We start from the raw sequence: 72089 nt of genomic DNA, 5'->3' as shown, positions 1-72089 counted from the left end.
ATACGTTACTTATCAAATCACAATCAAACACAAACTATTTGAACGCTGACCATTTGCATGTGCTACTTGACTAAATGAATGCTGTTTATTATGTTTACACATGGAGTGCTATCTACCTGCCTTAGCAACATAGTACTATAGTTTGGACTCAGCACCCGTTCACACGGGGGTTGTTAAGGACAACTACTTGCATGGATTATGGTGGTAATCATGTATTGCGAACCGTCTCGGACGGTCAACCCGCAGTCGTTGGTATCGATGGTCCCATGTCGATAATTAACATGCATCGTTTTCCTCTGTGTACGTGCCTGGTTCTGCGTAAAATATTCGAACTCTATATGCTATTATCAAACTTGTGTGCTCACCTTTACATTTTATGTGTTGACTTTATTTAAACGTATGTGACAGGTGCTTAAGTTGCTAGGATGCTTAGGCGCATGGTGATGAAATCGAGGCTAGGGAGTCTAGAAATAATAAACATTTGTCTGTAATAATAATTGAATCTGAGTTGTCGGAATGGAATTAATTGCCCAGTTGCTTTCTATGATAACTTGTTATTTTTTTGGGATACGTTATGGGACGTATCATTTAAACTGAATTTATGTAATAGTTGTTGTGGAAACTTCTGGACAATCTGTTTCGCTCAGTGCCGCGCCCCGATGATTCCGCCATCGGTTGGGGTGTGACAGATTGGTATCAGAGCCATAACTATAGGGAATTAGGCAGACACGACCTAGTCCGGGTCGCTGTCTTAGAGACCTAGACTATAGTTAGGAACCATCAGACCCAGTTTATGTGCCTTATTCTGTAATTCTTCACTGTCACTGCACTCAAATTTTCAACTAACGTCAGGCGATTCAGTCAGGAATAGGTGTGAAAACCGCAAACTCCCGACTAAATTTCCTGACTTATGGGGATTTTACTCCCTCATCTCGATATTCTCGCCAATAAACGAGGAGAATTATTCCAAATCATGTGTGAAACCCCCAATTTGATGAAAATTCTTCTCGATTTTACTAAAAACAAGGAAGAAATTGCTAAGCCAAGGGGTGAAACCCTAACCTTAGCAGTTTGTTCTGTATTTTATTCATCTCACCAAGGCTTCGATGGACTCCAACGACCTGAACTCACAAGTATGACCTAGGAGGCGTGTGTGGGATGCCCAAGAATCGAGGCAGAAACACAACCTCTAGAGTCGAAAGTGATGACAAGTCCACTGTGAATAGTCGAGTTGCCTTGGGTAGTCGATGTCTAGTAGCCGCAGACAATCTACCTCTCGATTTTATGTGTTTCAATTCTGAGAGTCGCAACCGCGTACTCTGATGACTTGTTGATTTTATGTGTTTATGTGTGCTTTCTCTGTTTTATGTTTATATTTGCTTTCTCTTTTTTATTTTGGGATGATATTCGATTCTGCTATCATTTTAATCGACACACACGACTCGTAGTGTTATTCTATCCCTAGTCGATCCCCAGTTATCGCAAATCTAGACGGTATCATACTATGTTATGCTATACGACTAAGTTAGACTATACTATACGATGCTACTCGATACGTTATACAAACGAAACGCGAGCTTTGAATGATAGGATCTTGAGGCAGTCAGAATGCTATATGTGCTTATAAGGGAAATTACGTGACGTTACTTGCCTCTGTAATCAAATAGGAATACGCTCTGTATGTATGTGCTTCTGTGCTTCTGTGTTCTATGTGCTTATGTGTTCCTGTGCTTCTGTGCTCTATGGTTATGTGTATCTGTGATTATGTGCCTATATGTTGCGAAATATGTGATTCGACGTGATTCTAAGCTTTAGTAGTCTAGACGTGTGAGGTGAGATTCGATTTCGTTGTGTTGAGTCTCGTGACGATCTCTAATGCAGACCATGTCGTCGTCTGGATCCCGACACCGTTTGACTCGCCAAGAGAAGAGAGACCGACGTCTCGCTGCGATCATCTCCAAAACCGTGGCGAAAGCTGTGAGTGAGGTGCATGAAAACGCTAGCAAATCGTCTGAAGAATCCCGAGCTGAAATCCCTAAGGATTCAAGCAAGGCTGCTTTCAGCTTCAAGCAGTTCAAGGCATGCGGACCGAAAGAGTTCACTGGCGAAGATGGTCCTACAGCCATGTTTCACTGGTTTGACTCGGTCGAAGTCACTCTGCGCCAGAGCGGATATCCCAAACATCTCCGCACTCTCAATGCTACAGGCGTCTTCCAATCCCGTGCTCTAGACTGGTGGACGGCCGAACGAAACAAGCGCGGAAATGATGCAGCTTACGGGCTAACATGGAAGGAGTTGAAGGCAATTATGATCGAAGAATTCTGCCCTCCTCATGAACGCCAAAAGCTGGAGGACGAGTTCTGGGGAATCAAGCAGAAGGATGGAGACAACGCTGCTCTCACTGCCCGCTTCAAGCAGCTTAGCATCATCTGTCCTGATCAAGTCAAGACCTCAGATCAAGCCATCAAGAAGTACATTCAAGCCCTGCCCGACTGTGTAGCCGACTTTGTTCACGCAGCCAAGCCAGCAACGATCGAAGAAACCTACCTGCTAGCCGCGGAGATCAATGACAAGCGGGTAAAGGCAGGTTTCTGGGATAAGCCAACCAAGTCTCTGCACCAAGCCACTGCAGCACCCACCGACTCACCTGCTCAATCCTCCAAGTCTTCAAGAAGGAAGAAGAAGAAGAACAATAGCTCCAGCAACAAGAACTGTGCTGTGACAACCACTGTTGCTCCTCTACAAACTGCACCAGCTCAGCAGCAGCAGCACTAGCACTCAGCTCCAGTGATCAATGCACCGCCAGCAAAGCGTGCATACACAGGCCCTCACCCACTCTGCCCGACATGTTCGTATCATCATCCAGTGGGTCTAGCTTGTCGTTTTTGCGCTCACTGCAACCTTTACGGTCATTTCACTGCGAACTGTCGCTATGGTCCTCGTCAAGCCCCAGTTCAAGCTACTGTCAACCAAGCTCTACTCCCCGCCCCTCAAGGCCAACAAGCAGCTCCAGCACCTGCAGTCAATGCTCGAGTCTGCTTTGCATGTGGTGACCCTAACCACTTTGCAAACAGGTGCCCGAACAGGGTGGTTAAGCAAGAGCCCCAGCAGCAACAACAGCAGCAACAACAGCAGCCTCAACAACAGCAGCAAGCAGCCCATGCCCGAACCTTCAACATCAATGCCCGCCATATCCCTAAGTCCCTGAAATACATGTAAGTTGAAAAGTCAACAAAAGTTGAGCGAGTTCATGTAAAGTGAGTATGTAAAACCTTTGTAATTCATTTGTAAGTATGTAAAGTCCCTGGTATGTAGCAAATAAGGAAAAATGAGATCACCATTGGTTTGCAAGGCCAATGATATGTGTGAAGTGCAGTAGGAAGACTCAAACCTAGCTGATTTTTGCGTCGGGCTCAAAGTCACCCCGAGGTCCATTCTGTTGGGTCTGGAGTTGGGCTCGCTACACCTAGATAGATCTACCGCTAACGACCCTCGGTCCTACAATGAGGATTAATGGCCTCCAGTTTCAGCCCACTCACTCACATGATCTAAGTAGTAACCCTCCTTAAGCTAACCATACCATGTGTAAAAGTATTCGTAATCATTGTAACATGTATTTCAAGCCCGAAGTATAAAAACTGAAAAAACAGTTAAGAGAAAAGGGGGACATGAACTCACTGAAGTGCGTCTCGAAATAGTAAATCCCAATCAACCTGCCGCGTGACGACCTACACGTACTAACTTCTATTAGACGGACGGCCGTGCCTTAGCTTAAGGTTTAACGTTTTTGGGAAATAGTTAGACAACTATTTCGTATTTACATTTCTTAATTATTTAGTAAATTTATTCTTTCCCAAGGATGGGGGTTTTAATACATGTGCGTTTTTATAACTTCGAAATATATTATTAAGTCTCACTTTATAAAATATATTTTATTTTATTTGTCTAGAATATTTAATCTCCAAAATATACATATTTTTCCCAAAAATATTATATTTTACTTCATACCATTTCAAAAATATTACTTTAATTAAAATGCACATCTAAGAGTATTTTCCAAAAATACGTAAGTTACATTTTAAATTTCGTGTGGTTATATCAATACCGGTGCAACTTAAATATTTATTTGTGAGGGCGTGAGTATTATTTTGGAGTCGTTACTTTTCAGTGTATTCAAGTAATATTATTTTTACTCTAAAAATAATATACATAGTTCACAAAATAATCATAAAATCACACAAGCGTTTTACTATGAAATATATATTCTAAATATATATTTAACAAGTTTCATTTACGAAAATCCACCTCCGACACTTGGTTATTTTGTAATAAAAATCATGGCGAATTTTATTTGGAAAAACAAGTTAAAAATATATTTATAACATTTGTCACAAAAATATTTCTAAGTGTTATTTTCTGGAAAAATTTCGCCAGAGTTTCCTCTGTAACTGGAGGTGGCCACGCTTACTAGCGTATCATTTTCTTTTAAAAATTTAATCAAACAATTTTCCAACCATCATTATACAATATTCAAACATCAAACTAGTCAAAACAAGTATAAATCGCAAACTCATGAACTTGTAAGTTGTGTAAAAATATGTAGCAACTTTCCAACATTTTTAGTAGATCTTTCTATCTTTAAAAATAACATCAGTTTCTTGAAAACTTTATTTTTAAAGAATATGTAACTTTACAACTTCTAGTCCAAAAATTACGAAAATATTTCTTTGTTAAACCTTCTTGTTACACAAGTGTTTACACACTTGTTTAGTCACTAAAATACCTTTAGTTTATGAAAGATCCGGCTTTTAGACAAGACTTGTATATTTTACTTGGTTCTTCCGAAAAACCACTTGTAGATCATTAGATCCACTAGTTTAGAACACTATTTTACAAGAAAAATCCCTTTTACACAAGTTCATGTTTATGTGTGGAAAGGTTGATCATCTTGCGACTTTCACACTTAACATATTGCGAGTTCATGTTCCATGAACATGATCTAGCGTGGTTAGATGACGATCCGTTCCACTACTAGCAACCAACAACATAAAATAATCACATCTAAACAAGATTTACAAGATTTACACCATTTGTTACTCTCTAACCATCAAGTTCATCATTCTTTCAAGGCTTTTAGTTTTGATCTTTAGCGTTCTTGATTTTTATCCGTTAAATCTCTTATTAACCACTTTAAACAAGAAGAAGGGAGTGTTTAGAAACACTTACTACTAGCTCGTGGCTAGGGAAGAATCAAAGCGTAAACAAGGTGGATAAAAGCAACGTAGAGAGGTCCTTGAGATTCCAAAAGCACCGAGCCTCCTTGTGTGATCCCTTGCTTCTATGTATGTATGTAAAATGTTTGCACAAGAACTTGATGGTGGGTGGATGTAGGTTGATGGTTTCGGCCGTGAGTTTCAAAGGGAGGGAGAGAGCAAATTTTTTTGTTAAGTGTTTTGTGTGAATGATAAGTGTGATCTTAAGGTTATCTTTATAACCCAAGTTTATGCTTTGTCCACTAAACAATATGTCTACTAGATATTAGGCAATGGTGATTATAATAATCAACAAATTGTGGTGTGTGTCCCCACCTTTCAACCGATCGGACTAGGGGGGGGGGGTTATGGTTTGTTTTCAAATGTATAGTTAGTGATTAGTTAGTTTAGTTAGGTATTTAAATTGGTGTAATAGTGCGTAGTGTATTATAACGGGTGTTAGGGTGTTCGGGGACCCTAACTAGCTCAGAAAAGTATAAACAATGTTATTGACAATATTTTTATGTTCCGGGTAAAGTCCGGTTGTTCGGTTGGATATTAACCCGTTAAAGTGCTAAATAAGCATTTAAAGTGTCTTTAATAGTGTTTTAGTGACACGATGAATTCCCAACACTTTGGAAAGTGTCTAGTATTATTTTTCCCATGTTTTTGCACTTTACTAGTTTAGTTAAATGCTGAATTTTGTAATAAAGTGCAGGATTTTGTACTTAGAGCATGTTTTAGGCACATCCGGTCACTATAACTATCACCTAGTTACGCAGTTTTACAATCCTCACCTCCCTACACTCCCTACTAGTGTAGTAATCTATTCCGGGCTCATACTAGCCTCAGAGACAGTGTCTGTCTAGTGCTGGCTATGTCAGCATGATTACTGAGTTATCCGTTCATGGTGCTAACTGTGCTTTTGTGCATCAAGTTTGTCACTATAGTTTGTGTGTAATAAATGGAGTGACAGCAATAAAGTATGATGCATGTATATGTATGTATCAGAAATCAAGAAGCAGTTTAACCACAATTGTAAGCAAGCACAGTAATTAAGCATTAATTAAATATTAATTAATTCGTACGGATACATGATTTGGTGAGGGTTGTCACAGTATGCCTTTTCGAAGTCGATTTTAAGAATGAACGCTTTGGACTTCCTCTTATTTATCCATGAGATAAGCTCGTTGACGATGAGAGGACCATCAAGAATGTATCTTCCTATCAAAAAAAGCCGATTGGGATTCCGAAATAACTCCATCCAAGACCTTCCTCATTCGGTTAGCTAGGACTTTGGAAAGCACACTACAAGAAAACTGAGTTTTTAGTACGCGCAAAAGCGTCCTAAAATGTTATTTTATAGGACCTTTCATTTAATAAGACCAACGGTAAAAGCGTTTCATGTAAAGGGGTCGTAATAAGTCCCGAGACTAAAAAAGCGTCCTAACATCTCAAATAAGATTATGAAACTAATTTTATGGTCGCGTAATATGTCTTTGAACAGCCAAAACAGTGTCCTAATAAAAACATATTAGGACACTTTTACGATGTTCTAACATGTGCTTACATACATTTAATCTTTTGATACACTTACAAGCGTCCTTGGAAATTAATTGATAGGACCCTTATGATGTAACATTATAGCTAATTTAGTACCAAGAAAAGGGTCCTAATATACCAAATAAGATTATAAAACCAATTTTATGGTCGCATAATATGTCTATAAACAACTTAAATAGTGTCCTAAAAAGAACATATTAGGACACTTTTACAGTGTTCTAATATGTGATTAACTACTTTTAATTTTTTGATACACATACAAGTGTTCTTAAAAATTAATTTATAGGACCCTTGTGATGTAACGTTATAACTACTTTAATATCAAGAAAATGGTCCTAATATCCAAAATAAAATTATAAAACCAATTTTATAAACTGACCATCAACATAGAACATCCAAATAGTTATTGTATAACATCAACTAATGAAAGAAATAAAAGTTTATTATATTTCAAATAAGCATGTTCATACCAAAAACACTAATCATAAATAAGTTATAACATTATATAACATAAAGTCTTGACATTTAACAAAAAAATTAAAAGCAATTAAGAAACAAGAAGAAAAAATCTTGAGTCATTATGCGTCCTCAATCCTCATGGACTACCTGCAAATAAACCATCTGATATTGAAATTATTTGTATCACAAGTTTAACAAATACATACCTAGATGAATGGATAGGGCCATGCCATGGATGCACCAATACAATCTTGAATTGTAGAAAATAAATCATACGGTCTTACCAAGTTTTCATCTATTGGTACTTGAACGTTTACCTCACACCATTCTGGTCCAATCTTTGTACCACCAACTAGATCATTTGGGTCCAAGCTCTGGACCCTTCCTCTTGCTACAGTCTCGGTAGAGTTTAGAATGCTTTTGAGGAAAACTTCATCTCCGACCTGGATTTTAGTTTTCAACAAATAATTATTAAACTCTATTATAATCGTGCAAAAAATCATTTTACAAAAAAAAATAATAATAATACTAAAGTCTTACACTAGCAGGCTAACATTTTAATAGAAAAACTAAGGAAAATTGGTTTTTAATAATCCTACGTTTACAATCTTGTACACAATAATCCCACCTTTACTCTTGGTACATAATAATCCCACGTTTTTAAAATATTTTCCCAATGGTCCCAGTTAAATTAAACGCCAGATCAAGAATTAGTTGGCCAATCACAGGTTTCCTTCTTTTTGTTTGGCCAACACATTTTTTTAAGGTTTTTTTTATTTAATTCTTTACACCCCTTTTAACATAATGCCCCACAATGCTCACATCCCCACTACATCCATTTTAGAAAAATGCCCCATAATGCCCCATTACTGACTTGACCGCCACATGACGGATAATGCCCAAAGGTCTTCCGTTACCACTACATATTTTCTTAATAACTATGTTACACACACATTAGCAAGAAGGTTTGACAACTCACAGCATAATAGCACATAACCAATTTCTCATAACCTAGACAACTTATTACAAAATTACAAACACTGAAACATGGCGGAGATTACACAGAACCTTGAAAAATTTTATTTCCTTTTGAGAACTGCATAATGGTTTTCTTTCTTTCTATATATTATAGTTAAATCACACTTCTTAGTTCTTACAGCTTTCCCAAGTTTTTAGTCTATTAAATAGTTGTTCCTTAGTAATAAACATTCATCTGAACCAATTAATTCGTATAGAACAAGACCTAGTCAGTTTGACACCTTAAATAAACCCATCTACTAGTCTTCACCATCCGGTTCTAATGTACTCTTACAACTAGTGCTATGTGCTTGGTAAATAAAAAAAGCATTTAAATTCAATACTCAAATCTAGCGGGTTCTATCATGTACAAATTAAAAAAAAATGCCTTCCAATCACAATCTCTAGTGACAATGAAAAACCCTCAAGTGAGAAATATGTACCTGACTTGCTGACCATATTGGTTCATCCTTTGCTTAACACGTTCCTGTTGGGTTTTTCACATGTTTATCATAGTATTTTATCCGTATAAAATAAAAACGCAGCAGAATATATATAAAAAAACATGTTTACTTTCAAGATATAAAACCCATTTTATACGTAAAACCCAATACCCGGATCCATATACGAACATGCATGCTATCAATATTAAAACACAACCATAGGGTGTTTAGAATACTACCTTCCAAGGAGTAAAGGATATGAAGAAGGTGATGCTTCTTGAATGGTTGCCTTCAAGTGTAGAAGACCTCAAGCTTATATACCCCAAGCCTTCCAACAAACACTTTGATTTAGCTAGGATTTTATACTCATGAACTCACTTGAAAAATCCCTCATAATCAACCATACATTGCCGAAAATTATAGAACATTTTAGAGAGTTCTTGCACTTGAAAAATGATCTTGAAATTCCCTAATGGACCACCCATGTGAGCCGATTTTTTAGAGAGAAAAATACTAGAGTTTTTCAAGTTCATCCCCCATGTGATGTCTTCAAAAGTGTTATAAAACAATGAGAGAAATAGCCACACAATTTGCCCAATCATGTGCCATCTAGTTATGACAATTGCATGTAAATGGATTGGTGGAAAATCTTTAGGGAAGAACAAAAGGGGGCGGCCCATGTGCCACCGTATTCTCACCCAATCAAAATTTTCCTAACTTATTTTTATGTCTTGTATTAAGTTTTATAACTTTTATAAAACATAACACAACATTTTATAAGTTTTTATGCAATAATTCATAACTTTTATAATGTTATTCAACCCATTAAATAACAAAATAAAATATTCTCTCAAAATAAATTATCCATATAATTTATTAGTTTGTCAAGTGCAATTATTTAGAAAACCAATTTCTAAATATTATAAGTGTTAATATTTATTTGTTTGATCATATCATAAATAAATATTATAGGTGTTTGTCTAGCTTGTTTTTGGGTATGACTAGACTTGGATCATAACATACTAGCCACATCAATTTAATATGTGTCTTGGGCACACAGAGTCCAACAATCTCCCACTTGCACAAGATACATAGAAGATTGATGCAAGTAGTAAAGACCACCTAACTATAGTTTACTACCCCTATACGTATGACTATATGTCCCATTCAATCACATCATCCCCTTCAAGTCCCTTACTTGAATATGATTTAGGTGAATCTGTCATTTATCCTTTTGTTACAGATGTCATGTCAAATCCAGAGACATAGAGTGATCACTCTCTGTTGATTTAACTTTAGCAGGCCTTAGACATCTTACTCTCAACGAATAAGAGGAACAAATCCCTTCTTGACTACATACGTCTCTCACAATCACCTTGTACCACACCTGAGCTTAGCCTTATGTACTGTCATATTACTAACAGCGAAGAAATAAGTCAAGGCACAATATCTGGTGAATATCAAGACCCAATATGTATCTCAGGTCTGAGGATACTATGATATTCTCCTTTTACTCAAATTTACTTATGATCAATCACAAATGATTCCATGAAGTAAGATTTGAGAGCGAGTCAGTCCAATATTTGTATCCCATAAATATCTATGAACTTTGGCAGCAACACATTGCTCTATATTCATACCTCATGATTATCCACCAATCCAAGTTCATAATAGTCTTACATTCATATTTGTTCCCACAAGTATAATCGACTACGGACATTTAGAATAAGAAACTCATTCACGGATTTAAACATGCTAAAACGGAACACAACTCAACATACCATAAAGAGTTATAATAACAATTGTTCCAATATCCAAATACAAAATAGATCAAATCCAATCACTAGAATATCGAAGTCCTAAGGCACAAGTATGACTCTTTCATGCTTTGCCCGTTCAAGGAGCTTCGTGAGCGGATCCGCAATATTAAAGCATGTTCAAGGAGCTTCGTGAGCGGATCCGCAATATTTTGATCAGCGTAAACTTTATGAATACATATCTTTCCCTTTTTCAACTTCATCCCTTATGTAGTTGAAACTCCGCTCAATGTGCCTAGTCTTTTGATGTGTACGAGGTTCCTTGATTTGAGCAATCGCACCATCGTTATCACAAAGATCTCTAGGGGTCCTGAATGGTATGGACTACCCCTAGATCGGCAATAATTCAAGTGGTAGATCCATATGAATTATCTTGATCAATGAAGCGGCGATGTATTCTGATTCTGTAGTGGACAATGCTACCCTGATTGTGATCGAGAACCATCTCGTTCAGTTTGGAAACTCGTATCCGTGTAACCATTTACAACGAGTTCTTCTTCACCAGATCCATATATTAGAAATATTTCCTTAGTCTTCCTAAGGTAATTCAATATATTTTTAAAAGTCACCCAATGACCGTTACTCGCTGGTTTCTTTTCATCATGCTTAAAGCGCATGACATGTCCGGTCTAGTGCATATCATTACATATATAATGGATCCTACAGCAGATGCATATGGGATTCCTTTCATTCTTTCTCACTCATCATTTTGAGCTTGGACATCGAAACGCTTTCAATATTGTCCTCTTTTGAATAGGTACCAAACCTTTCATAGAGTTTTCTATCTTGAACCTTTTCAAGACTTTGTCAATGTATACACTTTTGTTTAAACCTATCTGGCGCCTTGACCTAACCTTATAGATCTTTATTCTTAAATATAGGCGACTTCACCAAAATCCTTAATGGAAAAAAAACTTCCAAGCCAGGTTTTTACACCTTCCATGGCTGGAATGTCATTTCCAAATAGTAGAATGTCCTCGACATATAATACTAAGAAAGTAATAATGCTCCCACTAGCCTTCTTATACACAAGATTTATCGACGTTCTTGATGAATCTACATTCCCTAATCTCTTCATCAAAAATGGTGATTTCAACTTCTAGATGCTTATTTCAATCCATAGATTGATTTCTTTAACTTGCTTACTTTGTTAGGATGTTTTGGATCGACAAAACCTTCAGGCTTAACTATATAGACATCTTCCTCAAGATATCTATTAAGGAAAGCCGTTTTGACATCCATTTGCTAAATCTCATAATCATATTATGCAGGTATGGTGTCACACCCTGACTTTTGCGGAAGCGTGATTATGGGGTGACTTACTTGTTATCATTGCATTCAACCATATCAAACAAACTATATGATAATACCAAAGATTTGTCATCCATAAAATGAGTTTAAAACATAACAACATTGTCTAAAACGTAGACTTCAAAATTTAAGTTTTACAAACCAGATGAATTGTGTAAAAGTTTGCTAAGGACTCGTCAAAGATAATAGTTGTAATAAAAGTTTGGAAGACGTGTCTCGTCCAGGATTAAGACACACTGGCCAAAACCCAAAAACCATGGATGACATCTTTATACTTAACATGACTTGAAATTCCAACGCCCGCCAGATCCATACATAATTTCCTGAAATACATGTAGTTTGAAAAGTCAACAAAAAGTTGAGCGAGTTCATGTGTATGTGAGTTTGTACAAATCGTTAATATATGTCTGCATAAATTGTTAAAATGTGTCTGTATGTCCTTGGTATGTAGCAATAAGGAAAAACAGATCAATTAATGTGTAGCTAATACATTAATAAGTGATATGGCCTAGGAAGCACTCAAACCTGTAACACGTACTTCATACCGGTCCTTCCGGCGGAACGACATAGTCACCACATGCAGCCACATGCTGGCCCATGTGTGGGGCTCGCAACACCCAATAGATCTATCACTCATGCCTCTCGGTCCTTATACAAGGATTAATGGTCTTACGATAATAGCCTATCCATTCACGTGATCTAACAGTAAATTCCTTAGCTAATCATACTATGTATAAAAGTGTCTGTAAATGTCTGTAAAAGTCTGTAATGTCTGTAAAAGTCTGTAATGTCTATAATAATTGTATCATGTATTTCACCCCCGAAGTATAAAACTGAAAACAGTTAAGAGAAAAGGGGGACATGAACTCACAGTATTGCGTCTTCGGTACTCGTAACCCGAATCTCCTCAGCAAACACGACTACCTACAATGGTCTAACGTCTATTAGACGGACGGCCGTGCCTTGGCTTAGAGTTTAGTGTTTTGAGTTACGTTACTTTGGTATTATGTTGTTAAAATAATAATAATTATTTTAACTTTATTAGAAAAATAGTTAGACAACTATTTCGTATTTATTTTCTCGAATGTTTTACAAAGTGTTCGGATTCTCGGAAAATTTCGGCAGAGTCTCCTCTGTAAATAGAGGTGTCCATGCTTAAATAGCATATCATTTTCTTTTATATATATCCAATAGTTCATTTTCAATCATCAAACCGACATATCGACAAACAAAACGTTACTTACTTAATTTCAGCTTTATTACTCAAAACCAGACTGTTTTCGAGGATTTTTATAAATTAGTTAACCTTTTCTAAAAATTACCAAATTTTTACAGAATGTCACATATGTTCCAAAGTTTATTGTGTAAAAATATCAAGGTCCAATTCGTTACCCATATTTTATAGAAAATCATTTTCTCGACTGCAATCAGATTTGTTACCTTCTGATCGCAGTTTACGGAAATATTCACTAAAAATCAACCGTAAGTCCGTTTGATGAAATTCCAGTTGGAGGGTCGTCCTGACAACGATGTCCATCTACTATAAAAATTCCATGAGTCGGTTTCACTCAGGTTTCAGGTTATGACTCCGAAAATAACCCACTTTTTCTGCAGTAAAAATGCAGCTTGAGCTGCTGTCCAAAAATAACCTTTTAAAAATAGTAAACGGTCTCGAAAAATTATGATTCCAGCGCCATTTGTTTAGTTATTCCAAAACACTCATTTTAGGCTTTAGAAATTCCGTTTTTCGATTTAAAATGATCCCGTTACAGCCTGTTGAAGTTGGCTGGAAATCAAACTCAGCAAGTTGTTTAAGCTTTTGTGTGTGATGAACATTCAACAATCGAACAAGAATCAAAGTGGAACAAGAGTATGAATGGACTTACTACTAGCACAAGGCTAGGGTTGAAATCTTAGGATGAGATGATAAAGAATGATGGTGAGAAAAGCTTGAACAAGGCTTCTTGAGAGCACTCCAACTTCACACTTCTATGGAGGATCTTCACAACTTGCAAGAGAGCTTTTAGTGGAAGAAGATGGAGATGTGAAGGTGATGATGGTGATGGAAATCAGTTGTGGAGAGGGGGGGGGGTATGGACCGAATTATAGAGAGAGGAGAGAGGAGGAGGAGTGTATCTTGACAAAATGATGGGTATTTCTTGGAAGAATAGGAGCCACCCTACCCTAGGTTATGATTAAAGTTCTTTTGGCCAATGAAACAAAGATACACTTCTTACATAATCTAAACAAGATATTATTACTAATTATGGCAGAAAAATCGGTTGGGGGGGGGTAAAATGTAAATTTTTTGTTAATTAGTAGGTAATTATTAAAAGGTTAAGGGTATTTACAAGTATAGTGGGTGTATGTCATGTTTGCATGGTGCATGGGGATTTTTGTGACCATGATTAATTTAAAATAATAAAATAATATTTCTAACAACATTTTCATGTCCCGGGTAATGTCTGGTTGTTCGGTTTCGCATCGTTCCGTTAAAGCGTAAGTAGTTAGGTGACCTTTATTCCACAAACATGGTAAACCGACCGCAAACATACAAGTTCCCTCAAATGTGGTTAGGTGACCTTTATCCCACAAAAGAGTTCCCAAGTGATTCGAGTGTTGTATAAAAGGATGGTGTTTGACTTGTTTTATAAAAGGGATTTTGAGTTTTCAAAATTCTAGTTTAGAAAACATTATGTACCATACATTTGCATGCATTCAAATCCTTGGTACTTTTGTGAAAACAAATTTTCAAGGTTCTTTTTAATAAAACCCATTTTATTATAAAAATCATTAATTTTAAATAACCTTTTATTAACTAATTTTAATGATATTTAAAGAACCAATTTTAAGCTTGTTGTTGATTATTAGTTTGTTAAGCATGCATATCCAAATATCATCAAAACAATATAAATAAGCAACCACACAAGCACAACATACATAACAATAGGTGCATAACCATAGCCAACTTTTTGAAAACACTTGTTAGTCGAAACAAATGTGCCAAAAGGTCCTTCCTAAGGGGTGAATATTGACACAAGAAATGTGTCGTTGAACTCCCACTTGATCCCGCATCCAAATGCTTCAAGTCTTCCTTTTGTGTTGTGATTTCTCCACTTTCTTTGAGCTTCCAAATGTCTTTTATATTCAACTCCAAACTCCTTTGGACTTCAAAAATGTGTTTTGGTTATCGGGCTAAAATCCCGTTAAGAACTATGAAGTCCTTTAGGCCCGAAATTAGCCAAAACCAAACCCGCATTTTTGTGTGCATCTTCTTTTACAAAAAAAATAATTTATCCTAATACATTTTTTCTAGTAAAATAAAATGCACCTAATCTATTAATTTTACATACCAAATGAAAATAAACAAATTACATAACTTTACAACTGGAAGAACAAAACAAAATAATTATTACAACCTTTGAAATAATTAAATAAAAATCACAACCACAAATATTCAACATATTCACATAAGGTCATGGCTAGGTTATGTACACCAAAAATATATATATCCAAATATATGAAATTCAAGAAGCAAAATAGTTCTCTTTTACAACCTACGATTTTTCGCTCAAGAATGAAAAACCGAAAAATGTGGGTTTTTGTCCAAACAAAAAAAAAACATCCAAATGAAATAATTTTTCAAGATTTATTTATGCATGTAAGAATATAATCTTGAAAAACAAAGGGATAACCATGGTGAAAATTTTGGCCATAGGGTTTTACCCAAACCCGAAACCCGAAAATTTCATATCCTATGAAGCATGCACTCATATAAGCGTGTCACACCCCGATTTCCACGTATCACCGGTGGGCCCGGTGTGGGGTACAGTGACGTAGTTGGCATCGTCATAGACAAACAACACAATATAATAATGCACAGCGGAAGCAGAATAGATACATTTCAACTTTAATTAAAATGACATAATAAACATCATAAGTAGTTGAAACGGATCCACAAGCGGATCAAATAAAAATAAGAATAAATTGTTCAGCAGTTATTTGTCGTCCGAGCTTGCGAGACTATAGTGGACGCTCTTAGGAAAACAGCCAGCCTATTTCGTATAGTACCTGCACTTAACCTTTTGGGAAAATACGTCAGTTTACACTGGTAAATACAAATCGACTGACTCATTTTGAAAATGATTGAAAATTAATTTAAATGCACAAGGCATAAATATTTTTATCAACTTGGGATATTTATGCAATATAAACTTGTGAACGATTTACATGTACCCGTACTTATGGTGGCCCGGGATCTGCTGTCCGGGCTAAAGATTAAATGACACATCACATTAAAGAGTTATACACGCCGGGTGTACGCCTACACCCCGTGCTCTGGTCGTGGCCATCTCGTAAGATAATGCCAAGGATATCCGGGACACGGTCAATAACCCCCCAAAGCCTAAAGTAAGACAAGACTGTTTAAACGAGTCGCACAAGCTATTCAAGACTGTACACCCATAAGGTGCAGGACTTGTGCGCCCGATCAAGCGGTATTTTAAATACCGTACCCCAAGCCCGTATAGGGAAAATAAGTCAAAATGTATTTACCTGAGCAAGTATAAGTCACAAATGATAAGTGTTGGTAGCTTTTACTGGGCCTCCTAATCTGGAACAAAGGTTTATAATAACCTATTAGATTCCTAACGGGTCTTTTATTTAAGCTTTAGCTAAGACCGGTTAGTTTTAGGGACGATACGGTACAAGCGCATGATTAAGCGAAAGACCGGATAGAATGTGATTTAGACCCGACAAGTTTGAATACTTGTATAATATGGGTATACTAAATACATTCTGGATTTTGAGATAAAAATGATAACGTTTGACCCGTTTCGGTCAATTTACGCGAACTAGTTACGTAAACCGAACCGAACGCAAGAAGGGCGTTACGGGTAGCCAAAAGAGTCAAATGCAAGTTCCCTGAGATAATATGCTTTAAATATGATATAACATCAGTAAGTTATGTTCTATATTGCCCGGAATAATTTTAAACTCAATTTATGCCTTAGAAGGGCATTTTGGTCATTTAAAAGATTATAAAAGAGTCATATTAGAAATCTGAGTTTCGGGTCTGGTTTATACAGTAAATATACTTCATTTAACATATTATAACAGTAGGGTATGACCCATATACCAAACTTAACATTTAAAATCAAACTATGCACCGTAGGGGTATTTTAGTAATTTCACAAGGGCTAAAACTGCCAAAACTAGAAATCTGAGTTCAAATATTTATACTTACTGTTATTTTATAAAAATACACTAAACACATCAGTAGGTATAAGTCTTATATGTTTAAAATGAGTATAACGCTTACTATGCGTTAAAAACGCTTAAAATACGATTTAGAGCCGTTTCCGGGTTTTCAAAAGAAAGCTGAGATTTATATATTCCCAGAATGCTCAAAATAATTTACTTGTCATATAAAATCAGTAGAAAAAGGTTTCGGGTCAAAAGGATGTGTAAAACTCATTTTATGACTTAAATAGTCAAAACCGACATAAACCGAATCGACTAAGCGATTTAAGAAACGATCAGCCAAAAATTAAATAAAAATCATCAAAAATCCCAAAATATTATATAACATCAGTGGGTAAAAAGTTTTGTATCAAAACGTGGCCTGAAATGGGGTATACGCGAAATGTGCCGTTTATGTAACTTAAGAACATAGTTTTACGCTAATGGCCATAACTCAAAATCTGGACCACCAACTGATCCGAAATTTTCGGTGCAAGTTTATATATTAGAAATAAAGATTTCTACTCTTTCACTTTTCCAAAATTCACGTTTTATATCAAAAAGGGCGAAATAGTCAACTTTTAAGCATAATCGGAAACATGCAAATGAATCGGCTAAGTATAGACTCAAGCAACAAAATTCCAGAAAGTTTTACCAAAATAAAAATGGTCAAAAATACTCTCCAATACAGATCTCAAACATGCATGTACGAATCCGAATCGATGGTCTACGAAATAGTCGTTTTACAAGACTTTCGGTTCCGATTCGTATCTATACTAAAGATTGTCGAGTTGATCATGGTAAAACACATTCTTACATGCATTATAAAGCTTTCTATGATGATCAAACAGATTGCATGTCATCTACATTACCATTTAAGCTATTTTTCACAAAAACCATTTCTGTTGACTTTTTAGAAACAAGTTTGACTCGACAATTAGCATGCATAAAGTGGGAATCAGTGAATACCCTTTTGAGGGTTTGTTTCCCACATAAATACCAACATATATCTGGTTTCAATTTGAGAAATGACATAGTAAAACTCGTTTAATCAGAAAGTCAAAGTATAAGAACATCAGTTTGACTTTTAGCAATTAAACTATGCTAGAACGAATTTAAGGATGATATAAAAGATTACCAAGGTCCTAATGAAGCCTAGCAAGCACTTGGAGTCGGCCTTGATGATCAGAAATGCTCCTGGAATGCTCTGAGAATTTTTGCAAGTTGAATGTTCTTGTTACTATCACAAGTGCTCAACAAAAGTGGTGAATGATCTGCTTAAAAGGGGAATTCAGATGTTGTAGAGGTTCACAGATGTCCTAGGCATGCATGGGAGCTGATTGGAGCAAAAGAGAGGTGGAATGAGCTGTTATGCACATCAATTTCGGACCCAATTTGCAATTTTCGCGAATTTCTGCACCTGGTAGTCCCACGCGGCCCGCTTGGGTCTGTCCAGGCGGGTCGCCTGACCTGCTGTTCAGCCAATCAACTTTCAAACTTGACAGCTTTGGTCCCTGATCTTGTATGCGATGTTTCGGCCTCTTATCTTGACCCGTAAACCCCCAAACTTGGTTTTTAAGAACCTTGGGACATTTACCTACATGGTAATGTCCTCGGATAACTTTGCGCTCAACCGAAAAGCCATGAAATTCGACGTTGACGCTTTTAACCCCTCAAGTACGGTTTTGGCCATAACTTTCTCATACGTTGACGAAACTTCACGAAATTTTAACCACATATTCTAGTGAGTATATTTTAGCTTCTCAAAGCTCCGGGTCTGCCAAAAGTTCACTCAGAGGTATAAATTAAACATGTTGACACTTTTGGCCCCTATAGTTTGCAATTCCTCACTTTTGTGCAATTTCCGCGTCGTATGATCCATGAACCATCCGTTTAAGGTTATAAACATTATGTAGGGTTATCATAGAGTCTATTTATCCATTGTTGACACTTTGGACCCTTACGTTCCATAGTTTTCACTGTTTGTCACTTTTAGTCCCTCTAAAGTTTGTTTTCACATACCGGAACCTTATGACACGTGTCAAGACATTATTGGACGAAATTTTTTCGAGGTGTTACATCCTCACCCCCTTAAAAGAAATCTCGACCTCGAGATTTACTGAAACAAATGAGGGTATTTCTCTTGCATCGTGGATTCCACTTCCCACGTGTATTCGGGACCTCTACGGGCATCCCATTTGACCTTAACAATAGGCACGTGCTTCCTTCGAAGCTTCTTTACCTGTCGATCCTCAATCGACAAAGGTTTTTCCACAAATTTCAGACTCTCGTCTATGTGTATATCTGTATGCGGTATAACCAGTGAATCGTCAGCGAAACACTTCTTCAAATTACAGATGTGGAACACATTATGAATAGCACTAAGCTCTTCAGGCAAGTTTAACTTGTAAGCGACTGACCCGACACGTTCGATAATCTCAAAAGGTCCTATGTATCTCGGGCTCAGCTTGCCTTTCTTTCCAAATCGCATCACACCCTTCCAGGGCGATACCTTAAGCAATACTTTATCACCTACATCGAAGCGAAAGTCTTTGCGCTTAGGATCCGCATAACTTTTCTGCCTATCCCTAGCAGCTTTCAAACGATCGCGAATCTGAACGATCTTGTCTGTCGTCTCAAAGACGATATCTGGTCCTGACAGTTGGACTTCTCCAACTTCTGCCCAACAAATGGGCGATCTACACTTTCTACCGTATAAGGCCTCAAAAGGCGCAGCCTTTATGCTGGAATGGTAGCTATTGTTGTAGGAGAATTCAATCAGTGGTAGGTTCTTATCCCAACTACCACCCAAGTCGATCGCACATGCACGAAGCATGTCTTCCAAAGTTTGAATAGTACGCTCACTCTGACCATCGGTCTGAGGATGATAAGCCGTACTAAAATTCAAACGAGTGCCCAACGATTGTTGGAAACTCTTCCAAAAATGCGATGTATATCTAGTATCTCTATCGGAGATAATAGATATAGGTATACCATGTAGCGCTACTATCTTATCGACGTATAATTGAGCTAACATATCGGAGCTATACGTCTCCTTGATGGGTAGAAAATGAGCTGACTTAGTCAGTCTATCTACAATGACCCATATGGTATCATTTCCCTTTTTCGTCTTCGGCAACTTGGTGATGAAATCCATTGTCACCATTTCCCATTTCCACTTGGGAATTTCAGGTTGTTGAAGCAAACCTGACGGCTTCTGATGCTTAGCCTTGACTTGCGCACAAGTCAAACATTTAGCTACATACTCAGCTACTGACTTTTTCAAACCAATCCACCAGTAGTTTGCTTTCAAATCCTGGTACATTTTATCAGCTCCAGGATGAACGGAATATTTAGAGCTGTGGGCTTCCTGGAGGATAACATCCCGAAGTCCTCCATAAACTGGAACCTATATTCGTCCGTTTAGTCGTAGCATTCCATCTTTATCGTAGGATAACTGCTCCTCAGTTACTCCTAACTTTTCCGCAGGATAGTTAGCCTCCAACACAGCTTCCTTCTGTGCAGCTAACACCCTTTCGTTCAAATTATTTCTTATTTCAATGCGCTTGGCATTGATTCTGATTGGTTTCACCCTTTCCTTTCTGCTTAAGGCGTCGGCAACTACATTTGCCTTGCCTGGATGGTATCTTATCTCGCAGTCATAATCATTGAGAGTTTCCATCCATCGCCTTTGACGCATGTTCAATTCCTTCTGATTGAACAAATGCTGAAGACTCTTGTGATCCGAATAAATTATACACTTGGTTCCATACAAGTAATGTCTCCATAGCTTTAAAGCAAATACTACTGCACCCAATTCCAAATCGTGGGTGGTGTAGTTCTTCTCGTGCCCCTTTAGCTGGCGAGAAGCGTAGGCAATGACCTTGCCTCTCTGCATGAGCACACAGCCCATACCAGTATGCGATGCATCGCAATACACTATGAAATCTTCTATGCCATCGGGCAGTGCCAACACTGGTGCGTTGCTCAACTTCTTCTTCAGGATGTCGAAGGATTCCTGCTGCTTAGGGCCCCAATCAAACTTAATCTTCTTACGAGTCAGCAAAGTTAGGGGCGCAGCAATTCTTGAAAAGGTCTCAATAAATCGCCTATAATATCCTGCCAATCCGAGGAAACTGCGAATCTCGGTAGGAGTCTTCGGCTCTTGCCAGTTCATGATTGCTTCTACTTTAGCGGGATCTACTTGGATACCACGCTCGCTTACTACATGTCCAAGAAATTGGACTTCTCGAAGCCAAAATTCACACTTCGAAAATTTGGCATAAAGCTTCTCTTGATGCAGAAGTCTGAGAATACAACGAAGGTGTTTCTCATGGTCAGCTTGGCTCTTCGAGTAGATAAGGATGTCGTCAATAAAGACGATAACGAACTTATCTAAATAGGGTTTGCAGACACGATTCATGAGATCCATGAATGCGGCTGGTGCGTTGGTGAGCCCAAACGGCATCACTAGGAACTCGTAATGTCCTTAACGAGTCCTAAACGCGGTCTTGTGTACGTCTTCATCCTTGACCTTTAACTGATGATAACCTGACCTGAGGTCAATCTTGGAGAAATAGCTTGCTCCTTGCAACTGATCGAACAGATCGTCGATCCTGGGTAACGGATACCTATTCTTGATAGTGACCTTGTTAAGCTCACAGTAATCGATGCACAGACGCATCGACCCATCCTTCTTTTTAACGAACAAGATTGGCGCTCCCCAAGGAGACGAGCTAGGTCTAATAAAACCTTTAGCTAACAAATCATCCAACTGCGTCCTCAACTCCTTCATCTCCGTTGGTGCCAATCTGTATGGTGCTCTTGCTACAGGCGCAGCGCCTGGAATGATGTCTATCCGAAACTCCACTTGCCTATCCGGTGGCAAACCGGGTAGTTCTTCAGGAAATACTTCAGGGTATTCCGAGATAACAGGGATATCTTCAATCTTCGGCTTCGGCTCATCAATGGTAACTTGTGCCATATAAATGACACATCCTTTCTGCATGCATCTGGATGCCTTGAGCATGGACACCTGCTCAGGCAATCCATGCTGGGTGTCTCCTTGAATAGTTAGTGACTCACCAGACGGAGTCTTAACTATTACTTACTTTCTGTTGCACAGAATCTGGGCTTGGTTACCCGACAACCAATCCATGCCTATCACTATATCGAATCCAGCTAGCTTAAAGGGAAGCAAGGATAGCGGGAAAGAATGATTCCTAATGGATATAACACATCCATCTAAAACAGTCGAGGCGGTTTCTATGGTTCCATCGGCTAATTCCACCTCATATTTCACACTTAAGGTTTTAACAGGAAGGTTCAACAATTTACAAAACTTATCATCTACAAACGACTTATCAGCTCCTGAATCAAACAAGACTCTAGCAAAAACATCATTTACAAGAAACGTACCTGTAATGACGTTGTCGTCTAGAACTGCTTCCTTGGCGTCCATTCTGAAGATTCTCGCATTTGTCTTCTTCCCGTCGTCAGCTTTCTTCGCATTCTTTGGGCAATTTGGCCGGATATGCCCTTTCTCGTTGCAACCAAAACAAGTTGCATCCTTCATCCTCTTGCAATCCAATGCCTTGTGGTCTGTGGACTTGCAGATTCCACAGCGTTTCTCGGAAGACTGGGATTTTGCTTCCAAACGACACTTCCCAAAATGGTGTCTCTTGCAGTTCTTGCATCTGGGTTTTTCACCCGACTGATCTCCTTTCTTGAACCCCGACCCTTTCTTATGGTCGTGGTTTCCCTTGTGTCGTTTCTCAGATCTTCGTGAGGTGTCATCCTCACGTTTCCTCTTGTTTTCCTCTGAGCTCTTCATAGCTCTCAATCTGACTACTTCTTGAGTGAGGGAGAGGGATAGATCAGCTACGGATCTAAATGTCATAGGCCTTGAAGCCTTGACACTTGCCTTTATCTCCGGTGCCAGACCCCCAATAAATCGAGCAATCCTTCGCGGCTCCGGGGTCACCAGATAAGGCACTAACCGAGACAAAGTGTTGAACGTAGTAAGATACGCTTGACAATCGAGGTTCTTCATAACTAGGGATACAAAATCCGATTCAATCCTTTCGACCTCATGCTGCGGGCAGAAATTCTCCTTGATCAGGGCCACAAACTGTTCCCATGACAAACCGTACAGTGTGGCCTTACCGGCAGCTTGTAGGAGTGACTTCCACCATGCTAACGCATCTCCCTTGAACGACTGGGACACGTACTTCACGACGTCCCTATCAGCACACCCGCTGATATCAACCACAGTATCCATCTCATCAATCCACGTCATGCAATCAACTGCTCCTTTTTCCCCAGTAAAATCCCTGGGTTTGCATGAAACGGAATACTTGTACGTACAGGACTTGCTGTGCGTATCATGCTTCAGTTTGACTTCTTGCTTAGGAATACTGCTGTGGTTGGAGGAGTGATTATCATCCTCGTCTTTCTTCGGCTCACTCTTTTTAGAAGGCGGCTTACTATGAGCCTCAGAATGAGTCTTGGGCTTTACGTGCGTTACTGTTCGGGTCCTACTCCGAGTACCGCTAGATTCTCTGAATTGTCTATCCATAGCTTTGGCAACAGCGTTATCTATCAGTGCTTGCAATTCTTCACCAGTGACGTGAATCCTGGTATTATCTGGGTGTTCTCCAGAATGACTGTTGGTCTCCTCCGATTTGGCCATTGTAGCTTTAAGCTACATAAAAGGACAAGGTCTTATTTAGAAACCTAACAGTATTATCGTTCTAGACGATTTATTAACCATGATATTAAGAATCATAATAGTTAATTTATTTAATCTCATTCAAGGCTTTTATTAGCAACTATATTATGGAATGAAATATATATTGGCACAATAGGCCTAGTCACTTCGGACAATTACTAAATTATAAATTTAGATTTTTATAGGATTAGAAATTGTATAATTAAACAAATAATCCTTTACTAGACAGGGAGTCATAAACCACAACTGTCACTATATGACATAGTCATAACCCGTAGGTATCAAGTCATAAACAGACTTGTGTACAGATATAATCTGTAAATAATTTATTAAAAAGGGTGGCTTGTGTGATTTTACAGATCACGTTTGGCCAGGAATGTTAACATGTTTTCAGATGTTAACAGAGATTTGAATCTTTTCAACCAGGTTTTACCATATTGGCTAGGCCTGTAAATAAGGCATTCAAGCTAGGTTCTACCTTACTAAGATTGTTATAAAAATGGCAAATCAAATAAAAATTGATATTTTCCATTTATTTTAATATTATATTCATGCACATAAATAAAAATGAGGAATTCAAATTAACCATTTCAAATTTTAAATAAAGTAACTAGTACATCTTTGCCCTAAACGGGACTTTAATTCAAATAAGATGAATAACATGCCCGCGCAGGGGCTAAACAAATAACAACAACAACAAATAAAATAAAACAAACCCACGCAGGGGTTAACAGAACAACATACCCACGCAGGGGTAGAATAAGTGAAACATACCCACGCAGGGGTAGAATACAGGAATAAATGTCCGCGCAGGGACATGAGTAAAAGAGCTAACAACAAAGGATTTAATAATCCTTCTTACTCTTACCCTTAATCAAGTCAACTATCTTCTTGAACATACCGCGGTTGTGTCGGCGATCATTTTGCAACTCCCGTCGCACGTCGTGTATCCCTTGCAGGATTTCTTGGACTTGCGGTGGCGACATCATTGGCGCCGGCGGCGGTGGCTGATACTGCTGTGGCTGTGGAGGCTGCGGCTGCTGGTATCCCTGTGGTGGGAATCCAAAAGCTGATGGTCCCGAAGCCCAGGGACCTCCAAAAGTACTCTCCTGGTTGAGAGGGTTGTAGCCTGAAGCTAACCAGTAGGGATCTCCAGTATAATCATAACCGGGAGGAAAAGTCGGCTCGAACGGGTTGAACTGCGCTGCGCTAGCATACGCAGGAATGGGCTCTCCAAAGTTCTGCGGCGGTAGTGGCGCAATAGTCGCAGAAGTAACCTCTGAGACGGGATGCTGAGACTCTCCCGTCTCGGACTCCTCGTGGAGCGGCGAGTGGCGGCCGCTACCTGAATGTCGAGGGGTGGCAATGCGAATCCCTCCTCGCGTAGAAATACGCGCGTTCCTCCTTGGCCTCTGAGGCGGAGGAGGCAAAACCGGTGGTGGTGGTGGCGACGGAGTAATCACGTCGCGCCAAAAGGCCTCCGATGGGTCCTGCTGCAAAGGCGGCTGCTGAAGCTGCTGCTGCTGAGAGTGGTGCTGCGAGTGCACCGGAGAACCATGGTGAGACTGGAGCATCGGAGAGTTGTGGTGGCTGGGGGTGTAATACCAATCGTGCGGCCTGAACCTCTCCTCATAGCTATCAACACCATTGAATGGTGATCCCCTGTATGGTGACCCATCCGATATCTCAATGGGATGGTTAGGCGTGCCGGACGGTGGCAGGGAAGGGTCAGTGTCCTCGTCGACCTCCATCTCGTTACCACCAGAGAAGTGGTCTTCAGGTCCTAGTGGGTTATGACCCACTGGTTCATCCAAGTAAGCATCAAGGTTGTATAGGCCCTGATAAGCTGGTGCTGGGTAGTGGTGAGGTGACTGGTGTAATGGAATGAAAGATCCATGGGAGTCATGGGGCCCAATTTCAGAGTGGGGCCCAAAGGAGTGGGGTAGGGATGGCGAGGTGCTCAAAGATACCGAGTGCCTGGCTGGCTCGGCGAATGATCTCCAAAGATCATGGGCTGCAGTGTTGTGCGAAGCTGATGGGGCTCGCCTGTGTGAGGGCCCTGCCTCGTGGTCATGTGATGTGGCGAATCCTCCTCGTCCTCTTCCTCGAACACGTGGCGGCATGATGATCCTGTCAAAAATCAAACAAGTTGCACAACAAAATATATAAGACAAGGATAATAATAAAAATAAAGATAAAATAAACGAAATGTTGAACATTTCCTAAGTTCTTTGTCTAGACTCGAAAATCGAGGATTGTGCAATTGTGTAACTGAGATTAAACACAAAGGACTAGTGTTTAATTCCCTCAGCGTTGGCTCTGATACCAACCTGTCACACCCCGATTTCCACGTGTCACCGGTGGGCCCGGTGTGGGGTACAGTGACGTAGTTGGCATCGTCATAGACAAACAACACAATATAATAATGCACAGCGGAAGCAGAATAGATACATTTCAACTTTAATTAAAATGACATAATAAACATCATAAGTAGTTGAAACGGATCCACAGGCGAATCAAATAAAAATAAGAATAAATTGTTCAGCAGTTATTTGTCGTCCGAGCTTGCGAGACTATAGTGGACGCTCTTAGGAAAACAGCCAGCCTATTTCGTATAGTACCTGCACTTAACCTTTTGGGAAAATACGTCAGTTTACACTGGTAAATACAAATCGACTGACTCATTTTGAAAATGATTGAAAATTAATTTAAATGCACAAGGCATAAATATTTTTATCAACTTGGGATATTTATGCAATATAAACTTGTGAACGATTTACATGTACCCGTACTTATGGTGGCCCGGGATCTGCTGTCCGGGCTAAAGATTAAATGACACACCACATTAAAGAGTTATACACGCCGGGTGTACGCCTACACCCCGTGCTCTGGTCGTGGCCATCTCGTAAGATAATGCCAAGGATATCCGGGACACAGTCAATAACCCCCCAAAGCCTAAAGTAAGACAAGACTGTTTAAATGAGTCGCACAAGCTATTCAAGACTGTACACCCATAAGGTGCAGGACTTGTGCGCTCGATCAAGCGGTATTTTAAATACCGTACCCCAAGCCCGTATAGGGAAAATAAGTCAAAATGTATTTACCTGAGCAAGTATAAGTCACAAATGATAAGTGTTGGTAGCTTTTACTGGGCCTCCTAATCTGGAACAAAGGTTTATAATAACCTATTAGATTCCTAAAGGGTCTTTTATTTAAGCTTTAGCTAAGACCGGTTAGTTTTAGGGACGATACGGTACAAGCGCATGATTAAGCGAAAGACCGGATAGAATGTGATTTAGACCCGACAAGTTTGAATACTTGTATAATATGGGTATACTAAATACATTCTGGATTTTGAGATAAAAATGATAACGTTTGACCGTTTCGGTCAATTTACGCGAACTAGTTACGTAAACCGAACCGAACGCAAGAAGGGCGTTACGGGTAGCCAAAAGAGTCAAATGCAAGTTCCCTGAAATAATATGCTTTAAATATGATATAACATCAGTAAGTTATGTTCTATATTGCCCGGAATAATTTTAAACTCAATTTATGCCTTAGAAGGGCATTTTGGTCATTTAAAAGATTATAAAAGAGTCATATTAGAAATCTGAGTTTCGGGTCTGGTTTATACAGTAAATATACTTCATTTAACATATTATAACAGTAGGGTATGACCCATATACCAAACTTAACATTTAAAATCAAACTATGCACCGTAGGGGTATTTTAGTAATTTCACAAGGGCTAAAACTGCCAAAACTGGAAATCTGAGTTCAAATATTTATACTTACTGTTATTTTATAAAAATACACTAAACACATCAGTAGGTATAAGTCTTATATGTTTAAAATGAGTATAACGCTTACTATGCGTTAAAAACGCTTAAAATACGATTTAGAGCCGTTTCCGGGTTTTCAAAAGAAAGCTGAGATTTATATATTCCCAGAATGCTCAAAATAATTTACTTATCATATAAAATCAGTAGAAAAAGGTTTCGCGTCAAAAGGATGTGCAAAACTCATTTTATGACTTAAATAGTCAAAACCAACATAAACCGAATCGACTAAGCGATTTAAGAAACGATCAGCCAAAAATTAAATAAAAATCATCAAAAATCCCAAAATATTATATAACATCAGTGGGTAAAAAGTTTTGTATCAAAACGTGGCCTGAAATGGGGTATATGCGAAATGTGCCGTTTATGTAACTTAAGAACATAGTTTTACGCTAATGGCCATAACTCAAAATCTGGACCACCAACTGATCCGAAATTTTCGGTGCAAGTTTATATATTAGAAATAAAGATTTCTACTCTTTCACTTTTCCAAAATTCACGTTTTATATCAAAAAGGGCGAAATAGTCAACTTTTAAGCATAATCGGAAACATGCAAATGAATCGGCTAAGTATAGACTCAAGCAACAAAATTCCAGAAAGTTTTACCAAAATAAAAATGGTCAAAAATACTCTCCAATACAGATCTCAAACATGCATGTACGAATCCGAATCGATGGTCTACGAAATAGTCGTTTTACAAGACTTTCGGTTCCGATTCGTATCTATACTAAAGATTGTCGAGTTGATCATGGTAAAACACATTCTTACATTCATTATAAAGCTTTCTATGATGATCAAACAGATTGCATGTCATCTACATTACCATTTAAGCTATTTTTCACAAAAACCATTTCTGTTGACTTTTTAGAAACAAGTTTGACTCGACAATTAGCATGCATAAAGTGGGAATCAGTGAATACCCTTTTGAGGGTTTGTTTCCCACATAAATACCAACATATATCTGGTTTCAATTTGAGAAATGACGTAGTAAAACTCGTTTAATCAGAAAGTCAAAGTATAAGAACATCAGTTTGACTTTTAGCAATTAAACTATGCTAGAACGAATTTGAGGATGATATAAAAGATTACCAAGGTCCTAATGAAGCCTAGCAAGCACTTGGAGTCGGCCTTGATGATCAGAAATGCTCCTGGAATGCTCTGAGAATTTTTGCAAGTTGAATGTTCTTGTTACTATCACAAGTGCTCAACAAAAGTGGTGAATGATCTGCTTAAAAGGGGAATTCAGATGTTGTAGAGGTTCACAGATGTCCTAGGCATGCATGGGAGCTGATTGGAGCAAAAGAGAGGTGGAATGAGCTGTTATGCACATCAATTTCGGACCCAATTTGCAATTTTCGCGAATTTCTGCACCTGGTAGTCCCACGCGGCCCGCTTGGGTCTGTCCAGGCGGGTCGCCTGACCTGCTGTTCAGCCAATCAACTTTCAAACTTGACAGCTTTGGTCCCTGATCTTGTATGCGATGTTTCGGCCTCTTATCTTGACCCGTAAACCCCCAAACTTGGTTTTTAAGAACCTTGGGACATTTACCTACATGGTAATGTCCTCGGATAACTTTGCGCTCAACCGAAAAGCCATGAAATTCGACGTTGACGCTTTTAACCCCTCATGTACGGTTTTGGCCATAACTTTCTCATACGTTGACGAAACTTCACGAAATTTTAACCACATATTCTAGTGAGTATATTTTAGCTTCTCAAAGCTTCGGGTCTGCCAAAAGTTCACTCAGAGGTATAAATTAAACATGTTGACACTTTTGGCCCCTATAGTTTGCAATTCCTCACTTTTGTGCAATTTCCGCGTCGTATGATCCATGAACCATCCGTTTAAGGTTATAAACATTATGTAGGGTTATCATAGAGTCTATTTATCCATTGTTGACACTTTGGACCCTTACGTTCCATAGTTTTCACTGTTTGTCACCTTTAGTCCCTCTAAAGTTTGTTTTAACATACCGGAACCTTATGACACGTGTCAAGACATTATTGGACGAAATTTTTTCGAGGTGTTACAAAGCGGCTCTAGATACCATTGTTGGGTTTTTCACATGTTTATCAAAGTATTTTATACGTATAAAATAAAAACGCAGCGGAATATATATAAAAAAACATGTTTACTTTCAAGATATAAAACCCATTTTATACGTAAAACCCAATACCCGGATCCATATGCGAAAATGCATGCTATCAAAATTAAAACACAACCATAGGGTGTTTAGAATACTACCTTCCAAGGAGTAAAAGATATGAAGAAGGTGATGCTTCTTGAACGGTTGCCTTCAAGTGTAGAAGTCCTCAAGCTTGTATACCCCAAGCCTTCCAACAAACACTTTGATTTAGCTAGGATTTTACACTCATGAACTCACTTGAAAAATCCCTCATAATCAACCATACATGGCCGAAAATTATAGAACATTTAGAGAGTTCTTGCACTTGAAAAATGATCTTGAAATTCCCTAATGGACCACCCATGTGAGCCGATTTTTTAGAGAGAAAAATACTAGAGTTTTTCAAGTTCATCCCCCATGCGATGTCTACAAAAGTGTTATAAAACAATGAGAGAGATAGCCACACAATTTGCCCAATCTTGTGCCATCTAGTTATGACAATTGCATGTAAATGGATTGGTGGAAAATCTTTAGGGAAGAACAAAAGGGGGCGGCCCATGTGCCACCATATTCTCACCCAATCAAAATTTTCCTAACTTATTTTTATGTCTTGTATTAAGTTTTATAACTTTTATAAAACATAACACAACATTTTATAAGTTTTTATGCAATAATTTATACCTTTTATAATGTTATTTAACCCATTAAATAACAAAATAAAATATTCTCTCAAAATAAATTATCCATATAATTTATTAGTTTGTCAAGTGCAATTATTTAGAAAACCAATTTCTGAATATTATAAGTGTTAATATTTATTTGTTTGATCATATCATAAATAAATATTATAGGTGTTTGTCTAGCTTGTTTTTGGGTGTGACTCGACTTGGATCATAACGTAGTAGCCACATCAATTTAATATGTGTCTTGGGCATACAGAGTCCAACACTTCCAACTCACAAATTTAAACAAAATAAGAAACAATTTTAACTATTTAACTTTTTATAAATGCTAAGAAAACACTATGCCATAACACAAATCTCTAACAATGGCACTTTACGGAGGCATATACGTTGCAATATCTATTTGTGTTGCTCTATCCATAGGCATTCCAACGTTATCCTAAGATAGAGAATTCAAAAGCGAGTTCGATATGTAATAAAGGTAATATCTCTAAGCTTAAACATGCATCTAACATATCATCACGAACACAAGAAATGTCGTATAACAAAGAGAGAATGTCCAGTACCTTCCCTAGAAGCAGTTCTCCGGATGGAAGATACACCACTAAGAGCAGAGCATTCCTAATGGATAGGAAGATCTCTGATAATGCTTTGTTTGAAACATAGAATATCATGTATTCTCTTCTAATCCCTAAACATATATTCACTCTAGACCAAGAGATCGATTTCACTGTAGCACAACACCAAATTCTTTGACCTCCATAAATCCACGCCCTCCTATGAAGTATAATCAATCAATTAGATAACCAGGCTTCCAATTGTGTTCAAATTAGGGATTTAAGAATAATAAATAATTCAGAAAATAGGCTCAATTTGACATTAAAAATGCATTAATTACCATTGTGTCGGAGCTTGAAAACCCTAATATTGATTCGACAATACTGTTGCGTGAAATATAAGGCAAAGGGGTTGTCCGTGTTGGTATCACCCCTTGCTAGAGCTCAAAAACCAGATGTGAACGGTGTTTGAGATGTCGATGGGATAAAGGAACATGTTTAGGGTTAGGGTTAGAATGGAGATTAGGAGGGAACAAGTGAAGAAAAAAGTTCAAGAGCGGTGGATTTTGGGGATGAAATTTTTGGGGGGAAATATGATGGGGGGAAATTTTTGTAACACCCGTTTATTTTACTTGAATATAATAATAATTCAAAACATCTTAAGTAAAAACATACTTAAATAACATAGATTCCTTACAAGAAATTCATAAGTAGCAAGAGTTTAGTTAACTTAGTACTAGGTTAAAACATTCGAAAGCTAATTGTTAATTGTTTACATTCCCAAAACATAGTCCATTAAGAGTAAAACTAAAGCGGAAGCTTGTAGGTAGTGTTCGGTTCTTCAAAAGCTAGCTCGATTATCTCCCGGTTAAATCCAACATCACCTAAGGTTAAAAACCACAACAAACATTAGTTTTATTGAAGCTACAATGAGTATAATCAAGTTCCAAAGGTCAAACATTCAAGAAAATAAAAAAAAATTCGGTTCACGAGGCGTCGCGTGACGCGTAGAGTCTTGGCGTCGCGCGACGCCCTGTTTTTCAGAGACTCTGCGTTGCTGCTGGTGCTGTGCATTCCCAGTTCCACATGATTTCCATTCTAACTTAAAATTGCCATAACTTGTGATTCGTAAGTCCGTTTTTAGTGATTCTTTTTCCTACACGACCGTATTTGAATTACCGACGTCTCTACCATAATTATTTTCCCCATAATTTGGTTTACGGATCCAGTCACTAAAAGCTCTATATGGATATTCGACCCACTATATTACCCAACTTTGCTACCGTATACTAGCAGCTTTAAGGCGTTTTTCACCCAACGTCCGGGGCTTAACACCACTCGCATTTACTTACCAATTCCATGGCTTATTACCCTTGTGCTTGATGTCACTTTTGCTAAGTAGTTAGACACCAAAGCTACAATTTATACCATTATTCAACCCGTTCGACTGTCTAGTGAAACCATCACTTTATTAACATGTCAACCCCCTTCACAATTCCTTATTTTGACCCATTTGATGTTCAAGTGAACTACGCCACTTTAGAATGCATCAAACGTATCCTTCAAACTTCAATTCTATCTATTCTTTAAACTTAAACAAATATGCATAATTTAACGAGACTAAAGTTACGTACTTGCATAATTCATCAACATTGGTATCTAACCATAATTACCCATCCCCGGGCTTGTCAATCTTAGCGTATCACATCCATTCCTTGGATTACGTTTTTATTACTCAATCATAATGAGAGACGTTTTAGTCACTTCAACACTTACAAATTCAACCAGTGTTTGACCCGTTTGGTTGTTTAATGGGAACCACCATTTTACAACATACCAAACTTGTTCTAACCAACATTTAACCCATTTACTCATCTAGTGTTTTTCGTCACTTCGACTAGACATCCAAATTCATACACTATTCTAAAGTTTAGTCTACTAGTAAAAATACATAACAAACATAACGTAACGAAACCGTGGTTACGTACCTTCCAAGCGCCCCCTTCAAACGCGTATCGCCATTAGCTTGTCCGCTTGACGTTCCGATTTCCTTGCCTATAGAGTTCAACCATAGGTGTTTAGAACTCTCTTATAATATATAACGCATAATTTACCACACTAATCAAATATGCGTTTTTAGTCCAAATTCTCTACATTTATCTTCTCTTAGGCATTATATCAAACACCTAATGAGCATGATTTCATACAATTCAAAAATCAAGTTCTTGACTAACTATTTAACCAAGATATAAACATCATTTCACGTGTTCATGACAAATTTTCATATCAACAAATCTGGATTTGCTTCATAGAGCTCAAATACACTAAGTTAACAAAGACAATCCTAGTGTTCAACATAATTCTACAAAACCCACTTATCACCTTCAATGGTGATTATGAATTTCACAAGAAATAGGCGAAATTTCAACAAGTAGTTGACTAGGGTTCATCCCTAGACACTATTTTATTCCAAACAACTAACATGCAACATAAATTCTAAATTTCATGAATTCGCTCAGAAATTTAGATGAAGGTTTTCCTTGGAAATTACATACCTTATGATCCTCTTTCAGAGGAGATCATTATTCTATGCTTCGATTGCGATTTGGAACGGAATTTGGCCTTCAATTTAGTCAATTCTTGATAACTAGGGTTTGAGCTTGGGGAGCCTCTCCTGGCTCTGTGTTTATGCGCGACCAGAACACACCAAGTGTGTGTTTTGGTGTGTTAATTAATTTTTTTTTATTAAAACTAATTAGCACATGTTCCACTTTGGTCCCTTATCTTTACTTGAGTTACCCTAAGGGTTTTTATCCAAGTTCCTTTGTAACAACTACAATTATGACTAACTAGGTTATTTATTCCTAGTTAGTTTGTTTTTGTTTACTTTATACTTTATAATTTTAAATATAAAGTTTTATATTTTCGGGGTGTTACAAGTCTACCTCCCTTAAAGAGGTTTCGTCCTCGAAACCTTCGTTAAGAAACTCTTTGGTTTGGACCGAACTAACTTAGTTTTGTTTTTCAGACCTTATTTCTTTTAGTCAAAAGTTATCATTTACCTCAACACATGCATTTTCCACATGTAAGTCCTCATGGACTTTAACTTGTGTCTTGTTTTTTTTTTTTTTTTTTTTAATCTTATTGTCTATTTGTCCCAATCATCAATTGGTCACTCAATAGTATGAGTTTGCCCACATGTTTACTTTATACTAACTGTATATTGACAAGGGTTTTGTATAAATCCCAACACTAATTTGACTCCATACGGACCCATCGGCTAGACTGATTAGTCACCATCACTTCATGCCCCATAGATTTCGGGTCTATCCCTCTTTGCCATAATCGAACTTAGGTAAGTTTACGATCTTCAATCCCATAACTCATGCTACAACATGACTATATTCTGTATCACTTTTCTTAACCGTGATCGTATCACGTCGTGTTTAAGTTTAGATAATCTTTTTGTTATCAATATCTTCTTTCTAATGTACCGTCTTACACCCATCGGTGTTAAGACTTATGTCTTTTATTATTAACTGCTTTTTTTTTAATTTGTCTCATAACAATCATTTTCGTTAAACGTTGTTCCTTACTAAAACTGAATTTCTGTTTAACGTTTATCTCTTTTAACTTAAGTCAATTACCCATATCCGGGAATTGACGTCAAGAATTTATTCTTATCCGCTATTATATTACGCGGGGAGTCGTATCCAGTCCTCTTACTATATCCCGAGTGACCCGAAGGTTCTTTTGCTTAGCCTCGTAGGTTATTTCTTTAGGTTTTCATCCCTTTTTGGTTCTTTTCTTTCTATTGTTGACGCTAGATTTATTTAGTCCTTTAAATATTTACTTTGTTTATAATTCCAAAGGTTATGACGATCCCATAGATCATCTTTACTTGTGAAGCTTTTTTTTTTTTATTGATTTGACCGTAGTCCAAGGCTACGCCCGCTTTCTTTCGGATCATCCTTCCGACTCTATGGCTTCTTATGTCACTTTCGTGTCGATTTATTTCACTCATACCGTTATTTGATTTACGCCCCTATTCCTTTCAACCCGTTACCCTGGCTCTTTATCTTAATGTTTTTAACACTCCGATTTTATTGGTTTACATTTTCCTTTCCATACTCTTTTACGACCTATCACACAGATTCAGTAATATTTCGCACTTCCATTATTCGTTTTGCGCTTACTTGAAATATTAGGTATTATACTTTATTCTGCCTGTCCGGCATTGCAATAGTTGAATATAACTATCGAAATTTATGTTTTGTGAAATTTCATTGTCTTTTAGTCATAGCTCTTAGTCCGAGTCTTTTGACTTTTAATATGCGTCACCGTCTCTTGGTTTACGCATATATTCGTAGTCCTACCCATCTATCGGTTATTTTACCGAAGTCATTATTAGAGTCATGATTCCGACATGCATTGAGATTTCGTTTTGATTTATTCAGTGATATTAGCGTAACCCGTCGCCTTTATTTCACCAATTCCTTAATTCTTCCATTTATTTTGTTTGATTTGTTCTGATGAGCTTTATTACTTATAATAGTCAAGCTTTATCCTTGTGCCTTAACATTCTTGTTTGTTAGTTTATAATTTTAATTACCTTGATTCTTATCCCTTCCCTTGGGCTCATTACCTTAATGTAATACGCTCCCGTTATCCGGCTTCCATTTACCTTTATTATCACACACTTTACTTATTTGATCCGAACAACGCCTTTCTTTTGTTAGCGACCCTTAGGTCTATTTCTTTTGCTAATGTCCCGGAGGCCCATTTCTCAAGTCTTATTTGGTAAAACTGCTGCTATTGTTATTCGACTTTTGGGGTTTACCCATCCTCTTTCTAATACTTTCATAACGTTTATTTTACTAATCTTTTATATAATCACACCCATCGCTGTGATCATCCTTCCTCATAAAGGTTTGATTAATAATGTGTTATTTGGATGGTTACCCATACCCAATTTTCCAAATGTGCATTTACTGATACTTTGTTATTCATAGTAGCGAATAACACGTATCATCCGTTTGGTTTCTTTCTCGAGGAAATGTTTGGTCCAAGTCGTAATTTCTCATCTTTAACCTTAATCCTATTGTAACTATAACAAAATCAATTCGTTTCATTTTATTATTCCATATCATTGTATGAAATTTATCCAGATCGTTTATTTATATAACAAAGTTTCTGCATATTTTATTTGGTTTGGCCAAGTCCATAACCTTGTCCTTGTCGTCTATTTTTATTGCAAATTTCCGGGTTCGGGTGTTATTACACTCCTTCCCAATACGTCAGTTATTCACTTTATTAAGTTCCCGGGTTCGAGTGTACGCGCACTCCTTCCCACGACTATATTGACCGTGATTACTTTTGTCTTGGTTTCACATGCTTACCATTGTTTATTTTCTTATGCATATACATTTCTTTCACATAATTCGCCCGTTTCACTACTCATGTATGCCCTTATGCAACTATTGTTCACACTAGTATTGAATAAAATTTATAGTGAAATTAAATTTGTAATAAGTATACCTGGAACAACATCAGATTCAGCTTTAGCCTCCGCGGCTATCGTGTGGGAAGACCTTGTCTTCTCTTTCGCGGTATCAGGCTTTAATTTCTTTACGGGTCTTGGGTCCATATCCGACTCACTCCCATCATCTTTTTCTTGTGAGAGACTATCTTTTAATTCAGTTATCATATCCTCTACTGCTAGCAAAATTGTGGTTTGTAGTCTCTCGGCGTACTGCGGTAGTCTGGCTTCTATTGCCTTTCCGACTTCCTCAGAAATTTTAGCTTCCATCTCTTCAGTTAATTGAGATGCTAATTCGCTCTCGGTTACACCGGACATTTCTTTCATCTGTTCGGTGACCTTCGGCACAGTATCATTATCGTTGCCTTCATCAGTCATCTTGAATCTGAATGTTTATATTAATTGTTAAACATTTCATTTTGTATCATTTGCATCTTTCGCTTTGGTTTAGCCAAGTTCAATACTTGCTTTAACCGTTCACTTTTGGTGCACTTTCCGGGTTTGAGTGAGTTAACACATTTTTCCCATGCACATTAATCACATCTCATTTCTTACATAAGATAAAATCTACTAAAACAATAAATTAATTCTTACCGGACGATTGATCAAGCTTGAACCGAACACTTTGTTGACAACCTTAAGCTCTGATTACCAACTTGTAACACCCGTTTATTTTACTTGAATATAATAATAATTCAAAACATCTTAAGTAAAAACATACTTAAATAACATAGATTCCTTACAAGAAATTCATAAGTAGCAAGAGTTTAGTTAACTTAGTACTAGGTTAAAACATTCGAAAGCTAATTGCTAATTGTTTACATTCCCAAAACATAGTCCATTAAGAGTAAAACTAAAGCGGAAGCTTGTAGGTAGTGTTCGGTTCTTCAAAAGCTAGCTCGATTATCTCCCGGTTAAATCCAACATCACCTAAGGTTAAAAACCACAACAAACATTAGTTTTATTGAAGCTACAATGAGTATAATCAAGTTCCAAAGGTCAAACATTCAAAAAAATAAAAAAAATTCGGTTCATGAGGCGTCGCGTGACGCGTCGGGTCTTGGCGTCGCGCGACACCCTGTTTTTCACAGACTCTGCGTTGCTGCTGGTGCTGTGCATTCCCAGTTCCACATGATTTCCATTCTAACTTAAAATTGCCATAACTTGTGATTCGTAAGTCCGTTTTTAGTGATTCTTTTTCCTACACGACCGTATTTGAATTACCGACGTGTCTACCATAATTATTTTCCCCATAATTTGGTTTACGAATCCAGTCACTAAAAGCTCTATATGGATATTCGACCCACTATATTACCCAACTTTGCTACCGTATACTAGCAGCTTTAAGGCGTTTTTCACCCAACGTCTGGGGCTTAACACCACTCGCATTTACTTACCAATTCCATGGCTTATTACCCTTGTGCTTGATGTCACTTTTGCTAAGTAGTTAGACACCAAAGCTACAATTTATACCATTATTCAACCCGTTCGACTGTCTAGTGAAACCATCACTTTATTAACATGTCAACCCCCTTCACAATTCCTTATTTTGACCCATTTGATGTTCAAGTGAACTACGCCACTTTAGAATGCATCAAACGTATCCTTCAAACTTCAATTCTATCTATTCTTTAAACTTAAACAAATATGCATAATTTAACGAGACTAAAGTTACGTACTTGCATAATTCATCAACATTGGTATCTAACCATAATTACCCATCCCCGGGCTTGTCAATCTTAGCGTATCACATCCATTCCTTGGATTACGTTTTTATTACTCAATCATAATGAGAGACGTTTTAGTCACTTCAACACTTACAAATTCAACTAGTGTTTGACCCGTTTGGTTGTTTAATGGGAACCACCATTTTACAACATACCAAACTTGTTCTAACCAACATTTAACCCATTTACTCATCTAGTGTTTTTCGTCACTTCGACTAGACATCCAAATTCATACACTATTCTAAAGTTTAGTCTACTAGTAAAAATACATAACAAACATAACGTAACGAAACCGTGGTTACGAACCTTCCAAGCGCCCCCTTCAAACGCGTATCGCCATTAGCTTGTCCGCTTGACGTTCCGATTTCCTTGCCTATAGAGTTCAACCATAGGTGTTTAGAACTCTCTTATAATATATAACGCATAATTTACCACACTAATCAAATATGCGTTTTTAGTCCAAATTCTCTACATTTATCTTCTCTTAGGCATTATATCAAACACCTAATGAGCATGATTTCATACAATTCAAAAATCAAGTTCTTGACTAACTATTTAACCAAGATATAAATATCATTTCACATGTTCATGACAAATTTTCATATCAACAAATCTGGATTTGCTTCATAGAGCTTAAATACACTAAGTTAACAAAGACAATCCTAGTGTTCAACATAATTCTACAAAACCCACTTATCACCTTCAATGCTGATTATGAATTTCACAAGAAATAGGCGAAATTTCAATAAGTAGTTGACTAGGGTTCATCCCTAGACACTATTTCATTCCAAACAACTAAAATGCAACATAAATTCTGAATTTCATGAATTCGCTCAGAAATTTAGATGAAGGTTTTCCATGGAAATTACATACCTTATGATCCTCTTTCAGAGGAGATCATTATTCTATGCTTGGATTGCGATTTGGAACGGAATTTGGCCTTCAATTTAGTCAATTCTTGATAACTAGGGTTTGAGCTTGGGGAGCCTCTCCTGGCTCTGTGTTTATGCGCGACCAGAACACACCAAGTGTGTGTTTTGGTGTGTTAATGAATTTTTTTTTATTAAAACTAATTAGCACATGTTCCACTTTGGTCCCTTATCTTTACTTGAGTTACCCTAAGGGTTTTTATCCAAGTTCCTTTGTAACAACTACAATTATGACTAACTAGGTTATTTATTCCTAGTTAGTTTGTTTTTGTTTACTTTATACTTTATAATTTTAAATATAAAGTTTTATATTTTCGGGGTGTTACAAGTCTACCTCCCTTAAAGAGGTTTCGTCCTCGAAACCTTCGTTAAGAAACTCTTTGGTTTGGACCGAACTAACTTAGTTTTGTTTTTCAGACCTTATTTCTTTTAGTCAAAAGTTATCATTTACCTCAACACATGCATTTTCCACATGTAAGTCCTCATGGACTTTAACTTGTGTCTTGTTTTTTTTTTTTTTTTTTAATCTTATTGTCTATTTGTCCCAATCATCAATTGGTCACTCAATAGTATGAGTTTGCCCACATGTTTACTTTATACTAACTGTATATTGACAAGGGTTTTGTATAAATCCCAACACTAATTTGACTCCATACGGACCCATCGGCTAGACTGATTAGTCACCATCACTTCATGCCCCATAGATTTCGGGTCTATCCCTCTTTGCCATAATCGAACTTAGGTAAGTTTACGATCTTCAATCCCATAACTCATGCTACAACATGACTATATTCTGTATCACTTTTCTTAACCGTGATCGTATCACGTCGTGTTTAAGTTTAGATAATCTTTTTGTTATCAATATCTTCTTTCTAATGTACCGTCTTACACCCATCGGTGTTAAGACTTATGTCTTTTATTATTAACTGCTTTTTTTTTAATTTGTCTCATAACAATCATTTTCGTTAAACGTTGTTCCTTACTAAAACTGAATTTCTGTTTAACGTTTATCTCTTTTAACTTAAGTCAATTACCCATATCCGGGAATTGACATCAAGAATTTATTCTTATCCGCTATTATATTACGCGGGGAGTCGTATCCAGTCCTCTTACTATATCCCGAGTGACCCGAAGGTTCTTTTGCTTAGCCTCGTAGGTTATTTCTTTAGGTTTTCATCCCTTTTTGGTTCTTTTCTTTCTATTGTTGACGCTAGATTTATTTAGTCCTTTAAATATTTACTTTGTTTATAATTCCAAAGGTTATGACGATCCCATAGATCATCTTTACTTGTGAAGCTTTTTTTTTTTTATTGATTTGACCGTAGTCCAAGGCTACGCCCGCTTTCTTTCGGATCATCCTTCCGACTCTATGGCTTCTTATGTCACTTTCGTGTCGATTTATTTCACTCATACCGTTATTTGATTTACGCCCCTATTCCTTTCAACCCGTTACCCTGGCTCTTTATCTTAATGTTTTTAACACTCCGATTTTATTGGTTTACATTTTCCTTTCCATACTCTTTTACGACCTATCACACAGATTCAGTAATATTTCGCACTTCCATTATTTGTTTTGCGCTTACTTGAAATATTAGGTATTATACTTTATTCTGCCTGTCCGGCATTGCAATAGTTGAATATAACTATCGAAATTTATGTTTTGTGAAATTTCATTGTCTTTTAGTCATAGCTCTTAGTCCGAGTCTTTTGACTTTTAATATGCGTCACCGTCTCTTGGTTTACGCATATATTCGTAGTCCTACCCATCTATCGGTTATTTTACCGAAGTCATTATTAGAGTCATGATTCCGACATGCATTGAGATTTCGTTTTGATTTATTCAGTGATATTAGCGTAACCCGTCGCCTTTATTTCACCAATTCCTTAATTCTTCCATTTATTTTGTTTGATTTGTTCTGATGAGCTTTATTACTTATAATAGTCAAGCTTTATCCTTGTGCCTTAACATTCTTGTTTGTTAGTTTATAATTTTAATTACCTTGATTCTTATCCCTTCCCTTGGGCTCATTACCTTAATGTAATACGCTCCCGTTATCCGGCTTCCATTTACCTTTATTATCACACACTTTACTTATTTGATCCGAACAACGCCTTTCTTTTGTTAGCGACCCTTAGGTCTATTTCTTTTGCTAATGTCCCGGAGGCCCATTTCTCAAGTCTTATTTGGTAAAACTGCTGCTATTGTTATTCGACTTTTGGGGTTTACCCATCCTCTTTCTAATACTTTCATAACGTTTATTTTACTAATCTTTTATATAATCACACCCATCGCTGTGATCATCCTTCCTCATAAAGGTTTGATTAATAATGTGTTATTTGGATGGTTACCCATACCCAATTTTCCAAATGTGCATTTACTGATACTTTGTTATTCATAGTAGCGAATAACACGTATCATCCGTTTGGTTTCTTTCTCGAGGAAATGTTTGGTCCAAGTCGTAATTTCTCATCTTTAACCTTAATCCTATTGTAACTATAACAAAATCAATTCGTTTCATTTTATTATTCCATATCATTGTATGAAATTTATCCAGATCGTTTATTTATATAACAAAGTTTCTGCATATTTTATTTGGTTTGGCCAAGTCCATAACCTTGTCCTTGTCGTCTATTTTTATTGCAAATTTCCGGGTTCGGGTGTTATTACACTCCTTCCCAATACGTCAGTTATTCACTTTATTAAGTTCCCGGGTTCGAGTGTACGCGCACTCCTTCCCACGACTATATTGACCGTGATTACTTTTGTCTTGGTTTCACATGCTTACCATTGTTTATTTTCTTATGCATATACATTTCTTTCACATAATTCGCCCGTTTCACTACTCATGTATGCCCTTATGCAACTATTGTTCACACTAGTATTGAATAAAATTTATAGTGAAATTAAATTTGTAATAAGTATACCTGGAACAACATCAGATTCAGCTTTAGCCTCCGCGGCTATCGTGTGGGAAGACCTTGTCTTCTCTTTCGCGGTATCAGGCTTTAATTTCTTTACGGGTCTTGGGTCCATATCCGACTCACTCCCATCATCTTTTTCTTGTGAGAGACTATCTTTTAATTCAGTTATCATATCCTCTACTGCTAGCAAAATTGTGGTTTGTAGTCTCTCGGCGTACTGCGGTAGTCTGGCTTCTATTGCCTTTCCGACTTCCTCAGAAATTTTAGCTTCCATCTCTTCAGTTAATTGAGATGCTAATTCGCTCTCGGTTACACCGGACATTTCTTTCATCTGTTCGGTGACCTTCGGCACAGTATCATTATCGTTGCCTTCATCAGTCATCTTGAATCTGAATGTTTATATTAATTGTTAAACATTTCATTTTGTATCATTTGCATCTTTCGCTTTGGTTTAGCCAAGTTCAATACTTGCTTTAACCGTTCACTTTTGGTGCACTTTCCGGGTTTGAGTGAGTTAACACATTTTTCCCATGCACATTAATCACATCTCATTTCTTACATAAGATAAAATCTACTAAAACAATAAATTAATTCTTACCGGACGATTGATCAAGCTTGAACCGAACACTTTGTTGACAACCTTAAGCTCTGATTACCAACTTGTAACACCCGTTTATTTTACTTGAATATAATAATAATTCAAAACATCTTAAGTAAAAACATACTTAAATAACATAGATTCCTTACAAGAAATTCATAAGTAGCAAGAGTTTAGTTAACTTAGTACTAGGTTAAAACATTCGAAAGCTAATTGCTAATTGTTTACATTCCCAAAACATAGTCCATTAAGAGTAAAACTAAAGCGGAAGCTTGTAGGTAGTGTTCGGTTCTTCAAAAGCTAGCTCGATTATCTCCCGGTTAAATCCAACATCACCTAAGGTTAAAAACCACAACAAACATTAGTTTTATTGAAGCTACAATGAGTATAATCAAGTTCCAAAGGTCAAACATTCAAAAAAATAAAAAAAATTCGGTTCATGAGGCGTCGCGTGACGCGTCGGGTCTTGGCGTCGCGCGACACCCTGTTTTTCACAGACTCTGCGTTGCTGCTGGTGCTGTGCATTCCCAGTTCCACATGATTTCCATTCTAACTTAAAATTGCCATAACTTGTGATTCGTAAGTCCGTTTTTAGTGATTCTTTTTCCTACACGACCGTATTTGAATTACCGACGTGTCTACCATAATTATTTTCCCCATAATTTATTAAGAGTAAAACTAAAGCGGAAGCTTGTAGGTAGTGTTCGGTTCTTCAAAAGCTAGCTCGATTATCTCCCGGTTAAATCCAACATCACCTAAGGTTAAAAACCACAACAAACATTAGTTTTATTGAAGCTACAATGAGTATAATCAAGTTCCAAAGGTCAAACATTCAAAAAAATAAAAAAAATTCGGTTCATGAGGCGTCGCGTGACGCGTCGGGTCTTGGCGTCGCGCGACACCCTGTTTTTCACAGACTCTGCGTTGCTGCTGGTGCTGTGCATTCCCAGTTCCACATGATTTCCATTCTAACTTAAAATTGCCATAACTTGTGATTCGTAAGTCCGTTTTTAGTGATTCTTTTTCCTACACGACCGTATTTGAATTACCGACGTGTCTACCATAATTATTTTCCCCATAATTTGGTTTACGAATCCAGTCACTAAAAGCTCTATATGGATATTCGACCCACTATATTACCCAACTTTGCTACCGTATACTAGCAGCTTTAAGGCGTTTTTCACCCAACGTCTGGGGCTTAACACCACTCGCATTTACTTACCAATTCCATGGCTTATTACCCTTGTGCTTGATGTCACTTTTGCTAAGTAGTTAGACACCAAAGCTACAATTTATACCATTATTCAACCCGTTCGACTGTCTAGTGAAACCATCACTTTATTAACATGTCAACCCCCTTCACAATTCCTTATTTTGACCCATTTGATGTTCAAGTGAACTACGCCACTTTAGAATGCATCAAACGTATCCTTCAAACTTCAATTCTATCTATTCTTTAAACTTAAACAAATATGCATAATTTAACGAGACTAAAGTTACGTACTTGCATAATTCATCAACATTGGTATCTAACCATAATTACCCATCCCCGGGCTTGTCAATCTTAGCGTATCACATCCATTCCTTGGATTACGTTTTTATTACTCAATCATAATGAGAGACGTTTTAGTCACTTCAACACTTACAAATTCAACCAGTGTTTGACCCGTTTGGTTGTTTAATGGGAACCACCATTTTACAACATACCAAACTTGTTCTAACCAACATTTAACCCATTTACTCATCTAGTGTTTTTCGTCACTTCGACTAGACATCCAAATTCATACACTATTCTAAAGTTTAGTCTACTAGTAAAAATACATAACAAACATAACGTAACGAAACCGTGGTTACGAACCTTCCAAGCGCCCCCTTCAAACGCGTATCGCCATTAGCTTGTCCGCTTGACGTTCCGATTTCCTTGCCTATAGAGTTCAACCATAGGTGTTTAGAACTCTCTTATAATATATAACGCATAATTTACCACACTAATCAAATATGCGTTTTTAGTCCAAATTCTCTACATTTATCTTCTCTTAGGCATTATATCAAACACCTAATGAGCATGATTTCATACAATTCAAAAATCAAGTTCTTGACTAACTATTTAACCAAGATATAAATATCATTTCACATGTTCATGACAAATTTTCATATCAACAAATCTGGATTTGCTTCATAGAGCTTAAATACACTAAGTTAACAAAGACAATCCTAGTGTTCAACATAATTCTACAAAACCCACTTATCACCTTCAATGCTGATTATGAATTTCACAAGAAATAGGCGAAATTTCAATAAGTAGTTGACTAGGGTTCATCCCTAGACAGTATTTCATTCCAAACAACTAAAATGCAACATAAATTCTGAATTTCATGAATTCGCTCAGAAATTTAGATGAAGGTTTTCCATGGAAATTACATACCTTATGATCCTCTTTCAGAGGAGATCATTATTCTATGCTTGGATTGCGATTTGGAACGGAATTTGGCCTTCAATTTAGTCAATTCTTGATAACTAGGGTTTGAGCTTGGGGAGTCTCTCCTGGCTCTGTGTTTATGCGCGACCAGAACACACCAAGTGTGTGTTTTGGTGTGTTAATTAATTTTTTTTTATTAAAACTAATTAGCACATGTTCCACTTTGGTCCCTTATCTTTACTTGAGTTACCCTAAGGGTTTTTATCCAAGTTCCTTTGTAACAACTACAATTATGACTAACTAGGTTATTTATTCCTAGTTAGTTTGTTTTTGTTTACTTTATACTTTATAATTTTAAATATAAAGTTTTATATTTTCGGGGTGTTACAAGTCTACCTCCCTTAAAGAGGTTTCGTCCTCGAAACCTTCGTTAAGAAACTCTTTGGTTTGGACCGAACTAACTTAGTTTTGTTTTTCAGACCTTATTTCTTTTAGTCAAAAGTTATCATTTACCTCAACACATGCATTTTCCACATGTAAGTCCTCATGGACTTTAACTTGTGTCTTGTTTTTTTTTTTTTTTTTTAATCTTATTGTCTATTTGTCCCAATCATCAATTGGTCACTCAATAGTATGAGTTTGCCCACATGTTTACTTTATACTAACTCTATATTGACAAGGGTTTTGTATAAATCCCAACACTAATTTGACTCCATACGGACCCATCGGCTAGACTGATTAGTCACCATCACTTCATGCCCCATATATTTCGGGTCTATCCCTCTTTGCCATAATCGAACTTAGGTAAGTTTACGATCTTCAATCCCATAACTCATGCTACAACATGACTATATTCTGTATCACTTTTCTTAACCGTGATCGTATCACGTCGTGTTTAAGTTTAGATAATCTTTTTGTTATCAATATCTTCTTTCTAATGTACCGTCTTACACCCATCGGTGTTAAGACTTATGTCTTTTATTATTAACTGCTTTTTTTTTTAATTTGTCTCATAACAATCATTTTCGTTAAACGTTGTTCCTTACTAAAACTGAATTTCTGTTTGACGTTTATCTCTTTTAACTTAAGTCAATTACCCATATCCGGGAATTGACGTCAAGAATTTATTCTTATCCGCTATTATATTACGCGGGGAGTCGTATCCAGTCCTCTTACTATATCCCGAGTGACCCGAAGGTTCTTTTGCTTAGCCTCGTAGGTTATTTCTTTAGGTTTTCATCCCTTTTTGGTTCTTTTCTTTCTATTGTTGACGCTAGATTTATTTAGTCCTTTAAATATTTACTTTGTTTATAATTCCAAAGGTTATGACGATCCCATAGATCATCTTTACTTGTGAAGCTTTTTTTTTTTATTGATTTGACCGTAGTCCAAGGCTACGCCCGCTTTCTTTCGGATCATCCTTCCGACTCTATGGCTTCTTATGTCACTTTCGTGTCGATTTATTTCACTCATACCGTTATTTGATTTACGCCCCTATTCCTTTCAACCCGTTACCCTGGCTCTTTATCTTAATGTTTTTAACACTCCGATTTTATTGGTTTACATTTTCCTTTCCATACTCTTTTACGACCTATCACACAGATTCAGTAATATTTCGCACTTCCATTATTCGTTTTGCGCTTACTTGAAATATTAGGTATTATACTTTATTCTGCCTGTCCGGCATTGCAATAGTTGAATATAACTATCGAAATTTATGTTTTGCGAAATTTCATTGTCTTTTAGTCATAGCTCTTAGTCCGAGTCTTTTGACTTTTAATATGCGTCACCGTCTCTTGGTTTACGCATATATTCGTAGTCCTACCCATCTATCGGTTATTTTACCGAAGTCATTATTAGAGTCATGATTCCGACATGCATTGAGATTTCGTTTTGATTTATTCAGTGATATTAGCGTAACCCGTCGCCTTTATTTCACCAATTCCTTAATTCTTCCATTTATTTTGTTTGATTTGTTCTGATGAGCTTTATTACTTATAATAGTCAAGCTTTATCCTTGTGCCTTAACATTCTTGTTTGTTAGTTTATAATTTTAATTACCTTGATTCTTATCCCTTCCCTTGGGCTCATTACCTTAATGTAATACGCTCCCGTTATCCGGCTTCCATTTACCTTTATTATCACACACTTTACTTATTTGATCCGAACAACGCCTTTCTTTTGTTAGCGACCCTTAGGTCTATTTCTTTTGCTAATGTCCCGGAGGCCCATTTCTCAAGTCTTATTTGGTAAAACTGCTGCTATTGTTATTCGACTTTTGGGGTTTACCCATCCTCTTTCTAATACTTTCATAACGTTTATTTTACTAATCTTTTATATAATCACACCCATCGCTGTGATCATCCTTCCTCATAAAGGTTTGATTAATAATGTGTTATTTGGATGGTTACCCATACCCAATTTTCCAAATGTGCATTTACTGATACTTTGTTATTCATAGTAGCGAATAACACGTATCATCCGTTTGGTTTCTTTCTCGAGGAAATGTTTGGTCCAAGTCGTAATTTCTCATCTTTAACCTTAATCCTATTGTAACTATAACAAAATCAATTCGTTTCATTTTATTATTCCATATCATTGTATGAAATTTATCCAGATCGTTTATTTATATAACAAAGTTTCTGCATATTTTATTTGGTTTGGCCAAGTCCATAACCTTGTCCTTGTCGTCTATTTTTATTGCAAATTTCCGGGTTCGGGTGTTATTACACTCCTTCCCAATACGTCAGTTATTCACTTTATTAAGTTCCCGGGTTCGAGTGTACGCGCACTCCTTCCCACGACTATATTGACCGTGATTACTTTTGTCTTGGTTTCACATGCTTACCATTGTTTATTTTCTTATGCATATACATTTCTTTCACATAATTCGCCCGTTTCACTACTCATGTATGCCCTTATGCAACTATTGTTCACACTAGTATTGAATAAAATTTATAGTGAAATTAAATTTGTAATAAGTATACCTGGAACAACATCAGATTCAGCTTTAGCCTCCGCGGCTATCGTGTGGGAAGACCTTGTCTTCTCTTTCGCGGTATCAGGCTTTAATTTCTTTACGGGTCTTGGGTCCATATCCGACTCACTCCCATCATCTTTTTCTTGTGAGAGACTATCTTTTAATTCAGTTATCATATCCTCTACTGCTAGCAAAATTGTGGTTTGTAGTCTCTCGGCGTACTGCGGTAGTCTGGCTTCTATTGCCTTTCCGACTTCCTCAGAAATTTTAGCTTCCATCTCTTCAGTTAATTGAGATGCTAATTCGCTCTCGGTTACACCGGACATTTCTTTCATCTGTTCGGTGACCTTCGGCACAGTATCATTATCGTTGCCTTCATCAGTCATCTTGAATCTGAATGTTTATATTAATTGTTAAACATTTCATTTTGTATCATTTGCATCTTTCGCTTTGGTTTAGCCAAGTTCAATACTTGCTTTAACCGTTCACTTTTGGTGCACTTTCCGGGTTTGAGTGAGTTAACACATTTTTCCCATGCACATTAATCACATCTCATTTCTTACATAAGATAAAATCTACTAAAACAATAAATTAATTCTTACCGGACGATTGATCAAGCTTGAACCGAACACTTTGTTGACAACCTTAAGCTCTGATTACCAACTTGTAACACCCGTTTATTTTACTTGAATATAATAATAATTCAAAACATCTTAAGTAAAAACATACTTAAATAACATAGATTCCTTACAAGAAATTCATAAGTAGCAAGAGTTTAGTTAACTTAGTACTAGGTTAAAACATTCGAAAGCTAATTGCTAATTGTTTACATTCCCAAAACATAGTCCATTAAGAGTAAAACTAAAGCGGAAGCTTGTAGGTAGTGTTCGGTTCTTCAAAAGCTAGCTCGATTATCTCCCGGTTAAATCCAACATCACCTAAGGTTAAAAACCACAACAAACATTAGTTTTATTGAAGCTACAATGAGTATAATCAAGTTCCAAAGGTCAAACATTCAAAAAAATAAAAAAAATTCGGTTCATGAGGCGTCGCGTGACGCGTCGGGTCTTGGCGTCGCGCGACACCCTGTTTTTCACAGACTCTGCGTTGCTGCTGGTGCTGTGCATTCCCAGTTCCACATGATTTCCATTCTAACTTAAAATTGCCATAACTTGTGATTCGTAAGTCCGTTTTTAGTGATTCTTTTTCCTACACGACCGTATTTGAATTACCGACGTGTCTACCATAATTATTTTCCCCATAATTTGGTTTACGAATCCAGTCACTAAAAGCTCTATATGGATATTCGACCCACTATATTACCCAACTTTGCTACCGTATACTAGCAGCTTTAAGGCGTTTTTCACCCAACGTCTGGGGCTTAACACCACTCGCATTTACTTACCAATTCCATGGCTTATTACCCTTGTGCTTGATGTCACTTTTGCTAAGTAGTTAGACACCAAAGCTACAATTTATACCATTATTCAACCCGTTCGACTGTCTAGTGAAACCATCACTTTATTAACATGTCAACCCCCTTCACAATTCCTTATTTTGACCCATTTGATGTTCAAGTGAACTACGCCACTTTAGAATGCATCAAACGTATCCTTCAAACTTCAATTCTATCTATTCTTTAAACTTAAACAAATATGCATAATTTAACGAGACTAAAGTTACGTACTTGCATAATTCATCAACATTGGTATCTAACCATAATTACCCATCCCCGGGCTTGTCAATCTTAGCGTATCACATCCATTCCTTGGATTACGTTTTTATTACTCAATCATAATGAGAGACGTTTTAGTCACTTCAACACTTACAAATTCAACCAGTGTTTGACCCGTTTGGTTGTTTAATGGGAACCACCATTTTACAACATACCAAACTTGTTCTAACCAACATTTAACCCATTTACTCATCTAGTGTTTTTCGTCACTTCGACTAGACATCCAAATTCATACACTATTCTAAAGTTTAGTCTACTAGTAAAAATACATAACAAACATAACGTAACGAAACCGTGGTTACGAACCTTCCAAGCGCCCCCTTCAAACGCGTATCGCCATTAGCTTGTCCGCTTGACGTTCCGATTTCCTTGCCTATAGAGTTCAACCATAGGTGTTTAGAACTCTCTTATAATATATAACGCATAATTTACCACACTAATCAAATATGCGTTTTTAGTCCAAATTCTCTACATTTATCTTCTCTTAGGCATTATATCAAACACCTAATGAGCATGATTTCATACAATTCAAAAATCAAGTTCTTGACTAACTATTTAACCAAGATATAAATATCATTTCACATGTTCATGAAAAATTTTCATATCAACAAATCTGGATTTGCTTCATAGAGCTTAAATACACTAAGTTAACAAAGACAATCCTAGTGTTCAACATAATTCTACAAAACCCACTTATCACCTTCAATGCTGATTATGAATTTCACAAGAAATAGGCGAAATTTCAATAAGTAGTTGACTAGGGTTCATCCCTAGACACTATTTCATTCCAAACAACTAAAATGCAACATAAATTCTGAATTTCATGAATTCGCTCAGAAATTTAGATGAAGGTTTTCCATGGAAATTACATACCTTATGATCCTCTTTCAGAGGAGATCATTATTCTATGCTTGGATTGCGATTTGGAACGGAATTTGGCCTTCAATTTAGTCAATTCTTGATAACTAGGGTTTGAGCTTGGGGAGCCTCTCCTGGCTCTGTGTTTATGCGCGACCAAAACACACCAAGTGTGTGTTTTAGTGTGTTAATTAATTTTTTTTTTATTAAAACTAATTAGCACATGTTCCACTTTGGTCCCTTATCTTTACTTGAGTTACCCTAAGGGTTTTTATCCAAGTTCCTTTGTAACAACTACAATTATGACTAACTCGGTTATTTATTCCTAGTTAGTTTGTTTTTGTTTACTTTATACTTTATAATTTTAAATATAAAGTTTTATATTTTCGGGGTGTTACAATTTTGGGAAAAAATATTTTTTCAATGGTTGGGAATTAAAATAACAATTAGTTTTAATTATTTAAAATACATTGATAAATAATAAATACATTTAAAAAAATCAATGCATACACAAACCATCAATAAAAACATAAATTAGTGGCATAAAACTATTTTTACATACCGATTTAGAGTTAAGAATATGAATGGTACAAGTGGGTGCCGGATACCATAAGGGTATACAAGAATCGGTTTTTCGAGAAGATACAAATTTAGAGTGAAAGGAGCGAGCAGTAATACAAATTATTTAGGGGGGGGGGGGGGGATTTGAGTGGAAAAGCAGTCAGGGGTTTGAATGTACCAACATTCCCCTTCAAACATTTCTATTTATTTAATTAAATATTAATCAAATTTTCTTTTTTTATTTATTTAACTAATTTTTTAAATTAAATTTTGGTTATATTAATAATTTGTTTTCCCGTATATTTCAGCATTATATTTTTCTTTTTAGGGTCATTAAACTGACAAAAGTATATAGACAAGTGATTAATAGTATATAAACAACCACATATTCACATTTTACCTTATAATTAATTTAAACAATGTAAACTCTTTTTAAAATAACAAATATTTTATATTTTATGTTCTTTCGGGACGTGTGAAAAAAAAAGAGTGCCACATGGAAAGAAAGAAAGTATAGAGGGTTGAAAAATTTTAGTTTGGTATTTTTTAAAGGGTTTCAAGGAGGGAAATAGAGAATTGCAGAAGATGCCTTTGAAAGTTTCAATGACATACATATTATATAAGGTGCAATTAATAATTTCATATTAGCGGTATAAAACATAAATGACACTACAAGTGTGTGTTAAGCAAAATATGAGATACGTAAAATGTCATTAACCTTGTATTAGTGAATAAAAGATAAATGTCATTGAAAGCGTGCGTCAAGCAAATATGGCTTACGTAAAGTGCCACTAAAAACCCCATATTATTGGCATAAAAGGTAAATACCACTAAAACTGTGTGTCAAGCAACTGTGGCATACGTAAAGTGCCATTAAAAACTCTAATTGGTGGCACAAAAGCTAAATGTCACTAAAAGTGTGTGCCACTAAATGACTTTTTTTTTGTAGTGACCACCACTACTCACCACCACCACCACCACCACTCACCACCACCACTCACCGGCCACCACCACCACCACTCACCGGCCACCACCACCACTCACTACCACCACTCACCGGTCATGATTAAGAGGGTCAATAATCTAGTGTTATTATAAAACTCTAGCGAATAAACGTCCTATAAACTTATGTTTTACGACTCAAATATCAAGTGTCCTATTACGGTGTATTATAATAACACCATAATGATTAAGCATCCTATAAATGTTAAAGTTATAAGACCCTAGTGTCAAGTTTCCTATTAAGTTATGTTATAATAGAACTCTAACGAATAAGTGTCCTATAAAACTGATGTTTTATGACTCAAATATCAGGTGTCCTATTACAGTGTATTATAATAACACCACAAAGATTAAGCGTCCTATAAAGGTTAAATTTATAAGACCCAAGTGTCAAATGTCTTTCTAAGTTATATTATAATAAAACTCTAGCGAAGAAGTGTCCTATAAAACCAATGTTTTTTTGACTCAAATATCAAGTGTCCTATTACAGTGTACGATAATAACACCACAATGATTAAGCATCCTATAAAGTTTAAAATTATAAGACCCAAGTGTCAAGTGTCCTATTAAGTTAAGTTTTAATATGACTTCGACTAGAAAGGGTCCTATAACGCTGAATATTTATGACTTAACTACAATGTGTCCTATTAAGTTATGTTATAACAGGACCCCAGATGATCAAGTGTCCTAATATAGTACCACATAATGGGACACTAACAATTAAATGTCTTATAAAGTACTTTATTAGGATCTACATTTTAAGTGTCCTATTAAATTATATGATAATAGGACCCCAAAAAAGCATCCATCCTATTAAATAGTTTTTAGGACACCGGTTTAGTAGAGTATATTAAAAAAAGGACCCCAAAAGTTAATTAGTTCTATTAAATAAATTTTTTGAACCCTCTTTTACAAGCGTCCCACAGAAAAGGTCCTAAAAAGCCATTTTTGTTGTAGTGGCACTTTACTCATGACTCCCACAAGACTGATGGGCCTGAAGTTGTTAAGAGCCACAGGGTCGCTTACCTTGGGAACAAGCGCAACAAAAGAAGCCCCACTACCTAAGTTGATATTTCCGAACTCATGAAACCGAGCAAAGATTCATCCAAAGTCGTTTTTAAATAACTCCCAGAAGTGCTTAATGAAATTAAAGTTCATTCCGTCCGGACCCAAAGACTTGTCGTTCCTGCAATAAAAAACGCCTTCTTTAATTTCTTGATCTGAAAATGCTTCTATCAACAAGTTACCGTCCGCTTCCGAAATCTTCTTGATCTTGTTGAAAAAAAACCCCAGGCCTGTTGGAATAAGCTTCTTTGAACCTTTCACGGAAAAACGAGAGAACTTGTTTTTTTATAACAGAAGGCTTCGTACACTACTCTCCGTTAATGTTAAGGCCGTGAATCGTGTTTGCCGTTTTTCTATTGTTGACCAGAGCATGAAAAAATTTGGAGTTCTCATCTCCTTCAATTGCCTACCACGGTTTTCAGTCTAGTGGATCATTTTATGTATAGCGTCCATGTGTCATTTTGACCCAAAAACAATTATATATAATATTAAAACAAAGAAGTTGTGCAGTGGTTTTTTTCATCTATATACATTAGAGTTTCTCAGGAAGCCATACGTCGCGGTTTGTTGTATTACGCGGTTGGGGTGTTACAAATCATAGTATATATGAATTGATTTCTTTAAGACCTTGACCTATAGGAGACAGATTAGATACAAGTAGATATTATTTGATATGATATATGAATTATTTTTGAATATTCCACTTGGGATAAGCCCTAGTAAGTTATAATTTATGATGGAACCTTATTTATTCCCTTTGGTAATTAAATATTACAGCGTTTAATACATGCTTGTAAGTTACTAAAAATGAGATTTGATAAAATTCATCCTTCATTAACCTGGTCATGATTTCTCATGAATTTTGTCTTAATGGATGAAATTCATGTCTTATCTTCCCTTGTTAAATTTTCATTTTTATGATTGTTAGGTCATTGATTTTTAATAGTCTGGATCATGTATCCTAAGATTTAGCCTGGATCACTTATCCTTAGCAGATGGTGCAGGAAATCTGAGGATCAAGGATCCTTATTATTACTTATGTTAACTAACAATTGTTCTCTATATTTTTAATGTGTATTCGCAGGTACTTGACGAAGTGGACTTGGTCTATGCTGGAATATCGGTGAATATGCTCCAAATGAGCACGTGCATATTGAAGTGTAGCCGTTTTGGACGAACATATTGAAGTGTAGCCATTATGGACGAACATAGGATACTTTCACATTTTTCGTATACTTAGTTGTATGGTTATTTCCAATTTTAAAAGGAATAATAAGCTCAATTAGAACACAATACAATACTCGCACACTCTAGCAACATCAAAATTGCTCTCAACACTCACACTAGAATCTCATTTTATCGAGCTCATTGTCATCCAAATTTGTACCAAATTGTTCATAGTTTTGTTCAATATACTTGGTGATCGGTACTTTCCATCACCCAAGGTTTTTTGTGTCGGAGATCTTCTAAAGATCAAGGGTTTTTTCCTCGTATAAATCTTGGTGTTCATTTTCATTTACACTTTACAATCGTTTACATTGTTGTTCAAACACATAAGCACTCTATCTCACAAACAAAATTTGGTTGCATTATCCTTAAACTGATTTTTGACTAAAACGATGATAATAAAAGTTGTGAAAATGTATAGTATCTCTTGTTCTATCTTATAAAGTTTTCTATCCAGATAATGATAACAAATAATATAACAGTTTAAGGTAACAGTGATTTTGTTTTGTTCATACAAACCACACAAATGTCATAATGTAGCTTTATCATTGATACTAAATTCCGAGTAGTCACAAGAATATGTAAGGTTTCACGAAGCACAATTACAAAACAATTTATTATAGTTCTTAGAGCCTTAAATTAAATTTTTCCAGTAACTCTCATGTTAATCGTTTTTGTTGATTTCTTGTAAGGAAACAACTCATCATGTGTTAATTGGAATATATCTTCACTAGGGGACTTATATGTTATTAATATGTGACTACCTCTTTTAGCTAAATGTTCCTTAAAATTATGGATAGTCTCATTGTTTGTGCTTAGTCTAATGTCATAATTTTGCAATGAGACTCTCATTTGAGGAAACTTAGAGCTCGAAGTAGTACTTGTATTCTATCTCGGAATCTTAGAACTATAATCTCTTTAGGTTTAGTGGTAGTAAGGTGAAGAACATCTTGTTTTACAGTTTTAGGTATTATTTTTCCTTGTAAGTATGTTGCGATCAAAACACTCATTTTCCTTTGATACTTCTGAGTGTTATAGTTGATTCTTAAGGCAACTTATCGTATTAGTGGAAAAGTGATCATGTAACGCACTGGAAAAAATTGTGTTGATTTCCATTTATAAGCCCTTAATTTTATTGGTCATGGTCTTGTACATTATGATGTATTCATGGATGCCATTTAACCTTATAGTTAGAATTTAGAATGACTGTATGCGTCTTAGAAGTCCTTTTGATTCTTTCAAAGAAAAGAAATTAATCTTAGGAATTTCAAAATCTGGAGTAGTTACCTTGATAAGTATTAATAAAAGAGTTCTTATTACAAAAAGAGACATTATCCCAGATTTTATAGAAACAGTTTCTTTTAAAGCAAAACAATAGGAATGTCATGTATTGGGGGATAATTAAAACCCAAATTAGAGCAAATTTTATAAAATCCTTCATAAAGAAAAACTCATCTTGGTTTTCAATTAGAGTGGTTGATAGATGGATACAAATAGAAGAGTCGAAGTAAGCTAATTAATGTACTCAAGTAAGGAAGACAAAAATTACTATATTGAAGATATGGCTTACTATAATACCAAAAGTAATTGACTAACTCTGGCTTCGCTTTGACCAAAAATTGAGGTATTAGGAATGTATATAATTTCTACATGAACTCTTGCTTCACTTTAGCATTGAGCAAAATTTGGCTTCACTTAATGGACATCTTTTTGAAGATGTTTATATGTGTGTACGACTGTAATTATTGAACTTAAAGGCTATTCACTATAATTCGGTAAAAACATAAATGACGAAAAGTGTAATTTACCCTTGTTTAAGGGGCGGTTTGGTAGCCTCTGAATGTTTATTAAGAGGCTACCTCTTAATGGAACCATTAAGAATTTACCAATGAGAAGTAAGAAGAATGTGACATGTGATGATTTACTATTCAGAAGTTACCTCTTAAGTATTCAGACTTGAGGTTACCTTTTATTCATTCAGAGGTTTTAAACCATTAAGAGCTAGCATCTGAATGGTCATTAAGAGGCTACCAAACAACCCCTAAATCTACTCGTACACACATGTTTTCGCTTCCTATTTTTGTTTTAATTAGTCGTGTAGGAACCCAACACAACTAACCACCTAAAATCATGCAAGTAAACCCAAGGGATACATTCATGTTAATGTTTATAAATACGGATTAGTTTCCCATCACGGATATCTTATCCAATAATCATTTGGACTGATAAACGAAAAACCCATAATCTCCCTAAAGTTGAATAACACGTTAACATAATCAATCCCCGTATTCTATAATATCATCAAATTTTAACTTAACTTCATCAAAATTAAAGTGATACAAATTGTGTAGTTTTTGGTTAGCTCAAAAACAACGTAAATGCTTTAACTAAGCTTCATCAAAATTAAAGTGATACAAATTGTGTAGCTTATCGTGAGCTCAAGAACAACATAAATGCTTAAAAGATAACAAGGTTCATGGTTGAAATTAACGGGAAACAAAGAAAACAACCAAGCTAGATGATCCTCTTGACGTTGTAAACCCTCTTAACCCCCCCCCTCCTCCCCGCGGAACATATAACTATTGTTTATAGGAGAAGAAGGCATTGGGTCTGCCCATTAGGAGGAATTGGGTGTGTCTATAAGGAGGCATTGGGTGTGCGACCTGATCTACAACACCTATTGCTTCCTCTCGGAAAATGCATAACCACATCCTGTTATATTCGTGTGTTTTGTAGGGTATATGCTACAACTTATCCAAGATATGTTTCAATTTTAGTGATGATAAATATGGATTAAACAAAGAAGTAATATATTCAAAAGCAAAAAAAAAAAAAAAAAAAAAATCTTTCCCAAATGAATAGAACACATTAATAACAAGAATTAAATAAAGAAAGTTGTACATGGATGTATACTAGTTTGAGTACATTTATAACTAGGAAAACGGATGTGGAACACTCATACATAGATTGAACTTGAAAGATATAGCAGGTTAAACTGAATTATCAAGGTTAAACCACGTGATCAAGCGCTGATGAACCGTGATTGCTCTTGGTTTTATTTTACTTTCTGGATGAACAGATTTTAGTTCCTTTTGGAACACACTTTCCTGACTTCACCCTGAGAGCCAGTAAGAACCCCAATACGACCCATTTTAACCATAGACACACCAAAATCCGTGAAGAAAGTGGAACCATGGCTAGTAGATTGAACCAAGTACGCTCTAGTCTCAGGGTCGTTAAGCAAGGCTGCATCTGATTGTAGAAGTCCTCTCCTCTTAGTCACTAGTCTGTAGTAAGAGTCATCAAATGTCTTGAAGCCACTACTACAAAAAGAGGCATTTGCTATGAAATTTTGCTACAGAAAAAAATGGTGGCAAATTTTGCTACGAGTTTGCTACGGATTAGCTACGAGCACATTTTGCTACGAATTAGCTACGGATTAGCTACGAACTTCCGTCGCAAATGAATTTTGTAGCAAAACTCATAGCAAATCCGTAGCAAATTAATTGATGAAATTAATATAAATCATATATTGTAGCAAAACCGGTAGCAAAACCATGAAAATAAGTATTAAGAAATAAACTAAAAAAAGTAAAATAAAATTTCTAGCAAAATCGATAGCAAAATTGTGAAAATAAATTTAATAAAAAAACTTAGTAAAATTGGTAGCAAAGTCCATAGCTAAATCATAAAAATAAATATTAAAAACTAACTAACTGAGGTTTAATAAGAATGGTAGCAAAATCGGTAAGTAAATTGAGTCTGCAGAGAAATTGGTAGCAAAATATAGAAAAATTCTTAAAAACTAACATAGCAAAATCCGTAGCAAAACCAAGAAAATACATACTTATAAATTAACTAAAAATCAATTAAATAAAACCAGTAGCAAAATCTGTAGCAAAGTTGAGAATATAAGTATCTAAAAAATAATTAAATAAAAAGCCTAGCAAAATTCGTAGCAAAATTTATCAAAAAAAAAAAAAATTAAAACCAAGCGTAGAAAAAAGTTGTAGCAACATCCGTAGCAAATCTGAGGAAAAAAATATAAAAAAATAACGTCGCAAAATCAGTAGCAAAAAGAAATGTTTGAAAATTAAATAAAAAAGTTAAATAAACTTGGTAGCAAAATTGTAGAAAGTTGGATGTAAATAAAGCTTAAACCCCAAAATAGGGTTTTCTCATATGCAACCAGTTACTCTACCACCGTTCACGACCATCGCCGCCCACTCCACCGGAATCACGACCTTCAATTTTAATTTCCAAGGTCTAATTTCTTGTGACTCAGGTACACTTCCAATTTCTTTCGATCTATTTCTTCTAGGGGTGAGAAAAATCAAAACCCGACCCGACCCGAGCAAGAACCGACCCAAACCGATACCCGACCTCACCTACGTACACTACCCGAAAAAAACCCACGTCTAAAACTCGGTTCCTGTCCTTGTTGAAATCGGGTAGTTGGGTATTTGGGTAAAAACTTGAACCGACTCCTACCGACTCCCACAATTCATTAATTTATTAATATTATATACATACGTAATATGTATAAATACTTAGATATGTATGTAATATTAATAAATTACTCATATAATTTTGCATAGATTCTTAAAGACGTTTATTTAACAATTTTATTTCCTATTTTTTTAAATCACAGATCTAAGTATAATTCGATAGATTTGTTAAATTGGTATAATTTAATTTTGACTTCCTGTACTACTTGTATACCCCCTCAATCCTAAAAAACACACATTCCAGCCCACGGTCGCACCCTTAAACTCGCCGACGTTCTTGTTCCAGCCGCCGGCCAACCTTCTAGTTCCGTCCGGCGACCAACATCTCATTCCAGCCAACCTCAATCGGACAACGTCTTCACCGCCACTGCTGTTTCATCAGGTATCATCAATCCTTTTACTCGAATCCGAAATTTGTGTCGGTCATTTGTGTTAGGTTGGTAATTTTTAGGGATACACTTGGAGAGTAAGAAAGGTTTTCATACATAAAGGGAGAATGAGAGACTGTTCTTTGACGGAATTTTGATGACGGCAATAGAATTGGAGAAATTGGTTTTTTTGAGCTCATTTCAAAATATGTTGTTAGGTTTTAAATTGAATTTGTTTTATTTGTTAATTTGCATTTGACAGGAAGATGATGGATTAACATTTATGTATCAATTTGGTTGTGTGTAATTTTAGCGTTGAAAATTTAAACGATTTAATGTATTCCTTCTAGGTTTCTGGTTATAAATTGCAAATACACAGTTAAAAGATTTGAACTTTTTTTTTCTGTAGTGTTTGTTTCTGTGTTTCGTTTGTCATAGGGGTAAAAAAGTCACTCTCTATAGTTATTCAGAGGTGGCCATAAAGAAGAATGCATCAGTGTTGTGTAGGCACATAGTCAATTAACTCACAGAGTATTTATTATTGTAGTTAAGGGTGTAAACAAGCCCAGAGGCTCGAGAGCTACTCGTGATCGACTCGGTTAAAAGCTCGAACGAGTCGAGCCTTAACGAGCCCGAGCTCGATCTTTCAAGTTTCTTTCTTCCAAAATACACTTATTTTCTTAATTCATCCCCAAACTAAATTCTCATTCATACTACGGCGTCACGGGGTATGCGATCATTTCATTTTTATAATCTCTCTTCATAATTAATCATCATTACCACTAATATGTGTTTTTTAAGTCCCAGGTGCACATTGCATTATTTAAGTACGAATCCCATTTAAATATATATTTTTTATACTCTCGTGTTTTTGTTCTCAACCATTTGTACAAGATGGTTTTGAGATTTTGGATGGTTCTTAATGCTTCGCAGGCTCACAACTAAACAAATTAGTTATTGTGAGCCAAAGGTGTATATGCTTGGACATATAATTTGCTTCGAAGCATTTTTTTGAACACCAAATGTTATTCCCCTATATTACACTAATAAATTTAAATTATGTCTTTGCTCAGGTTCGAATCTCTAAAATGCATGTGCTTTGAAGCATTTGATTAGAAAAGATGGCAATGAAGGTTCTTGAAATGATGAAGATCAAGAAAAAGCGGTGCTGTTTATAAACATTATATTCTATGTTGCATTCATAAGAAGTTGTGTTCTTGATGGCATGAAGTAGTGTTGTTTTCTTCATTTAGATATAGAAGTTGTATTCCAATAATTGTAGAATTTTATGATATTTTATTGCGTTGTATATATCTTATAATTTTTATCAAATTGTAGAAACTCAGGTTTTATTTGTGATTGTAAATCTTTATGTGAATTTGGATATATTTTAATATAAAAATGGTAGCAAAGTTTCGTAACTAAAAAACCGTAGCTAAAATCCATAGCAAAAAGACTCTGTAGCTAATAATCTGTAGCAAAAAATGGTAGCAAAGTTCTGTAGCTAAAAAATAACCATAGCTAAAATGTTGCGTAGCTACAAGTATCCGTAGCTAAAAACAACCGTAGCTAAAGTTTCCGTAGCTAAAAACATCCGTAGCTAAAAAACCATAGCGAAATTTCGTAGCAACCTTGTTCGTAGCAAATTCGTGGCTAAAATACCGACGACATTTTTTGTAGCTAAATTCATCGCAAACATAATTTCCGTAGCTAAAGTTCGTAGCAAATAAATTCGCGACGGGACTTGTAGCTACGAACCAAATCCGTAGCAAATTCGTAGCAAAAAGGGTGTTTGCTATGGATTTGCTACGGATTTGGCCGTCGCAAATGCCTATTTCTGTAGTAGTGAGCTCCCAGGGTCTAACTCAGCTAAAGTGGTTTGGTCTCCTTGTTTGCATTTCAACTTTAATCTTGCAATGTAGTTTGGGTCCATTGAGGGGTCAGTATCGCCTATCCCAGTGAAGTTGTAGAGACGGCTATCGAATGACGAGCAATGAGACATCCCTATGGTATGCCCTCCTAAAAATGATCAAGATTACGCATTTTAGTTACGAACAATCTGGAAACTAATCACTTTGATACTAACTTTGCTGAAGATATGAATTTGTAAGAAAGGTTCCTGGAAAATAAAAACACTCATTAACGTACCAGAGAGAACCACAAGATCTTTTGTGTTTAGTCCCCTCAGTGCAAATGATTGTTTCAAAAGATTAATACTTGCAAAAAATGGCGGTAATCCTGTTGCTGGATTTATGGGATCACTGATTAAAGACACATTTCCGTCTCTTCGGCCAGTTTCGACCTCCCAAAATGGTCCCTTGGTCTGTTAACAAAAGAGGTTCGTCGTATAAGAAGATGATGAATCATTATTATCACAAGAAAAATGAACATTGTATCCAAAATGTCGGCATTATCATGCTATACACATGAAGCTAATTTTAGCATTAGATTTGAATGGGGGATAAATCTACCGCCACAGTAACGTCTCTGGCAACAAGGGCTACGATGTCAGCACAAGAAACTACACCTGGACAGGCATTTTCTAACGCCAACTTCACTCTATCAACGATATTAAACCCTCTCAGGCTGAGATTCGGGGGTGCAAATTTCTCGGATTGATTTGTTGGAGAGTCCAATAAAACTGAACCATCACAACCCTACAAATGAAACGTTCATAAATCATAAAACACATTCACGTTAGATGATGAAATAATCTAAGAAGTGAACTTGAATTATATGATAATATAACATGTTACAAACCCGAATGTAGCAGTCGTGGAAATGCATTCTCAACAATGGGCCAGAAAGTGACGGGGCGACTGCCATAACTTCATTGATGACCGTAGTTACGATCTTTTCAGCATGTGGGCATGATTTCTCATAGAACCCAACTTTTAAGCCTTGGCCTTCTGCTTGGAGAGTTAAGAATGCTAGAACCATAACTGGAAGCACAAAATATCCAAATGAGTTTTTGTAAGTGGCCATTTTGAAGATGAATAGCCTTGCAAAAGATAAACTTGATTTTTGGATATTGGAATGTAACGCGATCAAGGTTTAATTTATAGTTGATTAGATAGTCCCTGTTCAATGAATATGTCATAGATGTCGTCAACCCTTCGTATTTTAATCGTTTTTTTTTTTTTTTTTTAACTTCATGGGGTGTAACTCCATGTTCGTAACAGGTATGATTTGCACATGATCGACATTAAAAAAGTGGAATGTTTCTTTCAGCAATTCAGATAAACTCTGGAGAAAAAAATCAATCATATTTACATTTGGAGGACCAAACAGTTCATGTTATAATTAAGACAACAACTACGTATGAAAACAACGAATCTACAAGCATTCATTTAATCTTGTACACAGTCATATAAACGAGTAACTGCATGTATCAATATCAAATCCATTGGAATGCCAGCTAGGGTGTAAATATTCCAATAAAAAGAATTTAATTAATAGCGCAAAAGCGTTGACATTGAGCCAATCAAGAACATGCATTCTATGATCATTAACCAAACACATTATCATGCCTTTATCTCCAAAAAAGTATAAAATATTAGTGAATCAAAAAACTAAAATATATTTGTTACGTAATGAAACGTATATCCCAGACAGTTTGTAACTATTAAGTTTTGGGTGTTTTAGAGCAGGTGTTCTTTGAACAAATATTTACTTTGACAGGTGATTTAGAAATTATTTACCAAAATCATCAAACCCACCACTTCTTTTTATTAAAAAAACTAATAAATTACCTCAATCCACCGTTAGTCTTCATCGTTTTTCTTTTTCCGGCGTCGTGCTCATCCACCACCACCAAGAAATAACATTACAGTCGACGTTAAATTTGGTGGAATGGTAGTGGCCATGGATGAAAGCTCATTTTTTGGAATTGTATCAAATTTGAAAGCTCCAGAAATGTTTTTAAAATTATAAAAGAATAAATTGTCATTTTAGTCTCTAAGCTTTGGCCCAAAATGTCATTTTATTCTAATTCGTTTTTTTTTCTCCTTTGGGTCCCGGATGGTTCCTGTTTTCGGCTATGGTCCAACCCCCTAACTGTTGGATATAATGTTCAATTGTCGATTAAGATTCAACGTTGCCGTCAAGGTACGACCCAAAGAGTTACACTTTGGGCAACGAACATTTAATGGTGTTTTAATCGTTAATCACCGGATCACGAAATAATAAGCGTAATAAACGAAACGGGTAATTATTTGGAATAATTACGGAGAACCGGATTTAATATTATAACTAATTTGTTAATTATAATATTAAATTATATATATAATTAAAAAGAGAGATAATTGTTTTAATTATGAGATAATTATAGAGGAGTTGTAATTAGATTACAATTCCTAATCCTTATATATCTTTAAATAAAAGACTTTCAAAAAATCTCTAGATTATCTATCAAATGCTTGATAGCTATGAATATGAAGGGGGTACGAAAGTGATATAAGTGGATTACTAATTATTCTTGAATAACAACTCTCACATTAATAAATATATTGCTTTGGATGTTGTCTTCTGATGGCTTTTATATAGACGACAAACAAGAAGAAAAGGGTGAAAAACTTGTTTCCTCTCATACCTATAAACTGGAGATTCAAGATTCTGGTGAGGAGTAGAAGCAAGTTTTGTTTCTTTGATTACGCAAAAGGGTTAGTAAAGTTTTTGAACTTTATTTTTCTTAGTTTAAAGGTTTCGTTTGAAATTGTTTCAAACGAACAAATATGATTTCGTGGTCAACGATCATCTAGCGAGATCGTTCGTTGAACCAAGGTGTCTTTCTTGGATGTCACGATTCTTTAATTTTATTATAACCTATTTTGATTGTAAAGAGATCACTGGTGGAAACGGTTTAGAACCGAACCTCGTGTACATGTTTTCCGCTGCGTTCAGTTTGTTTGACAAATTGACAAAAATTATTTTCTAAAAGTTACACGAAATTCCAACAGTGGTATCAGAGCCACCTTACAAATCAAAGTAGGTTATTTTATACATGTGTTTGTAGATCTATAAAATAATTATAGGATTGCATGCTTAAAATCGAGTAGATTTGGCATAGGATCCTGTCACGTATAATAGTTATAGGCAAGTTTTATTAAGGCCAAACATGAACACTTGTCAAAGTACTCTTTGACAAAATATTTGGCCTTAACCTATTTCGTTTAGCTTAATGATCGTAGTATGCAAATCCGGGTCTAGAATCGTTTTTCATAACACGTGTACTAAATTAGTTTTTGGAGCTACACGCGTTAAATTAGTTTAAAGAAAAACGAATATATTAAAATAATTATTTTTAATATATACCAAACTAAAATATTAAAAAAAAACGTAACTAAAGACTTTATTTTAAAAATAAAGTTAAAATTTTGTTAAGTCTTTTCGTTACAATATCTAAAGGAAATTTAATTTTTCTTTATATTAAAGTTTTTTTTTGGATTGGATCTAAGATTAAGTGGGAGCACAAAAGGGTTTGTGCTACACTTAATGGGCTCGGTTCACGTTCTTGGGCTCGAACGAACCGAACATATTATGAACCCGGAATTGCATATTTATTTATTTATTTTGCGTTTTGCCATGAGATTTTTATTACGCCATAAAATTAATAACTAATACACGATCATTAAAACGACAATTTTAATAAAAGGTTTATTAAGTATTGGATAGGTAATTAAAATAAACAGTTTATTTTAAAATACAAAAATCAAAATTGGTTTTACAAAAATTAAAAGTTAATTTGAAAACCGTAATTAATAAAAGTTATTAATTAAAATAAATTTGCGACACGACCAACTTAGATTAAATAGGGTATTTAAAATTAATCGGTCGAGTGATTGAAAGGTGTTTCAAGTCGTCACAAATTAAAACGTAAAATTGATTTTTACAAAAGAATTGTATAGCCTATGTTCATGCCATAGGCCGTACAAGTATTTTAAAACGACCCGAACTGGTAATTTTAAAATATAACCCAAATTAAAATCGATATTCTACGCCACCCTAAATTAAGAACACCCGAACTGATCTATCCGAACCCCTGGTGCTAGTGTTTACCCTGCATCCAGGCCTACGGTTTTGGTTAGGGGTAGTTCCGCGATTTCCATGCTTACATGGGCCGGGCTACGGTTCTTATTTGAGGACAAATATCACTTTTGCGACACGAGAGCGAATGTTAGTGTTTACCCTGCATTCGTCTTCTACGGTAGTGAAAGTGGGCGTAGTTGGGGTTAACGTACCAATGCTTGACAACACTTGTCATGCGACCCCAAACCGAGAATTGTGTAGCTGACACAATTGGTGATCGTCACCTACCCTTCAATCTATGCCAGTGAAGAGTGCTAAGTCCATTCACTGAGTTATGGGGAGATGGGATCTCATCCTAATTCCTAAAATTTTGTATATCTTGGGTCAAAATTGAATTAGGTTAATGCATGAAAATTACTAATAAAATTTTCTTCAAAATTCTACAGATGTCTACAAACAATTCTGATAACACCAAATTCTCGCTTAAGTCCATCCTTGAAAATGCTAAACTTGATAATTCTAACTTCATGGATTGGTACCGCAACCTGAAAATTGTTCTCAGGGCGGAGAAAAAGGCTTATGTCCTTGAAGGACCAATTCCCGAAGCACCTGCTGCTAATACGGGTGCAGCCCGTAGGACATGGGAAAAACATGTTGATGATTCCCAAGATGTGACATGTCTTATGCTTGCTATGATGATTCCAGAACTTCAGAAGAATCTGGAAAACTTGGGAGCATATGAGATGAGTGAGCAGCTGAAAAACATGTTTCAGCAGCAAGCTCGTCATGAGCGTTTTGAGGTGATGAGATCTCTCATTACATGTCGCATGCAGGAAGGTACTTCGGTCAGTGCTCATGTACTGAAAATGAAGTCTTTCGTTGATCAACTGGAGCGTCTGAACGCACCCCTTAGTAATGAGTTAGCTACGGATGTGATCCTTAACTCGCTACCCAATTCATATCATCAGTTCGTAATGAACTATAACATGAATGGGTGGGAAAGAACGATCCCAGAGTTGCATCAGATGCTAAAAACTGCTGAGACAAACATCCCAACTAAGGGCAATCCAGTGCTGGCGATCAGGGAAGGAAGAATTACCAAGAAGAAGCAATCCAAGGGAAAAGGCAAGGCGAGTAAGCAAGACAAGGGCAAAGGCAAAAAGGTTGCCACTCCGAAGGCAAAGCCTCATAAAGATGCCAAGTGTTTTCACTGTGATGAGATCGGGCATTGGAAGAGGAATTGTCCCAAGTACCTGGCTGAGTTGAAGCTTAAGAAGCTGCAGATTGGAGAATCCTCAGGTATACATGTTATTGATCTATTTTCCTTTTCGAGCAAATCTTGGGTGTTTGACACTGGATGTGGTTTTCACATTTGTAATGATTTGCAGGGACTAAAAAGGATTAGGAAGCTGAAACAGGGTGACTTAGAGCTGCACGTTGGGAACGGGCAGAATGTTGCTGTGAAGGCAGTTGGAGAATTTATTCTTGAATTACCTTCTGGATTGTTTATTACTTTAGACAATGTTTTTTATGTTCCTAGTTTGACTAAGAATATTATTTCTGTTTCTGCTTTAAGAGAACAAGGTTTTAATTATGCTTTTGATATTGTTAATGGTAGCATTTCTGCATTTTTAAATGGTGTGTTCTATTTTGAGGCTAAGCCTCACAATGGTGTCTATGAAATAGATACTTCTAACAATAGATCAAATAATATTGTATGCTCTCTTTCCTCTAAACGTGTTAAAACTAGCTTTAATCAAACATATCGTTGGCATTGTCGTCTTGGCCATATTAACATCAATCGCATGAGGAAGCTCCAGACCGCAGGGATTCTAGAATCCACGGGTCAAGAGACTTATGATTTATGCGAATGTTGTCTAAGTGGCAAGATGACTAAGGCCCCTTTTACCGGAACTAGTGAAAGGGCCAAAGACCTGTTAGGACTCATACATACTGATGTGTGTGGTCCATTCAGAACTATGTCAAGGAATGGGGAAAGATACTTCGTTACATTTACTGATGATTATAGTAGATATGGATATGTTTATCTTATGAAGTTTAAACATGAAACCTTTGAAAAGTTCAAAGAATTCCAAAATGAAGTACAAAATCAACTAGGGAAAACGATTAAGGCACTTCGATCCGATCGAGGTGGTGAATACATTAATCAAGAGTTTGATGAACATCTCAAGAAGTGTGGGATTATATCCCAACTAACTCCAGCTGGAACACCACAACTTAATGGTGTGTCTGAGAGGAGAAATCGAACCTTATTAGATATGGTTCGATCAATGATGTGTCGTACAAACTTACCACACTCCTTTTGGAGTTATGCTCTTGAAACTGCTACACGTCTTGTGAATATTGCTCCTACTAAAAAGGTAGAAACGACACCATATGAGATGTGGCATGGTAAACCACCTAAAGTCTCTTACCTTCGCATATGGGGATGTAACGCTTATGTTACCAGTGAGTCTTCGGACAAACTTGATCCTCGCGGTGAAAAGGTTGTTTTCATTGGATATGCATATCCGGTTGGTTATTATTTCTATAATCTTGCTGAAAATAGAGTTTTCACTAAGCGTCGAGGAACATTCCTAGAGGATGAGCTTATGGCGCGAGGAATTGGAGATAATCTTGTGGATCTTGAGGAAATTCGAGAACCACAAATTAATCAACCAATAGTCGAATCTGCCTCTCAACAAAATATTGTTGAACCTGAACCTGAGAGGATTCAGGAATCTGATGTAACACTAGGCGTCCGCAGAAGTACGAGGGATCGTCATGAACCTAATCGGTATTCACCTGATAGGTACGTCTTGATAATAGATCAAGAAGAGCCCTCAACCTACAAAGCTGCGATTTCAGGTAACGAATCTGAAAAATGGCTCGAAGCCATGGGCGTTGAGATGCAATCCATGTATGACAACCAAGTCTGGGATTTGGTTGAACTTCCTCCCGAATGTCGGACTGTAGGAAGTAAATGGGTTTTCAAGTTGAAAACAGACATGGATGGAAACGTGCAAACCTATAAGGCTCGGTTGGTTGCTAAAGGATTTACTCAGACTCAAGGAGTTGATTATGAGGAAACCTTCTCGCCAGTAGCCATGCTTAAGTCTATTAGGATTCTACTTGCCATAGCCGCGTATTATGACTATGAGATATGGCAAATGGATGTCAAAACCGCGTTCCTAAATGGACACCTTACAGAAGATGTCTATATGGAGCAGCCTGAAGGTTTTGTAGATCCTAAGAATCCTAAGAAAGTTTGCAAGTTGAATAAATCCATTTATGGATTGAAACAAGCATCTCGAACCTGGAATCTTCGTTTTGATCAGAAAATCAAACAATTTGGTTTTATCAAAAATGAAGACGAGCCGTGTGTTTACAAGAAGGCAAGTGGGAGTTCTATTACTTTTCTAATCCTGTATGTAGATGACATACTTCTCATTGGAAACAATATCCCGATGCTGCAGGACGTTAAATCCTGGCTTGGTAAATGTTTCTCAATGAAGGATCTTGGAGAAGCTGCCTATATTCTAGGAATAAAGATTTATAGAGATAGATCTAAGCGGCTACTTGGACTTAGTCAAAGTACGTATATCGATAAGGTCATTCGACGTTTTTCGATGCAAGATTCCAAGAAAGGTCTCTTGCCAATGGCAAGTGGAACCGTACTGAATAGTCATCAGTGTCCCAAATTGGACAAAGATAAAGAGGATATGAAAAAGGTTCCATATGCCTCTGCTATCGGTTCCATCATGTATGCCATGTTATGTACTAGACCGGACGTATCGTTTGCTTTGAGCTTGACTAGCAGATATCAACAGAATCCTGGTAAAAGTCACTGGATTGCTGTGAAAAATATCCTAAAGTACTTAAAAAGAACTAAGGATATGTTTCTGATATTTGGCGGTTTGGAAGATGAGCTGAAAGTAAAATGTTACACTGACGCAAGCTTCCAAACGGATCGTGACGATTCACGATCTCAGACAGGCTATGTTTTTACTTTAAATGGTGGTGCTATAACTTGGAAGAGTTCTAAGCAAAGCGTGGTGGCCCAGTCGACCACTGAATCAGAATATATAGCGGCTTCAGAAGCTGCTAAGGAGGCTGTTTGGATGAAAAAGTTCATTGTTGATCTCGAAGTTATACCAAGCATACAGAAGCCTATCGAGATATTTTGCGACAATACAGGTGCAATTGCTCAGGCAAAGGAACCAAGGTCGCATCACAGCACGAAGCATATTCTCAGAAAATTCCACTACATACGGGAAGTTTTGGAAAGAGGAGACATCGTAGTAGAGAAATTGATACTGATCAGAATCTAGCGGACCCGTTTACTAAGCCTATACCTCAAGTAAAACACGAGAAGCATGCAAATAGTATAGGTCTTAGATATGCTAGACAGTGGGTCTGATTTTGTAATTTAGTAATTTGGTGCATTTTGAACTGTAAACAGTATTTTATGTTTATTTGAATTTAATGGTTGAATGTCTTTTAAACTATTATATTTGTGTTCAAATATTAGTACGTTAAGTATCTATGAATATTGTATTCTAAAATGTCCGTAGTCTATCAGATTCGTGAGAACCAATCTGGTAAAAGACTATTGTGAATTAGATGGTTGATCCATATCATGGATACTCAAAGTGTTGAGAACCATATTCACTGATATGATTAGTTGAATCATATTGGGCGTAACTCGTTTCAAAATGATCTTCATGGATCTTAGTCATAAGACATTTTGAATAGGTACGATCATTGTATCCTTAGACCTGCGGAACATACTAGAACTAACTTAAATGAATGGTTGCTCTTTGATTCTATCTAACGCTGTACGTAACTGGCAGTAATAAGGATAGTTTTGGGAATGATCTGAAGTTTAGTGGGAGTTGTTTGTAGCCAAAGGGATCTGTGCTTCTATACTTAGAAGAAAAACACTCTGGCGCCTTTCGTTGATTTGAACTGGTGTTAAATGCGTGGCCACGCTCGAACTAGTAGTAGTTTGATAAACCACTTTAAATCAGGAACGGAATTAGAAATGGTTGAATAATATATGAGAATGAATTGGATCCATGTCTCATGTTCAATAAGTGTTCAATACAGAGGGATAAATGAGTCGATAACCCGGGCTATAGTATTTGCATAACCAAAGGTTTGATTAGTGCAAAGAATTAGTTGACATAAATTTGTCATACCTTGCCGGGGGCAATATGATGCAGCTAGGCACCCACTATTGTCTACATTGAAACTTAATCGGCCAATCGACCAAGTGGGAGATTGTTGGATATAATGTTCAATTGTCGATTAAGATTCAACGTTGCCGTCAAGGTACGACCCAAAGAGTTACACTTTGGGCAACGAACATTTAATGGTGTTTTAATCGTTAATCACCGGATCACGAAATAATAAGCGTAATAAACGAAACGGGTAATTATTTGGAATAATTACGGAGAACCGGATTTAATATTATAACTAATTTGTTAATTATAATATTAAATTATATATATAATTAAAAAGAGAGATAATTGTTTTAATTATGAGATAATTATAGAGGAGTTGTAATTAGATTACAATTCCTAATCCTTATATATCTTTAAATAAAAGACTTTCAAAAAATCTCTAGATTATCTATCAAATGCTTGATAGCTATGAATATGAAGGGGGTACGAAAGTGATATAAGTGGATTACTAATTATTCTTGAATAACAACTCTCACATTAATAAATATATTGCTTTGGATGTTGTCTTCTGATGGCTTTTATATAGACGACAAACAAGAAGAAAAGGGTGAAAAACTTGTTTCCTCTCATACCTATAAACTGGAGATTCAAGATTCTGGTGAGGAGTAGAAGCAAGTTTTGTTTCTTTGATTACGCAAAAGGGTTAGTAAAGTTTTTGAACTTTATTTTTCTTAGTTTAAAGGTTTCGTTTGAAATTGTTTCAAACGAACAAATATGATTTCGTGGTCAACGATCATCTAGCGAGATCGTTCGTTGAACCAAGGTGTCTTTCTTGGATGTCACGATTCTTTAATTTTATTATAACCTATTTTGATTGTAAAGAGATCACTGGTGGAAACGGTTTAGAACCGAACCTCGTGTACATGTTTTCCGCTGCGTTCAGTTTGTTTGACAAATTGACAAAAATTATTTTCTAAAAGTTACACGAAATTCCAACACTAACTCCATTAAATAAAAGGGTTAATTACACTCTTCGTCCTTTATGTTTGTATTGAATTGCAATGGATAGACTTTAATTTCAATAATTACAGACACATTCCTTTATTTGCAAAACCCATTACATCTTACGTCCTTTAACCGTAACCTAGTTAAAATTTTAAGTTACGTTTATTGACCTTAGGGTAGTTTTGTAATTTTGCCTTTTTATAAGAAAATATGTTTATAAACCAAACACTCACACATCACACACTCTCAACTCTCACTCTCTCTCTCTCTCTCTCTCTCTCTCTCTCTCTCTAACACCACCACCACTCCTACCACCAGCCACCACCTCTGCCACCAGCCACCACCTAAACGCCTCGCCACCACTATCCATAGTTGCAAAAGTCACTAGGCGCTCCC

At 36.4% G+C, this 72089-nt stretch overlaps 1 protein-coding gene and 6 long non-coding RNA genes across 8 annotated transcripts; 1 reads left to right on the top strand and 6 right to left on the bottom strand.

Annotated features, from left to right (window-relative positions):
• Positions 1-7285: 7285 nt before the first annotated feature.
• LOC110935250 lies at positions 7286-9289 on the bottom strand. 2 transcript variants are annotated; one of them, XR_004893238.1, is made up of 4 exons: positions 8974-9286; positions 8735-8778; positions 7592-7717; positions 7286-7421 (listed from the first exon to the last, which is right to left on the bottom strand). It is a non-coding gene; the product is annotated as an uncharacterized LOC110935250 (long non-coding RNA). The 2 variants fall into 2 exon arrangements; XR_002588989.2 differs by lacking the exon at positions 7286-7421 and having other exon boundaries at positions 7571-7717; positions 8974-9289.
• A 22393-nt stretch (positions 9290-31682) lies between these two features.
• LOC110944037 lies at positions 31683-33743 on the bottom strand. The gene is made up of 3 exons (XR_002594962.1): positions 33593-33743; positions 33026-33092; positions 31683-31921 (listed from the first exon to the last, which is right to left on the bottom strand). It is a non-coding gene; the product is annotated as an uncharacterized LOC110944037 (long non-coding RNA).
• Positions 33744-37393: 3650 nt separating this feature from the next.
• Positions 37394-39332, bottom strand: LOC110944026. Its single transcript, XR_002594960.2, has 3 exons — positions 39177-39332; positions 38610-38676; positions 37394-37506 (listed from the first exon to the last, which is right to left on the bottom strand). It is a non-coding gene; the product is annotated as an uncharacterized LOC110944026 (long non-coding RNA).
• Positions 39333-43417: 4085 nt separating this feature from the next.
• On the bottom strand, positions 43418-45291 carry LOC110944032. Its single transcript, XR_002594961.2, has 3 exons — positions 45178-45291; positions 44611-44677; positions 43418-43507 (listed from the first exon to the last, which is right to left on the bottom strand). It is a non-coding gene; the product is annotated as an uncharacterized LOC110944032 (long non-coding RNA).
• Positions 45292-48976: 3685 nt separating this feature from the next.
• LOC110935260 lies at positions 48977-50897 on the bottom strand. The gene is made up of 3 exons (XR_002588995.1): positions 50760-50897; positions 50193-50259; positions 48977-49089 (listed from the first exon to the last, which is right to left on the bottom strand). It is a non-coding gene; the product is annotated as an uncharacterized LOC110935260 (long non-coding RNA).
• Positions 50898-59268: 8371 nt separating this feature from the next.
• Positions 59269-60853, top strand: LOC110944055. The gene is made up of 2 exons (XR_002594963.2): positions 59269-59489; positions 60549-60853. It is a non-coding gene; the product is annotated as an uncharacterized LOC110944055 (long non-coding RNA).
• A 97-nt stretch (positions 60854-60950) lies between these two features.
• Positions 60951-62469, bottom strand: LOC110944044 (peroxidase 27). Its single transcript, XM_022185769.2, has 4 exons — positions 62236-62469; positions 61947-62132; positions 61624-61798; positions 60951-61494 (listed from the first exon to the last, which is right to left on the bottom strand). Exons 1-4 carry the CDS (start codon positions 62458-62460, stop codon positions 61307-61309), a joined length of 774 nt encoding a protein of 257 aa, XP_022041461.2. The 5' UTR covers positions 62461-62469; the 3' UTR covers positions 60951-61306.
• Positions 62470-72089: the final 9620 nt, after the last annotated feature.

This window comes from Helianthus annuus, chromosome 1, assembly GCF_002127325.2.
Source record: "Helianthus annuus cultivar XRQ/B chromosome 1, HanXRQr2.0-SUNRISE, whole genome shotgun sequence".
Classification (NCBI taxonomy): Eukaryota; Viridiplantae; Streptophyta; class Magnoliopsida; order Asterales; family Asteraceae; genus Helianthus; species Helianthus annuus.
This window is presented reverse-complemented; position numbering and strand designations above follow the sequence as displayed.

Excerpts from the sequence above, each read along its gene's own strand:
- LOC110944044 (XM_022185769.2), bottom strand. The coding sequence starts at position 62,460 with ATGGCCACTTACAAAAACTCATTTGGATATTTTGTGCTTCCAGTTATG. Across the intron at positions 62,133-62,235 it reads TCCACGACTGCTACATTCGG|GGTTGTGATGGTTCAGTTTT; the intron begins GTTTGTAACATG and ends TTTCATTTGTAG. Across the intron at positions 61,495-61,623 it reads AGATCTTGTGGTTCTCTCTG|GAGGGCATACCATAGGGATG; the intron begins GTACGTTAATGA and ends GATCATTTTTAG.